The following is a 72089-nucleotide window of genomic DNA, read 5'->3' as shown; positions in this document are numbered from 1 at the left end:
AAGATCAAAACTGTTTGAACAGTCCTGTCCAAAAGTACCTGTTCCAAGAAAATTGGAAGATCCCTTCTTCATCACATGGCTCCATCAATCTGTTACTTGATAAAGACTCGGGTTATGCCTTACAAGTGATATGTCAAGGCTTTAGTCTTGAGAATTTATAGTCAGATGACTTGGAGAAGGACTATTCTTGAAGATTGAAAAAGTCTTTTCCTACTGGAATATGCAACCTTGCTTCTTCTTTAACTGTTCATGTTTTGCTTTTTCCACTTCATGATTATCACAAAACCTCCATCAATGTGTACATAACTCTCTTGATATCTCCAAAGTTTATCAGTCTTTAATACAAGCTCTTTAAAAGGGTGTCCGTATGAAATATTATCTATGAATTCCTTCTGAACATTCTGGAGTTTGCACCGGCAGGGTAGTGGACTGCAAGCCACTAGCGTGCTGCTCTTGTGTGAGTCTGAGTGCCGCTCTGAAACTCTCTGCTTTCATTCTAGTTTTTACAATCATGTAGCATCTGAAAAAAGACAGTCATGCCACAAGTTAATGGCTCATTATATGTTACTATTAACTATGCACTCAATCAGAGATTCTAGTCTTGTGGCTCATTCCGTGGAGACAGAAACTTTGTAAATGTTGCGATTCTCATAGCATAGAAACCTGGGTCCCGTTTCATAAAGGACTTGCAACTGTTGTAACTTTGCCATAATGGCAACTACCATGGTAACAGGGCTCAGCAGCCAATCAGAATCAAGGTTACCATGGCAGTTGCCATAATGACAAAGTTACAACAGTTGCAAGTCCTTTATGAAACGGGACCCTGGATTGTGATTGGCAGTTGCCATAATGGCGATAGTTTTAACTCTTTATGAAACAGAAACAGGCCACAAACTATTTAAGTTGGAAACCAAATTATCTCCAGGAAATAAAATGCTCAGGATCTTATTTCTGTGACTAGCTTTACACAGTAGTAAATTGTTTCCTGGTGCCAAGTCTCACTCATTGCCTGGGAGACTCCCTTCAAATTCACTGATTTTAGAGTGAAAGCTGCAGATTTTCATTATATCCCTGATCCATACATTGATTTTGTCCATTTGATTATATGTTATTGAGAAATATCTCCCTAGTTCCTCAATAGATTCTCCCTGAAAAGCGAATATTAAAGTTGATGGTTGTGTATATATGGTGTGAGTGTTTAGACTCAAACTGATGTTTAACTTGCTTTAATTTTATTTCTTATTATTGTCTTGCCTGAACAAAGTTTGGCAGAGACCTAGTGATCACTTTTCCTGTTGGTCTTTTAGCCCTGTTACAAAAAGTTTCTGTTCAACTTGCTCTCATTTCTTTATTTCTGCATCAATTATATTCACACTTACATGATCCTTGGGTAATACCACGGAAATAGAAGAAAGGAGAAAGCTTGAACCAGTGTTGCCTGTGACATTACGTAGTCATGTGATTGCCACTATGTTCCTGTTCCTCTTTAAACATTCATCTGCGATGCGGGCAAGTGCAATTTCAGTGTCATTTGCTACAGAGAATAACTGCAGGGGATGGAAATATGTCTATTATTTCAGCATTTAAAGGTCAAGTCCACCCCAGAAAAAAAGTTGATTTGGGCTATTCCACGGTTACTCACGTTACATTTGGAGACACCTTGACTCACACTTAGAGCTGTAACTCCATTATTATTGATAGGAACTAAACATCTCCTTATCACAACAAAGTACACAGTCTGACTATCCTTTGTATAAAAACAAAACTTGGGAAATTCTATTATGCTCCTGGCAAATCTTTGGAATGTGTCGGTTACTCACGTTACATGATTTGGACATGCATAAAATGAAAAGTCGACATAAGTGAAAAGTCTCCTCATTCAAGGCCTTTATGAAAGTTGATTATATCCATTTCAAAGAAGTATATTAGGAAGACAAACTTTGTATATAATTAAAAAAATAAAGAACACATGGTTTTTACTTGGGGTGCATATAATATGATTACTCACGTTACGGTTACTCACGTTACATTTTGTCCATGTATGGTTAACAACACACATGTCATTAAAAATTCCATAATGTGTGTAAAATTCATTGCTAGGAACATCAAAAAGAGATTTTATACCAAAAATTGGAACAATTGGAGCTTTATTAGGGAGTAGGAGGGAAACGTATGATTTTGCTTACTAATTATGCATAAATTAGCATAATCGCTTAATACCAATTTGCATGAAATAAATTACTGTATAGTATTGTAGATATGTCCAAGACAACCTGCACACAAATTTTTGGCGTGATCGTGTGGCCAATGGCCGAGATCTCAAGGGGGCCTGGGAGCCCCCCCCCCTCCCTCCCCCCCCCTGGGCCATATCAACTCCCAAAATACCCCGGCCTAGATAGGGTTACAGGTAAGGGCATTCAATGTGTTCTTCGAACACTCTTTAAAGTTTGGTTAATCAAAACCAAGTCTTACTAATGCACTCTCGCATTGTGAATACTTCTACTAATATTCAATTTTTTGTGTGATTGTATGACCACTGATATTTCGATGAACAAAGAGTCGCATCAAAGAGATGTACCCTCATTTTGCTTTTAATTAATCAAAAATAATGTCACAGCTCACCATGAGACTTAAAACTAGACATCCCACAGAAAATGTTACCGAACTGAATAATTTTTACTGGTTACTCACATTATATGATGGTTACTCACGTTACAAAGTTACTCACGTTACAGTTTTTCTTCATCATTTTTATAAGAAAAATTGTACTTTTAATGATTTTGATAGTCATCACTGTGTCAAAGATTGTTTGAAGGAAGAGAATTTAAAATCCCACCATTTAACTGTGAAGAATTTTTCTCTCAGAAAACAAAGTCAGTTTTTTTGGTTACTCACGTTACATCACCTGAGCAGGTTGCAATATTCATTTTTGAATGAGTACTACAAATTTACTTGAAAAGCGGTTGTGTATTTTAAGTAATTTGACTCTTCTAAACTTCAGAAATATATAAAGTGGTATGTTGTTGCAATAACAAAATGGTAATAAGGCATATTTCATATTTCACTATTTTTCTTGTATTTTGGTACACAATGGAAGACACAACTTTTGACCATTTTTTTCCAAAGTATACATATGAAAATAAACTTTTTATTTCTTGTTCCTGAAACTATCATGTATGAAGGACTTAAAGTATCAAAAAATTCAAGAAAATATTGAATTTGAATTTTTAAGCTCATGTCCACCAACCTGTGGAATTGCCCATTTGAATAAATAGAGAAAAATCAAACAAGCATTGTGCTGAAAATTTCATTGAAATCGGATATAAAATAAAAAAGTTATAACATTTTAAAGTTTTTGCTTATTTTTCACAAAACAGTGATATGCACAACTCAATGACATGCAAATGAGACAGTGGATGATGTCCCTCACTCACTATTTCTTTGTTTTTTTATTGTTTGAATACAATATTTCATTTTTACATATTTGACAATAAGGACCAACTTGATTGAACCATATAGTATTAAACATTGCTAATTGCTCATGTTCAGGGAGGAATTAATCATTGTTTCACTTGAAAATGGAAAAAATGGAGTATTTCATATTTCACATAATAAAATACCAAAAAATATTGAGTAATGTTATCAGTCTCCTCATTTGCATACTGACGAAGATGTGAATATAACTGTTTTGTGAAATTAAGCGAAACTTTAAAATGTCATAACTTTCTTATTTTACTTTCGATTTGATGAAATTTTCAGTATTAGGCTTGTTGGATTTTTCACTTTTTATTTGAATCTATTTTTTGTTGGGGTGGACTTGTCCTTTAAGTGGACCAATATACCACAGAAAGGATGAGGAAAGACTTTTTACATGTATTTGTATTCACCTTTTCTGTAAATAGAATAGAATAATGAAATTCAGAGAAAACTAAAAAAAAACAGTGTACTGAAGGAAGTGTTGCAATGTTGAGTGTTTGTGTTTCAGTTTCAGTTTGTTTTTCACTCTCAAAATAAATAGGCCTATATTAATTTTGATAAGCAAGAAAATAGTAAGAAAACATGAATGATACAATAGTGCAATATAATAATGCAATAGACAATGTTCCTAATATCATTTGAAGTTGCAGAATGGAGACTACAAAAAAAATAATATCAAGGGAAAATTAAATAAAAGCATTGATTTTAGAAAACAGGTATATACTTTAAAAACAGAGAGAGAGAAGAAAAGTTATGAAGGTGGAATGATGATGTTTGACACACATTTTATTTAGGGAGCCATATGGGATTTGATTTGTATTATATACATGTGCTTAGGATATAACTTCTCAATTGGCATTTAAATAATTAAGTGGAACTGTTATTTTTAAGGTCATGTTACATGTAAGAGATGATCATTCAGAAAATATAGACCTATCAATCCTAACCAAGTCAAGAGCAAGCAAACTAACAGAGATTCTCAATTATTATTAGCTAGAAATATATGTTAATTAATGACTTGGTAGTGAATAGTTATTTGATATTCAAGAAATATTTGTTCTGCAATAAGCTATTGAACAGTAAGTGTGATCTACAGCCTGACGTAGAATATTGATTAGTTGAATGTGGCAGATCTTGGGGTAGGTTGCTGAAAATCTTTATGTTTAAAAGATGTTATTATTATCGTTATTTTTGTCTCGTTTGCGTAGCGGAGCGAGAGACAGGTATCACTATTTCCGGCGTCGTCGTCGTCAACAATTGTGTTGTACTATCAATAACTTTCTATAGCTTCAAGGTGGGATCACCAAATTCATACAAGAGGTCCATCTCTTGAAGGTGCAGGTCAAGTTCAAATGTGAGTTGAATTTGATTAAGGTCAAAGGTCAGTGAACTTTCCATGACTGGCACTGTGCTGTACTGTACACACAATAACTTTCTATATCTTCGAGGTGGGATCACCAAATTCATACCAGAGGTCCATCTCCTGAAGGCACAGGTCAAGTTCGAAAATGAGTAGAATTTGAATAAGATCAAAGGTCGATGAACTTTCCATGACTGGCACTGTGCTGTGTTGTACACACAATAACTTTCTACAGCTTCGAGGTGGGATCGCCAAATTCATTACAGAGATCCATCTCTTGAAGGTGCAGGTAAAGTTCAAATGTGAGCTGAATTTGAATAAGGTCAAAGGTCAATCAACTTTCCATGACTGGCACTGTGCTGTGCTGTACACACAATAACTTTCTATATCTTCTAGGTAGGATTGCCAAATTCATACAAGAGGTCCATCTTTTGAAGGTGCAGGTCAAGTTTGAATGTGAGTTGAATTTGATTAAGGTCAAAGGTCATTGAACTTTCTATGACTGGCACTGTGCTGTGTTGTACACATAATAACTTTTTATATCTTCGAGGTAGGATTGCCAAATTCATACCAGAGGTCCATCTCCTGAAGGCACAGGTCAAGTTCGAATATGAGTCAAATGTGAATAAGGTCAAAGGTCAATGAACTTTCACACTACTTTGTTCCTCTAATGACATGAACTTTATAATTTTATACTTTTTAACACTAACATTTTACTTCAGAACTCAGTACTCTCTATACCTGAACCAGATTTTATATTTTACTTGTTTATTCTTTAAAAACTGTTGTTATTTATTTGATGAGCTATAGTTCTTGGCATCATGTATAATATTCACACAAATTTGCCAATGGTACAATAGAAAAGCTGTCAAAGTTTCTTAAATGTTACCCTTCAGATTTGACATGCAGTCTCTTCATGACTGCAATATGCAGGCGAGACAACGCTTGGCGTTTGCCTTGTTATCATTATTTTATTACTAATACGAATGGCTAGCCATCTCGCACACAGTGTGAGGGGCTTGTACTGTATATTAGTTTGCTCATTGTGAGTAGAGTACATTTTATCGACACACTATATATTACAGGTTTGTCACTAATGATATGGCTGTGCGTGTTTGTGTTAGATTTAAGATCAGGTATTATTGAGGTTTGGAATGTGTTGTTTGCTGGTCACTTACATTTACATAGAATATTAAAGGGATGCTCTGCACTGAAAATGTTATGATTTGAACAGATAGAGAAAAAGATTAGACAAACGCTGAAAGTTTGATCAAAATTGGACAAGGAATAACAAAATTATGACATTTTTAATATTTGCATTATTCCGGTGAAACAGTTCTAGGCATGCCATCATGAATATTCAATGAGCAATTTGATGATGTCATATCCCCACTTGTTCTTTTGTATTTTATTATATCAAATAAGGTTTATTCAATGTTTTTCTACCAAGAACTTTAAAAATTGGATTGACAACTAATTTAGTGCATTAGATATTCATTGCTGCAACTTATTTCATTATAAAAGAGACACACCACTTACACATGTCTGAAAAAAATTATGATTTCATTACATAACATAAGAAAAAGGAAAGTGGGGATGTTCCACGATTATCTTCATTATCATCACTATTATCACCATCATTATCATCAACATCATCAACATTACCATCATCACCACCATCATCATCATTGCATTAGTCTTTGTAAATGAATTTTATTTCTTTCCTCCCTGTGCAGTGGGTGGAGACTGGCTTCTCGACTCAATGGTGCTTTGAGAACTTCATCCAGCATCGATCGATGAGAAGGGCACGGGATGTTCGCGATCAACTCCAGGGGCTCATGGAGAGAGTCGAGATGGAGATTGTCAGTTGCGGAATGGACAGTGTTGTCATCAGAAAGGTAGAAATTTCACTACTTTTCCCATGCATTGATTTAGCTCTGAGTTGACATCTTGTTTCCTTTCATTAGATATTCATGCTAGGGGGGTGTTTCACAAAGATTTCATTGTGACTTAGTATCGTGCTTAATTTCCAACACGCACATTATGTTTGCCACATAATCTGGTTGATGGTTACACGATAGAGTTCATCCCGTGTGCATGATCTGACCAATGCGGAGATAGGTTTTATAGCCTACCGCACGCGCTGAAATTTAAGAGCAACATAAAGTCACACTTAAATCTCTGAAACACCCAAAGGTTTCTTATATTATATTGTATTCTTCACTTAGGGATTTAACTACAAGATGGGTCCAGCACCAGGAGACTACCATGGTTCATCTTATTTAGGAATAGTTTTCTATTAACCTATCAAGCACCAGCAGATATTTATGACTCATCCCAATAGCAGTTTGATAGGAAATATTAGTATTCTGATTGAGTGCAATGATATTTACTATCACCCTATCATTGAATATTTCAGGCTAAAACTGCCTGTTTCTTCTATCATACTGCACGCTTCAGTAAGGGAGGTAATTACAAGACAGTCAAGCACCAACAAACAGTCATATTCCATCTAATAACAGTTTGATAGGAAATATTAGTATTCTGATTGAGTGCACAATGATATGTACTATTACCCTATCATTGAATATTTCAGGCTATCACTGCTGGTTTCTTCTATCATACTGCACGCTTCAGTAAGGGAGGTAATTACAAGACAGTCAAGCACCAACAGACAGTCATGGTTCATCCTAATAGTAGTTTGTTTGAAGAGCAACCAAGATGGCTGATTTATCACGAGCTCGTCTTTACAACCAAGGAGTTCATGAGACAGGTATATCTTATGAAAATTACTCTTCTCACCTTTCATTTTTCTTAAAATAAAAAGTATGTGTAATATTTAACTCAGTTCCAAATTAGATGGTCTGAAATCACAAAGGTGGTTTTGAAAACCCACTGTTGAGTCCATGGTTTATGCAGATTTCCTATATAAATAATGCTTATTTTACTGCGTATAATAAAAAATGTCAAATGCTAATGCACGCTTTTGTCACAGTGCCCCAAACTGACGCCTGTTGCTGTGGTTATCCATGCTATTTTATTCATGAGTCCACTGTTATGAATTAATGAGTCCAATCTTCAAACAGTGGACTCAAGAATAAAATAGCGTATCTAACCATGGTAACAGGCGTCAATTTGCACTGTGACAAAAGCGCGCATCAGCATTGGAATTTTTTATACACGCACCTGATACGTGGCAAATTAAGCATACTTTATACAGGAAATCTGCATAAACCATGTACTCAACCATGAGTTTTCAAAACCATTTGTGAATTTGAGCCGATAGGTGTAAAAAAGCAATTTCTAAGCGCTTCTTATTCTCAGATCGCCATTACCGGTACTCTTAAAGACAAAAACATACTGCTGTTAAGTTCTGTCCGTAGTGTTTTCAACAATGTGAGATCTGTATGTTAGAGAGCGTTCCCAAATATGACGTTAGGTATCTACATGTACAAGGGTGCCAAGATTGTAAAAGTTTCACTCATATTTTAACAAAAGTACCAAGAGTGAATATACCCACAATAGATATTTGCTTTGTACAATTTTACAAGGTATGACTTTTAATGCAATTGTACTAGCATCTTAATAATGACTAGAAATGCATAAGGGTGCCAAGATTGTAAAAGTTTCCCTTGTATTTTAACAAAAGTACCAAGACTAAATATGCGCACAATAGATATTTGCTTTGTACAAGTTTACAAGGTATGACTTTTAATACGATTGCACTAGCATCTTTATAATGACTAGAAATGTATTAATCTATATTTACCTGGATATGCAATGAAAGTGAAAGTTGAGAGTCAACATGTGATACAGTTAAACCTACTAGAGCAACTGCCTGTATGTAAAGACCAATGGCCGGTAACACAAAATTTAGCAATGATTGTAGAACATATTTCTACGATTAATTCCATTGACTACAATGTACAATCATTCTTAAAAATCAAGCGTACGATTAATCGCTAACCTTTTGTGTTACGGGACCCTGAATTTTGGTTTCCCATCATTAGTTTTTTTCATTGAATCATGTATAAAAGGAATCTGTGTATAGAAACCATCTCTTTATAAAACCGCTTTAATTTTCTCCCGTCAGCAGTCTACAAACATTGTACTGTATACAGTTTCAGTTTCATAGTATTTTAACAGAAATAAATGTAATTGCAGTAAACACTGGTTTCATGAGAAAGTCAGCAAAACCAAAGTAAATGTTTCCTTATCTTTGTAGATCTACATGTAGATTTGGTATACTTGCATCAACTGAACTTTGGGAAATCTAAGTTTAAAAATTATCACACTAATGACAGCCAACACATATAAGCACATGTGGGACAATGTATTATTATTATTGATTGGAAAAAGAAATCAAACATCTAGCAAGAATAGTACCATTTCGCTTATTTCTCAGCAATTTGTACAATGTCTTTAGGAATCCTTTGGCGCATATATTTTACTCATACATACAAACACTTGGGGGATATTTGATCTGGGGAGTGTTTCATCAACATTTTTGTCTGACATGTTGTCAGATCTGACATCTTTCCTTGAATTTGATTGGCTGATAAGCAATGTTGCTATAGTAACTGTCGGATGAAATAGGACTTGTCGGATAAAACGTCTGACAAGTCCTTTCATGAAACGCTCCCCATATTCTGCTTGAATTCATTTTTTCAAATCGTGAAATCACAACTGGCCTTTATCTTTCAAATCTTCTTTGTGTATTCTATGATGTAGGTGATTGAGATTGAGAATGGTTGGCTTCTTGAAGCAGCTCCCCACTACTACAAGGCCAAGGAGTTGGAGGATGGATCAAGCAAGAAGATGCCGAAGGGTGTTGGCAAGTCGGCCGGAAGCTGATCAGCGTGACAGGAGATTGTGCGATATGATGAGCACGGTGCTGTAGTCTGCCCAGCTTTGTTATGTACAGGGGCTTTAAAAAAAAGAAATGCTTAAATGCTCCTCAGGGAGTGGAGTATGTACGTACTTTGTGTTTAAACTGCAATCAACGGTGATCAGCAATGAGCAGTGATGTAGCAACCATAAGTGGGCCAGCTAGATTATTTTTCATGGAGTGGCCAGCTGAGATATTTCTCAGGGAGTGGAGTATGAGCATGCTTTGTGTAGAAGGCTGCAAACAATGGTGGTCATCAATGAGCAGTGATGTAGCAACCATAAGTAGGCCAACTTCATTGATCCTCATGGAGTGGCCAGCTGGATTTTTCCTCAGGGAGTGGAGAAAGGTGTTCTTCAAAAACAAGAATCCAAGCCAGACGTTGTTGAAATACATAATTTGCCCAGCAAGGTGAATTTGATAATGGTGTCAGGTCGAGTGATGCATAGGGAATGAAGAATGTGCATAAGTGGTGCATAAGACTACAAACTTAAACTTACATCCAAAGTTAGTCAGCAGTATGAGCAATAGGATTACGCCTGATCTGAATACCCCCCTTGAGTGGAGAGCATGCACACACAACTGATCATGCAATTCTAAACAGTTCTAAGGCACTGTTGAGGTGAACAGTCTGTGGTGGTGATCTTTTTTTTTTCTTTTTTTTTAAACAAGTGCACACCTAGTTACCAATAATGCATAAAGCATTTCCATTTATTTGAATGCAGGATAAAAGAGCAGTGTCGAAGAGAAGAAAAAAAGAGTACATGCCTGGCTCACAGGCATAAGTACTGTGGCCAGACCACTCAACCACAGCAGGTGTCAAACTTTTCGTTTATTGAGAGTTGTTGTCATTAAGAAAATGTTTCAATATTCAAATTAATCAGTGACTTATTCAGACAACTGTACTGAATTCCTTGTATTTGATAAGTTTCAGGGGTGTGAGAGTTCAGATTTTTAGCTGATTTCAGATTTTTTTGTTTTGATTTTCAGTTTAATTCAAGCTTATTTGTAGCTTTTCTTTGTACAAACAGTATGGGAGCTCTTTCTATTTCAGACTTTTTCAACACTCTTCAGCTTTTTTCAGATTTTCTTATTTGTGACCACTCACACCCCTGAGGTTTACACTCGATTTAAATTAAGATTTTTCTAAAAATATGTTTTATGAAATGCTACCCTTTGGGCAATTCCATAGCATATGTACATCCGACCCCCTATATGTAGGACCTTTATTAGATTTTCTGTCTCTGATTTCTTGTTCTTACAACAGGGAAGGCGGGATAAGGTGAGCATAGGGGTAAGATGAGCCACCCCCCCCGGCCGATAATAAATGAGTAAGACATTGCGATGGTGCCGTATACATTGATGACCCATTGCAGAAGCCTCAACTCCACCACATCGTTTTCAATGTTAAAACAAAAAACAATTTTTGAGAGGGAAAAATACAAATTTCAGTGAAAAAAAAGTAAAAAGAGGTGTGAAATAGATAAGCGCTTTTTACCCACATGCATTTTTAAATATAACACAGACATAAGAGCGAGTGGAGCGTTGTGGCCCAGTGGATTAGTCTGCGGACTTTGAAACAGAGGGTCGTGGGTTCGAATCCCAGCCATGGCGTAATTTCCTTCAGCAAGAAACTGATCCACGATGTGCTGCACTCAACCCTTGTGAGGTAAATGGGTACCGGTAGGAAGTAATTCCTTAAAAAGATGTGTGCGCTATGAACGCCTAGCTTAGCCGGGTAATATAGGAGCGCCTTGAGCACCTAACAATGTGTATAAGTGCACAATATAAATACCCTATATTATTATTATTATAAGAAAAATATTATTAGTTCCAGGTATGAATCCTCATTCTTGTCATAGTCTTTTACATGATGGATGTATAAGAAATGTGTGGAAGTGAAAATATCACATTAAGTTCGTACTGGGGTAAGTTGAGCCAGCCATCATGGGGCAAAAAAATGTTGAAAGCCATTGATATGCAGGCAGAAAGGACCAAATTCACAAGAAAGTTGTTTTACTTTTTAAGGATGTTAGTATTCATAGAAAATTAGCAAGTGAAAAGACTTTGAATTAAAAATTGTCATGATGGTTCTTGTCCCATATCTTTTGTTCATAATTTTTGTGGCTCAACCTACCCTGTAGATGGGGCAATTTGAGCCAATTGACTTTCTTTTTGTCAAAGGTGATTTTCAGTGTGGGGGTAAAATGTTATATATAGGCAACAATTTTTCCCAAGATTTAGATTTCAAGGCAAGGTACTTCTACAAGATTATGAATTATATAAAAGTTCTAACATGAAAAAAAAGGCTCAACTTACCCCACCTTCCCCTAAACTCGTAAAGTTCTCAAATGACCATGACGTGGTCAGTTTATGAGGTGAATTAAAACTTGAGAAAAATGGGGGTTGGACGTACAAAAAGGTTTGATAATTGTATGAAATGACCCCTTTGTATGATGAGATGAGACTGATTTAAACAAAGAATGGGTAGACTTATACCAGAAACAAGATACTTCAGGGGCCCATCTTACAAAGAGTTGTGATTGATCCAATCAATCTCAACTATGGAAAGCCAGAAGAGTTAACATATAAAATGCATGTTTGTTCCAAAAATTTCTAGTTATGAATGCATATCCATAAATTCATTGATTTCTTTACAATCTTGGGTGTTCTCCTTTGATTACAAATGACATTTTGCAAATTTCCTGTAGAAAAAATTATGACACTGATGGATGTCCATAGAGTTATGATTGATTGGAGCAATCGTAACTCTTTGTAAGACGGGGGACCCTGTTGTCCATTCTCAATTTTTCTGTTCAACTGGTTTATCCTGTGATTTCAAGATGGGTCTAGTTTCACAAAGACTTGTTATAATAATAACAAATGCACAATTTCTATAGCAAATATATTGTCAGCCAATCAAATTGATTGATTTCAGTAGCTTAAAACTGTTGCAGCAAATTTCTTATTTTAACAAATTTATGAAACAGCCGTCCTTTTCGTATGGGTAGCATTAAATGTAATGTGACTATTATGTCTGACCTTTCATGTTCATTGTTTTCTGGACTTCTTGGTAGCGTTTCAACAATATTTTTGTCCGACAAAAAGTCATCAGATCTGACAACTTTCCTTTCTTTTGATTGGCTCAGAAGCACTGTTACTATGGTAACTGTCGGATAAAACAGGATGTGTCGGATAAAAGACTGACATGTCCTTTCATGAAATGCCACAATTTATATTTCATCAATATCATCAACAGGTGGAATACATGTATTTCATTTGTGTAATTGATCCACAATGTGCTCAACCCAGGTGAGGTAAATGGGTACCAGCAGGAATTTATTCCTTGAAATGACTTCTGACAAAATAAGTATTAAGCGCTATATAAGCAAGTATAATTATTAATGATAGGGTCTTGCATCTTATTTTCAAATTCCACATTCTATGGCTAATTCTCAATTGATAGGTCAACTCAATTGCAAATTTGTTATTAATTGCAAGGTGAGTTTTCAATCTTTAGACCTTTATTCTACTTGCGATTGTGAGTTTCTTATAACAACACCTTATTGGCTGAGTTTTTGTAGGATTAGGAATTGAAGTTGAGCATATTCTTCTACTCATTAATTTTATTGAGTACAGTGTTTCTACAGCTAAAAAAAAAAAGATTTCCAAAAATGAATCCCAAATTTTCCATATTTAGTGGCATTTCCTATAATTATGAACTGTCTGTTATACAAATTTTGGACAGTGATAAAGCATGCTTAAAGTAGGTGTTGTGACCAGAAGTTAACCCTTAAAGGACGGGGCTATTTGAGATGTATTGAGGAGGGGGGGGGGGGCGGCATGATGGCCGCCTTCTGATCTCGGTCGCTGTTTGCATGGTCGCACCGAAATTTGGCACGCACATTCTTTACCACATAACCTACAAGCCAGTATAAAAAAATTCTGAAAATTATTATTTTTTATTTATTATGAATGAAATATGCAAATTTATTGTGAAAAAAAACATTATTTGCCTATTTAACACCGAATTTCACTTCAAATTTTCTCCTTTTTTCCAGATGTTATCTTTGTAATCTAATTTAAAGGTTACCACAAAGAAAAAGTGCAAAAGCCTATTTTTTCCTTGTGTATTTCTTTGTTTTTAGAATTTATGTATTTCTTTGTTTTTTCATCTTTTGTTTTTCATTGTTTTATTTTTCGATGGAAATTATTGCAGACCATTTAACAACTAAATTGAACCCTAAATTAATGAAGCAGACCAATTAGAAAGAAAAATAATAACCCTTTCATGAATTTTATCTCCCATAGACTTCTTTGATCAATGTTTGGCATCACAATCCAAAAGATGTGACTAGGCTCACTGTTGGCACCCTGTTTAATAGTGCTAACAATGTTTCTGTGCGGCTGGTACAGGCCTTTTAAATGGCCACTATCAAAAGGGGTGTCATATTGAACCTCTTTAGAGAGAAAAAGCTGACAGATTCATCAAAATTGTGAAATTAAATAATCTGGCCAAATCATGGTTAAGAGAACCGCTCATCAGTTTGTAAGTGCAGACTTGTGTACAAGTGAATGGAGGGGGAACTAGGGAGCTGATGTGACTGAATAAAGCGCTGCTGTTCTAAGTGAACAGTGGTTCCCTATTTCTTGATAATGCCGGTAATTCTTTTCTTTTCTTTATGTAGGATGTTACAAATTATTTTTAACGTACCTTGTTATGCCATTTTACTTGTAAATTGACAAGTATGTAAAGATGTATAAAAGAAATAAAATTATTTTTTTTAATTTAGATCTTTTTACAATGTCATATTCATATTCAGATATTTTTTTGTGTTATTTCTACAATCGTTTCAATAAGTTTTGATATGTTTAAATACAGTCAAACCTGTCTAAATGCCCCCATCTGTCTACTGTGCAATACTGTCTTTGATGGTCACCAAGAATGATTGAACTATATCTCTCCCCATCCATCTCTACTGCCATTAGAGTTTAATTATAACACATCAAAATTTCCAGGCAAATTTCATAGTTAGAAGGCATTATTTCAGTTCAAAAGAATGGTGGAAGAATGAAAAGAAATCAATGTGTATAAAATTACAACCACATTATCCCCCCTTAACACAATGAAAAGTAAAATTAGAAGTTTGTATCTAGTTGGTCTACTAGCAGATGGTATAATTCTCAGATCATCTGACACTGTCATGATGAATTCCACTAGGTCTACAATCAATATGGTCTTAATGACCATTTTGTCGAGCCATCAAACTTGGTCTAATGCCCCGTCGGTATGTCTGAAATTTAGTCTTATACCTAGTTGGTCTAATTACCAATTTGTCTCTTATGATTTCGTTCATATAGGCCCAAATTCACAAAGGTGGTTTTTAAAAACATTGTTTGAACCCATGGTTTATGCAGATTTCTTGCATAAATTACGCTTTATTTACTACCGCTGTTAAAGATTTCCAATGCTGATCCACACTTTTGTCACAGTGCACAAAATTGACGCCTGTTGTCGTGGTTGAGTACGCTACTTTAATAAGGAGTCCACTGTTTGAAGAGTGGACTCATGAATATCCACAGCAACAGGCGTCAGTTTGGCGCACTGTGACAAAAGCGTGCATCAGCATTGAACATTTTTTGATAGACACGGTAAGTATAAGTGTAATTTATACAAGAAATCTGCATAAACCATGGGTTCAAACGATGGTTTTAAGTCTAAGTGGTGTTAGACCAAGTGGATATGAGACACAAATTTGGAAGGCCTATAGCCTAACTGGAAATAAGTCAAAATTGGTAAATGGGCCACATGCATGGTAATTAGACCAAGTGGCTAGTAGATGATTGTAGGCGAACTGGGATTAGACCAACTGAGATGAGACCAAATGGGAAGTGTACTCATTGGGAGTAGACCAAGTGGCAATTTACCAAAACAAATCGTATCTCCATTTGAGATACAATCTTTCTGTAACATAAAGATATAGTGTATGTTGCAATATATATTTGGCCAATATCATTACAGAGTTGTACTTAATTATATAAATATAGGCTTGATTATAGTACTTAGCTTAATTTCATGGAGATCAAATTGATTTACTCTGTCTTCATTACACAGCTCAGAACCCCTTATACCTCCCATGGATCTGCATCTCCTCCAACTCCCATAGTAGCAGCACCAAAGGGCTGAAATCTCTCCCAAAGGTAGGAGGGACCAGGGACTGGAAAATTTGACTAACACAAAGAAAAGGGTTCTCACCCAAAAAGTAAGGTCATATCGTCCAAAATACATTTCGATTTTGAATGATGTATCTCTTTGACTTTCCATCATAAAAAAAATAGTAGGGGGACATTCGACATTGTGTCCCCTCCTATTTTTTTGGGTACGGGGACGCTTCCTTCCTGGGATTTCCGATCATGGTAGCAGCACAAAATCTTTAAGTTTCATTCCTAGACAATACGTCTCTATAATCATGTCATTTCTTATAGGGAAAAGGAAATGAGAAATGTCATGTCCTTCTAATAAAACAACCCGAATTCAATCATCATAACCAACATCAGTCGCTACATCCCCACAAGCACAATATGAATATTTTTAGAAGTTTGCGTTGGTTGTTAGATTAGCGCATCGCTTCCTGTGTCTCTGTTTCCTCTCTATTTTTGGAAATAAAAAAAAATAAGATAACTGAATAATCTAGGTATCCCTGGCCTGCTAGGTGCATCATAATAAAATGGGCAAATAAAAGCATTTCAAACTTGATTTAATCATTCCTTATGTATTTATTTACCATTTGTATGACAGAATATCCTATTAGCAAAATGCTGAACATTTTGCTTAGTTCCTTTTGTTATTTTTTTTTTTTTTTTTTTTTGGGGGGGGGGCATTATTACCACTTAATAAAAGCACCCCCCCAAAAAAAAGGGATTGACATGATAACAAGCACATAACATAATCTTGACAGAGGCTTAGTAGTACAGTAGTAAAACTATACAAAATACATTTAATATGAAAGCAAAACATAAACCAAATCAATCTCCCAAATAAATGAATGAATGAATGAATGAATGAATAAATAAATAAATAAATAAATGAATAAGTAAATAAGTAAATGAATAAAAACTAAGGAAATATATTTAAAAAAATCAGTTGTTATATTTCTAATAAAGGTGGAACAGAGGACCGCAGAAGGGATGATGCAGGTGTCGGTTAACAGTCTTTATCAGGATTAAAGGGACAAACAAGCTTTTTTAAAAAAGATGGCCTTTAACATTAACTCAAACAGTCACATGTAAAAGGTACAAATATTATTTCATGGCAATATAAGAAGACGGAAATATAAATTATTGAATTAAAGGGTCAGGAGAAAGTGGAAGATGAAAAATGTGGAGGGGGAGAACGATGAAAATAGAATAGTGAGCTACAGTAGCGTACGCGGGATTTTGAAGGGTGGGGGTTCAAGCTGAATGAAATGTTGACATCCCCAAATTTTAGGTCATTTCCCACCAAAAAAAAATTGACAAGCAAAAAAACAAAAGGTCTTTACCATGAATTTTAGGCCGTTTTGTAGCTAAAAACAGAAGATCTTCGATTTTTTTTAGGGGGGTTGAACCCCTGCAACCACACCCTGCGTACGCCACTGGTGAGATCGAGAGAGGGGGAGATGGAGGAAGAGAGAGAGAAAGAAGATAGAGAAAGTCGAATGACAATAAGGATAGATCTATAAAAGGAGAGGAGAGCATGATTAAGAAGGGAGGGGGGTACACAGAGAGAGGGATAAGGGGCGGTTTTATTAGTTTTTTCTTTTAAGCAAAATTACTCTCTTTGATGACCATTGGCTGGCATGATTATCCCGGATGATTATCGTCCACAAAATTAAACATACAAATTATATAGGCCTATATTCATAAACTTATAGTTTCCTGTTCGAGACACCCGTCTTTATACCATCCGCTCAAAGTTTATGAATACATTTCAGGGTAATCGACCAAACAAATTCATACTCATCAAAATGAGGATTTGAATTCAGGGAAATTCAGTTTTAAAATTCCAGCTGAAAAACACCCCCCCCCCAAAAAAAACCCATAATATCAATTAAAAATGTTACCTTTGCCGCAGTACATTTGTCGTTTGTCTTTGTCGTTCTTTGCATTGAGTAAAACACACGCATAAGGACTCGAACCCGGTACTTTTGCGGTCAGAAACTTTGCACTAACGTCAGTTGCTATCTGGGCCCTCCTGTACGCAGCAGGCCCAGATAGCTCATTAACCTAATTTGGCTGGGTGCCTTAAAATAAAAATATTTTACATGTTGGACTCGTGTGGCTCAGCGGTAAGGTATTTGGCTGTCATACACGAGGTCCGGGTTCAATCCTCGCTCCCTTTCCTTTCCTCTTTTTTTTTTGGGGGGGGAGGCGGGGATGGGTTAGGGTTGTGATGTTATACAAAGATTTTGAACTGATTAGGGCCTACTCGAAATCATATTTATCTGAAAATGAATACCGGGGTGAGGGGGGTGGGGGTAATTATACAGGGCCCGCGTAACGGTTTTAAAAGTGGGGGGCTGACCATGCTAGAAATCACAATCGTATGGTAATTTTTGCGTTTTGGTACACGGTTTTGGAAAAAAATGGGGGAGGGGGCTGAAGCCCCCCGGTTCCGCGGCCCCTGTTATATACGTGACTTTAAAAGTGAAAGAAAAGAAAAACAAGATAAAATGGCATAACAGTGTAAGCTATCTGATTACGAGACCTTAACTCCGGACGGTAAAAAATCGGTCTAGCTGGCCGTCATACTTCAATCTGCTGCAAGTGTCAGCCGCCCTAAAAAGAAAAAGGGGAAAAATCCCGGGGAAAAATAAATCAGCAAAGTCCTTCATTTTTCCATCTTTGACCATTTGATTTGCAGAGCTGAACGAGAGCAATTCGATCTTCATGAACAAGTCCAGACTTAATACAGTAGTTTATTGGAAGAAAGAAAAAGAGGGGAAAAGGAATTAAACTTCTTTTTAGATGAAAGAAACAGAGATGAATTGATTGTTGGACTTTTGCTTCATGCATTTTTTTTTTGCATCGCCGATGATCATTTCAAATATCACTCTATCTCGCATATGTACCGCTTGTCGTTTTCTAAGCTGCTTGCTATGAGAAAAGAAAAAAACACACATGAGGATTCGAACCCGGTACTTTTGTGGTCAGAAACTTTGCACTAACGTCAGTTGCTATCTGGGCCCTCCTGTACGCAGCAGGCCCAGATAGCTCTTAAACCTAACTTGGCTGGGTGCCTTAAAATAAAGATATTTTGTGTGTTGGGCTCGTGTGGCTCAGCGGTAAGGTATTTGGCTGTCATGTACACTGGGTCCGGAGTTCAATCCCCAGCTTCCCACGCTTCTAGTCCTCCTTTTTTTTTTTGGGGGGGGGGGTGTTTTGGGGATGGGTTGGGGTTGTGATGCTATTCAAAGATTCGGAACTGATTGAGGCATCCTCGAAATCAGATATCTGTGCTACAGGGGCGGGGCGTGACCTTAAAGAAAAAAAAATGGATAAATAGTGGCATAAAACTGTCAGATATCCGACTACGTGGCGAGGATTCAATTCAGTCGGTCTAGTTGACCGTCGTACTTCAATCTTCCGCAAGTGTTTAAAAAAAGCCGCCCTAAAAAAATTCAACAAAGTCCCTAATAATTGCTTGTATGAAAGAAAAAAAGGGGGAGGGGTGGCGAAATGACTAAATTCATTTTTAGGGAATAAACCTAGACGAATCCTTTGCGTCACCAGTGATCATTTCAAATGTCACTTTCCTGCATGCACCGCTTGTCGTTTTCTAAGCTCTTTGCTATGAGAAAAGAAAAAAAACACATGAGGATTCGAACCCGGTACTTTTGTGGTCAGAAACTTTGCACTAACGTCAGTTGCTATCTGGGCCCTCCTGTACGCAGCAGGCCCAGATAGCTCTTAAACCTAACTTGGCTGGGTGCCTTAAAATAAAGATATTTTACGTGTTGGACTCGTGTGGATCAGCGGTAAGGTATTTGGCTATCATTCACTGGGTCCGGAGTTCAATCCCAGCTTCCCACGCTTCTGGTCCTCCTTTTTTTTTTGGGGGGGGGGGTGTTTTGGGGAAGAGTTGGGGTTGTGATGCAATACAAAGATTCGGAACTGATTGAGGCCTCCTCGAAATCAGATATCTGTGCTGCAGGGGCGGGGCTAGGGGTGGGGCGTGACTTTAAAGGGAAAAATAGATAAATAGTGGCATAAAAGTGTCAGATATCCGACTACGTGGCGAGGCTTCAATTCTGGCTAAAAAGTCGGTCTAGTTGACCGTCGTACTTCAATCTACTGCAAGTGTTTAAAAAAAGCCGCTCTAAAAAAAATCATCAACAAAGTCCCTAATAACTGCTTGTATGAAAGAAAAAAGGGGGAGGGGTGGAGAAATGACTAAATTCATTTTTAGGGAATAAACCTAGACGAATCCGTTGCGTCACCAATGCCCATTTCAAATGTCACTTTCCTGCATGCACCGCTTGTCGTTTTCTAGGCTCTTTGCTTTTGGGGAAAAAAAACACACATGAGGGATCGAACCCGGTACTTTTGTGGTCAGAAACTTTGCACTAACGTCAGTAGCTATCTGGGCCCTCCTGTACGCAGCAGGCCCAGATAGCTCTTAAACCTAACTTGGCTGGGTGCCTTAAAATAAAGATATTTTACGTGTTGGACTCGTGTGGCTCAGCGGTAAGGTATTTGGCTGTCATACACGAGGTCCGGGTTCAATCCCCGCTTCCTTTCATTTCCTACTTTTTTTATTGTTTGTTGGGGGAGAGGCGGGGATGGGTTGGGGTTTTGATGTTATACAAAGATTTTGAACTGATTTGGGCCTACACGAAATCAGATATATCTAAAAATGAATACCAGGGTGGATGGGGGAGCGTAGTTCTATATGGGTGATTTTAAAAGTGAAAGAAAAGAAAAACAAGATAAAAAGTGGCATAACAGTGTAAGCTATCGCATTACGAGACTTTAACTCCTGATGGTAAAAAATTGGTCTGTATAGCTGGCCGTCATACTTCAATCTGCTGCAAGTGTCAGCCGCCCTAATAAAGAAAGGAAAAAAAAATGCATCAGCAAAGTCCTTCATATTTTCATCTTTGACCATTTGAATTGCAGAGCTGAACTAGAGCAATTCGAGCCTCATGAACAAGTCCAGACTTCATACAGTAGTTTGTTTGAAATGAAGAAAGAGAGGGGACAAGGAATTAAACTTCTTTTTAGATGAAAGGAACAGAGATGAATTGATTGATGGACTCTTGCTTCTAGCATTTTTTTTTGCATCGCCGATGATCATTTTTAAATACATGTATCACTCTATCCTTCACATGTATCGCTTGTCGTTTTCTAAGCTGTTTGCTATGAGAAAAGAAAAAAACACACATGAGGAATCGAACCCGGTACTTTTGTGGTCAGAAACTTTGCACTAACGTCAGTTGCTATCTGGGCCCTCCTGTACGCAGCAGGCCCAGATAGCTCTTAAACCTAACTTGGCTGGGTGCCTTAAAATGAATATATTTTATGTGTTGTGCTCGTGTGGCTCAGCGGTAAGGTATTTGGCTGTCATACACGGGGTCCGAAGTTGGAAGATGGTATCTATCTTTTTTGTATTTTGTTTATTTATTTATTTATTTATTTATTATTTATCACTATTTTTTCATTTCTTTATTGTCATCATTATTGTATTGTTATTATCATCATTATTTTTAATATTATTGTTTTTTTTTTGGGGGGGGGAAATTGCTTTATTAATATTCAGAATTAAATAATCACCATCAGATACTCCTGAAAGGGGAGGTGTTGGTAACTTACCGACTTTATAACACCGGCTACAGGAAGGCATGAGCATGTGTGTGTGTTTAATCTCTCCTAATTTGCAGTTTAGTTTGCAGAACCCCTCCCCCAAAAAAAGGGTGTGAAATTTTGCTCCCAGACATTATCAGAATGTTAGCTATTCTCCTATCATTTACTCTCTGTCCAACTCCCCACCCCTATCTAGCCCCCACTCCCTCTCTATCAACCAACCACCCCCCCCCAGTGGCGTAACTACGGGGGGGGGGCACGTGCCCCCCCCCCATCGGCTGGCCAAAAAAAAAAAAAAAAACGAGGAAAAGGAGGAAAAGGAGAAAAAGGAAGAGAAACGTAGTGGGGGAAAGAAGAAATTGTTTATCATAGTGTTATATTATGTTATACAACATAAGAAGCATTTTCACAACTTTATGAAACATTATTTGCTTAATTGTGTCTTCATTGTTCCTGGTGCTCGCATAGACTTTTAACGAGACATATAAAACTGCTGTACTAAAGCCTCTTGTTTTCAAATCAATATACAACAAAATAATATATTTCCTCGCAATTAGAGTTATTATTGTTTTAAGTAGTGATATATTCTTCTTTTTCATGACTACTGAAAGTTATTGCCCTATTTTAAGGTCTTAATATGAAACATTTCCTGTCCGTGCTGACGTTCGCAATAGTGGATTGGTGAGATTTCTGCTCTTCATGAACTCCTAAAATCAGTCCTTTAAATGTCAATTTTTCTGATCTGAATATCAAAAAATTTTAGCTCGCGCTTCGCGCTCGCATCATTTGGTTAGTGAAATACGTGGGGTCTTAGTGAATTCCTACAAACAAGCCTTGGAATGCCCCTCTTCATGTCTGAATTTCCTAGATTTTCAGCTCGCGCTTCGCGCTCGCAGTATTTCATTAGTCAGATGCGTATGATAATCATGATTACAATAACTTAAAAATTGCTCTATGTGCTTAGATGTAATTCTAACAAAATCAGCAAGCGCTTGGCACTCGCATTAGATGACTATGGTGAGATATGTATACTCTGACTTAATGGATTCGTAACTATAGTCCTTAAAATATCCATGTTTTGGGGTCAATATATACAAAAATTTCAGCTCGCGCTTCGCGCTCGCATCGTTTGGATAGTAAAAAACGTAGGGTCTTACAGAATTCATACAAACAACCCTTAGAATGCCCCTCTTCAGGTCTATATTTCCTAAATGTTCAGCTCGCGCTTTTGCGCTTGCAGTATTTGATTAGTAAGATACGTATGAAAATCATGATTACATGACTACAAAAGGTGCTTCATGACTGTGTTTAGATGTAATTCTAACAAAATCAGCAAAGGATGGCACTAGCATTAGATGACTTTGGTGAGATATTTATACTCTTAATGGATTCTAAAATATAAACTTAAAATTTCCTTGTTTAGGGTCAGTATATACAAAAATTTTATGTTTGTTTAACGAGACAGTTAAGTATCATGATTACAAAACAATTTGCTTATAATGTCAATTTTTAGCCCTCAATATCAAAAATTTTCAGCTCGCGCTTCGCTCTCGCATTATTTAATCAGTGAGATAAATATTCGTTTGATGGCACTGCATGTCCTTAAAATATCTCTATTAGGTCAGTATACCTGACAACTGAGCGCGCTTTTCGCGCTCCCTAAGTGACCCGAAATTTTTGCTGGTGCCCCCCCAATGCCGTGACCCACGGTACGCCACTGACCCCCCCCCCCCTTTCTCACATCTTTCTTTATTCTCCCCATCAATCTCACCGTCTCTAAAATCTACCCAGTTTTATTTTATTTCTTCCCCTTTCTCTTAATCTCTCTCTCCATTAACATCTATTCTTCTCTCTCACGCCCACACACTGCTTACCCCCCATCCCTCCAACACACTGCTTACCCCCTCCCAAACAATGCTTACTCCCCCTCGCACACACTGCTTACCCCCCTCCCTCCCACACACTGCTTACCCCCTCCCTCCCACACACTGCTTACCCCCTCCCTCCCAAACCCTTCTTACCCCCTCCCTCCCACACTCTGCTTACTCCCCCCTCCAACACACTGCTTACCCCCCTCCCCCCACACACTGCTTACCCCCCTCCCCCCACACACTGCTTACCCCCCCTCCCTCCCACACTTTTTTATTTTAAATAATATTTTATTTTCTTCCTCTTTCAATACAATAAGTTGACAGTCACAATTCATATAAATAAAGATTCTTTGCATGTATACAATCAATTAACAATCAAACTGCTTACCCCCCCCCCCACACACACCATCCTTCTTTATTCCTACCATCTACACGTATATCTTACGGTATCTCAAATCTACGTAATTCAATTTCTCTGTCTCTGTCCACTTCTATCTCCCCTCCCCCTCTCTCTCACACACACACTTCCATACACCCTCACCCACACACACCTTTCTTTCTTCTTGCCATCCACCTCACTGTCTATCAAACTTCATACCTAATTTAATTGATCTTCCTCACTCTCCATTAATCTCTCTTCCTCCTAACATCTCCCTCTCTCAATCCTTCTCTACAGCTTCTCTCCTCGATTGAATCCACATTAATTTTTATCTTCTGATATTTCAATCACCAAAATATACAATCAAAAGAAACAATATCATTAAAGTAGAATGGCAAATGTTTATTCAATATCTAGATACTTATTTTCAAAATACAGCACAGCTGGCATGCTCACACATACAGATGACAAATTCATTCAAAATGCAGTGTGATTTCATAGTCAAACGGGGGACATATTACAGAGAGCTACGAATAGTTTTTTGGCAGAACATTATCACCACGGTGAATTAATAAGCAACATATAATCGAAACATCACTGATTATCACCATTAAAGGATTGCCACATGATGGATACCATACAAACATCTAAAACATTATTAAGAATACATTTTAATGTAAAATGAGAACATATAATTCTATAGCATAATGTTAAGTTTGTATGCAAATCAGGGGAATGAATAATAAATAGTTCAGAAATAATAATCCCGAGGGGTATAAATTGAAAGATAACAACTTGCCCCCATCTTAATGTTGTAGTAGTGGTACTTTTTCTTGTTGCATTACGATTTAACAGAGACCCTCTATTTTCCCCTTTGTTTCATATAATGAAGTGATGGTGGGGCAACTGGGCAAAGAAGCAAGTTTAGTAATTACATACTTTCTTCTTAAGCATCAAAGATATATACTTCTACTAAAAAAATGAGATAGTTGCCTGATATAGCATTCCTGATTCATTTAGAGTCTGTAGGTCAACTCTCATAGCAAGTGAACTGAAAAAAATTGGAGAGAACAATGACTGAGTGTAGATTAATTAGGTCAAAGATTGTATAAAAAAAAATTGTTCGCCAAAATTGAGAAAAATAAAGATGTACAAATAGGACCTCTGGGTAAAGGAACATAATTCCAATGACATAAATACATGCACACATGGTATTAGCTGGTTATCCAAAGCACACTTGAATCTTGGGAGTGTTAATACTAGGGTATATGTATCAATCTGCTTTACCGAAGCCTGACTATAATGGGCTGAACTGGCTTATAACAATAATAATATGCAACATTCATTTAGCGCTTGATACAAATGTTTCTAAGAGCTGCATACTATTACCCCGGCTTTAGCACGGCTACCCTGATCGGGCGCATCGAGCATTCAAGGAATTCCTTCCTACAGGGTACCCATTTACTACACCTGGGTCGAGAGTGGCAAATGTAGATAAAGATTGCGTGTTCTTCGCATCCCAAGTGGGTGTTTCATATAGCTGTACGTGAAGTCATGAGCAACTTTATGGGCTGGTGATCCTTTCTTGTGGTAAATGATACCCATCATATTTTTTAATTGGTGTTGAAGTAGTCACTGAGAAAGGGTCACCAGTTGTTCGTAAAGTCCCTCATAACTTGATGAACAGCTTGATGAAACACCCACCTGTTTCCAATAGTATTACGCATGAAAAGGAACCCGACTATAAATTCCACCAGCTTTATAAATTTCTTGCCAGGTTTGTCAATATTTACCACTATTGCTGTCATATCATTGTCTGTTGACTTTCTTTTACTGTTTGCCCAATTGTCAACACCATTCAATATTCTCCTTGTATCACGATTAGTGTCGACTTGTTCATTGTTTCTTCTTTTTTTTGGGGGGGGTGGGGGGAGGGGCACTTAGTCTAAAGCTTCTGTGACAACATGAAATAAATATGATTACTGTATAATAAATACATAAATTATAATGTAATCTTACTGTTGTTTAAAATCATGTATCAAATTTACCCAATGGAATCCTTATAGATCACAGATTGTCAAATAAATTTTGGATGAATTTGGCAGTGCATGATAAAAAAGGAGAATATTTTCACTTAAGATAATATAAATATAACAAATATCATTAAAAAAGTGTATTTCTTTTTAAACTACCAGTATAGTATGCACCAAAAGACTGTCTGTTTCACTAAAAGTTGACAGTAACCATAATGTAATAAGATTTAAATTTTGTCTTGGTTACAAATGACTTGATGAATAAATAAAAATTGATAAAATTGAAAAACTTGTTTTACATTAATGAATTGAACTAGCCTCTTAGATTCTTTGACTTTGAATACAATCATACTCTTATGAAACACAATCTTTTTTCTGAGGTGAAATTTGAATATTCATGACTAAATTCCCATTTCCTTGTTCTGCGAATGTCAATTTGAATGGCAGTGTAATCTATCTCCAAGCTAGAGTCTGATAACACCCTGGAGTGGTATTCAATTGAATATTTAGACAAGTAAAAGGTTACTACACATTTAACTCTATGGATATCCATCAGTGTCATAATTTTTTTCTACAGGAAATTTGCAAAATGTCCTTTTTAATCAAAGGAGAACACCCTAAATTGTCAAGAAATCAATGAATTTATGGATATGGATTCATATCCAGAATTTTTTAACAAACATGCATTTCATATGTTGACTTTGCTGGCTTTCCATAGTTGCAACTGATTGGATCAATCGTAACTCTTTGTACAATGGGGCACTGTTGTTTGATTAATTCAGGGGAAATTATTGTTATACATGTGATATCTTTATTTGTGATATATCTTCATGCTATAAACACTCAATGATATTTTCCTTAAAATTCAATATATGGTTAGCTTTGCACTATGCAATTATCAGATTTATGATTTGGCAAATTCTTGCTTCATTTCAAACAAACTTATTGTAAACTTTAAAGGACAAGTCCACCCCAACAAAAACTTGATTTGAATAAAAAGAGAAAAATTCAACAAGCACAACGCTGAAAATTCATCAAAATCGGATGTAAAATAAGAAAGTTATGGCATTTTAAAGTTTCGCTTATTTTCAACAAAATAGTTATATGAACGAGCCAGTTACATCCAAATGAGAGAGTTGATGACATCACTCACTCACTATTCCTTTTGTATTTTATTATATGAAATATGAAATAGTTTCATTCCTCCCTAAACATGTGGAATTGCATTATTTTAACATTTTGTGCTTCAGGCAAGGAGGTCCTAATTGTCAAATTCGTAAAAATTGAAATATTGTATAATTCAAACAATAAAAAACAAGAGAAATAGTGAGTGAGTGACATCATCGACTCTCTCATTTGGATGTAACTGGCTCGTTCATATAACTATTTTGTTGAAAATAAGCGAAACTTTGAAATGTCATAACTTTCTTATTTTACATCCGATTTTGATGAAATTTTCAGCATTGTGCTTGTCTGATTTTTCTCTATTGATTCAAATCAACATTTTTCTGAGGTGGACTTGACCTTTAAATAAATCTTATGCGCATATATGGTAGGAGGTACAATGCAGATAAAATTGATCTGTGTTTGAAATCATCAATATTCCCCCAAGGAATGTAAAAAGAAATTGAAACATATCAAGCACAGGATACACTTTATACACGATGCAAAAATCACTCATAAAAATCATTGCTTCATATTCTAGCCCATGCATCAGAAACACTAAGGTGATGAATACCACAGGGTTTATCAAAATAAATGAAACTAAAATTTGATATGTTCTGATTAGAAAAATATTCAGTTTCAATAAATAAAAAGAAACTGCTTGAAAATATATTTCCAATTACCATTTGAATGAGACCTGGATGGGTTTCTACAATATGCATCACTTATTGATTTGAAATAATCATGAGAAATTGTAATTGGTTCATTTGCATACTATGAAATAGGGCAAAATGATACAAGATTTAGAAAAAAGGCCATTAAAAATCTATGCAGTTGTCTTGGGTTGTAATTTATTTCTCTGTTGTTACCAAAAATTTGTTTGCTTTAAATAAAATGGGAAATTTCATTTCAAACACATAAGAGTACAACGTCCTTGAGAAATGATGTTGATGAAGTTTTTCAACATTATTTCTTCGCAATGTTTTATTGTCACGTGTTATAATAAAATTTCTCTGTGTTTATTATCTAAAGTAAACAATTCTGCCTATTTGATTGTCATGTGGGAATAAACCACCCATTAGTTTGAACCCCTTTCTTACAACAACGATGTACAGTATGGTCACAGAAACCTAATCAAGTCATCATTCAAATGGTATGAAGTTGTATGAGAGATGTAATTCTTATTCCTATCAATTTTCCTCGCAAAAGTACATATAAATTGTTTTTTTTTACACGCCCTGTACAGGATAAGGAATGACTCAACTAACTTCCCCTGTATGTCCTCATTTCTTATGCAGAAACAAAAGTGGAATGATACACACGAATATGAATACAATCCAAAGAAATTATATATATCTCGAAAATGCTCCTTAATATCTTCTAATATAATAATAATATGCCTGCAAAAATAAATTTGAATACAATGTACATACATATACGCCTGTTATAATTAATTAGAATGCTCTTTCATCACAAATATATATATAGATCTAGCATATTACTGGCATTGGCAGACGCAGGATAAAAAGCTGACATTTTTAGGCTGAAAACAAAGTGCTAATGTATAAATCTGCCATGTTCATAATATTCACATAATTTTTCTATGAATTTCATACTGGAAGCAGTGCACACATAGAGATTTTCTTCTGTACAACCTTACTAGGTATCACATCAAATTTACACAATGAATTTCATTTGTGACATACGGTTTATTAAAACAATGTTAGGATGCGTGTCCATATGTACAATATAATACAAGTGCAATATAGCTCTCTATATGAACATATTACCCATGCAATCCTGATTGTAAAAAAAAAGAAAGAAAAAAAAGGAAAGGAAAAAATATCATTGAGGTTACCATAGAAAATACAGAAATAACATAGCAACTCTAACCAATGAAACATGATCAAGCATTGCTGGAGGTTTGATCGTTAGAAAGGTCAAGTATGAAATATGCATCTAAATTCATTAGAATTGCCAATTTAATGACAATCATTGACAGATGACCTTTAGTGTAAATTACAAGTTTCCTCTTCCGCCTCTAGCCAGTGTCAAAATCATGTTACACACAACAAAATAATGACAACCTCTCAATTAGCACATATGCAAAAAGAAGAGAAAAATCTGTGACTACTTTAATGACTAAGTAAAGTATTTCAGCCTATATTTATTGTCTGGTATGATGAACACAAGTTATTACTATATAAAAAAAGAACAATGCATGGTCTACGTAAATGCATGCTGATCTATCATTGAAAATAAATAAAATATTTGACAAAAATTCATCTCAATTACCCTTATCCGCTTTACGTGCAATGTCATACACAATGTTAGAATCTTTGTATATGATGACATGTTGGCTTTTGAGTCAAAAAAATTTGTAACTGAGTTGGAGTACAAACGGATCTAATAAGTTAATTTGTCACGCAATGCACCCCAAATAAATACACAAAATAAATCTAAGCACCTGAAAAGTTAATGTACTAAACTTAATGACGAAATATCATTCATCATGTTCAAACTTCATATATTTCATGACTATTTTTTTCCTATTGCCTTTAAAAAATCACAACATTCATGATGAAGACGAAAAGATTACCCATGTGACAATTTGGAACTAGCTAACTATTTCCGGAAATCCTGAAAACGGAGTTCTTAAACTAACTGTAACATAAAAATGTGAAAGAGAACATAGCATTCACCACAACAGCATCAAGTCTCAATTTATACATAATACCTCTTATGACAAGTTATGTATAAATCATTTCATCTTTCACACAAAATACATGTATACAGACATTTGGTCGTTAGATACAGGATTTACAATTTAATAGCCTTTATACACAAGCTACTACATGGGTCTGTAAAAAAGGGTTGAAGTTGGCAAGTGCCAATCATCAAACTTGATTAGAAATGTCTATAGGGATTCGATTTCTTCAAAGGTCATTGATTCTAAAGCCCTAGGAGGTCTAGGAACCCCGGAGTCTTCAGAGTTCTCTGTATTTTCATCATCACTGAAGCTAATGTGTAGCTTGGTGTCCGGGATGGCTAGGTCTGACTGAGGGGATTGGGGAGTCTGGGGCGATTGGAGACTGGAATCAGGAGTGGTGGACATGTCCTCTTCTTCGATGCTACCCGATCGCTTAGCCTCCTTCATCGCCTCAACGCTGTGGACGCTGCCTCGCGCTTGGTAGCTCTCTCTCGAGTCCCGTGATGATGTCGACTTCCGCTTGAACGGCTTGTCGATGGGTTCGACGACGTTGGAGAGGCTATCGTCCAGCTGGGGTTGAGGGGTTGGTGGGGCAGAATTGGACGTGAGCTCCACCGCCATTTCGTAGGATGGGGGCGTGGCACTCATCTCGACGGGCAGCGAGCCCCGATGCGATGGTGCGGACCTTTTCCTGGCTGAATTATGCTGGTTATTGGTGGCTTTTACTTCTGCCTGGTTGTGCCCAAGGGCAAGAGGATTGGCCGTCGCATCCTGCATAGGAGCAGGGACGATGATGCGTATATCGCCATTACCGTTTGTTTCACACTGTCTTGAATCCACGTACCCTGCATAGGGGATACTTGAACTTGATGTATCAAGGTTTGCACCCTGCGACATTCTACTGCCGGCATTATCTTCCGAAATGTTCAACTTCTTGAGGTTCATTACTGTACCCTCTTCATCGATGGACGCAGTGAAGTCTTCCTGGTGGTTCTCCTGTCCGTCGTTGTTGAGCTCATTGTTGCTATCGCTCATGCTGCTGACGCTCTGCGCCCCTTGCATGGTTGGCATCGCCTCTGTGGAGATATTCATGGGTGCCATGCCGACCCCCATGCCACGCCCAAAGTTTGCGTTCTCATAGACGGCCTGGCTGTGGTCCATGCCCCCGTTTAAGAGCGTATCTTCCATGGCTGGGAACTCTGGTAGGACAAGACCGTGCGGTGAGAGACCATAGTCAGCCCCCAATGGCAGGGGTGGAGGGATGGTGAAAGGGTTTCCAGGACTGTGGGACATCGAGCCATGGAACTTGGACTCTATATCCTGTATGTGTGCCACCAACTCCTGTTGATGGTTCAGAAGATCTCGGTTGTACAGGAGAAGCTGATGAACTCTCGTCTGCAAAATGACAGAGAAGGAACAAAAGAGAGGTGTTTAAACAGAGCCTTTTTAAAGTCTATACAGAGATTATTTTTAAAAATATTTCACACAAGAAGTAGAGAACAAGCATGAAATATTTGCCAATTTTTAGCATCATAAGGTATCATCCGCATACGGAAATCACCTAACTTGCGGGCATGTACCTTACTACAGATATTTCAACCCTTTCATAATGCCAGTGAGATATGAGCAGTTCAAATGCCATCGGGCATGCTGGAACTGGCCAAAGGTACCTTGTGCGTATAATTCTTACGAATGCTCTCACTGATATATTCTATTTTTATACTATTTCTCTTTCAATTAATTGGTACAACCTTTCGAATCAAGACAATAATATTTCCTTCATATTACTCATGAATAAAAAAGGAAAGTCTACAAGAGATAACACACACTTTACAGATTTTGACAATTCAAGATAGGTACTTCCCAGATGAATACAGGTTTTATTCCACAGCGAGTCGAGACTAGATGACTATCATAACTACTTTAAAATATATAAATCACTGCTAACAGGGGGGGGAGGGAGATCATCTTGGCTTCCTTAGATATGCTGATGATATCTGACAGTTGAGTGATAAAATCTATACATAAATTTTGCAGTGTTTCCCTTAATATTTTGCGATAATTGGATCTTAACAAGGTATCTGTGTGTTATGAGGAGTACCATCTTCATCCGACAGCAGGACATGATGACTTCTATTTTGACTTGTCTGATTCACCACATCCTTCCCCCTTCCTCGGTGACTCAAGGCACTTCTTAACCCCTTCGATCCCTACCCCGTCAGTCATCATTCCCCCCAGACACAATCCAATGGGGGTGTCATGTCATCACTTCTTGTAGTCTCGGATGGGTTCAGTGCAAGAAGATGGGTTAAGGGTCATTTCAGGTACAGATGCACATGATGAAGGGATGTCACTTAGAATTGAAAATAAATTTGAATGAGCCATCTTGTACACACAAGATCTGTTTTCTATGGCTAAAAATCTGTTTAAAATGTCTGAATTTAGTCTTTAGTCTAAAGAGTGGCATCTCTGATGATGTCTATACTTAGCATTAAATCCAATGCATGATTATAGTGATTTTTTATAGATTTATATGCTATTACGGTTTTCATTTGATATAGTTGGTCGGCAGAAATACACAACAACGAAAGTCGATTTCTTCTGAAAGGAAATTACTTAATCACATCTTGATTATCACCTTTAATTATCATGAGTGGTTGGAGCCTTGTTATAAGCTACTGTCACTGACAGGCCTTGTAATAAAGCCCCTGAATCTAGGCACATTGTTACAAGCTACTGTGTCAGGGGTATTGTTTGGTTTAGGTAACCCCCAGGATAATCCAGGCAGGCAAGACAGCAGGTGCCCCTGTAAATCTCCTTAGAAGACAGGAAGCTCATCCCCTTGATGCGATGGCATTAATAGACAAGGTCACAATGGAAAGACAATTCTTGGAGGAACACCAAGCATTAAGAATCCATACATTTTGATGATTTATTGGATTTCTCCGGGGTGCAATGCTTATTACTGCAATTTAATGATTATCACAATAAATGGTTCAACTTTTTGAATATCATCTGCTAAAAGGGTTTCACGAATATATATTTGTAAAATAATATATTTTCTGTGATTTTATTACAAGCATCATTTCCTTTCTTCTGTATCTGCTTATTCATCTCTTGTCTCTAAGTAACCATAAAATTTACTCTCACTATATGTTATCAGGTTATTCAATATCTCATAAATGTACATACATACTATCATGAACTGTATGAATTACTTCATTTTGTGCCTTCATCAATGCTGGATTACAGTAGGGCAATAAGATCCAATACAGTGTATGTACTATAATTTTCTACAATATTTTTTTTTCTTATTTACTTATCAATATGATTTATGTCACTCCAACTTGTCTACGGCTCCCCCAATAGCCACTCAGTTAGGACTGTATGAGGTTATTAACCAGTATACTGGACTCCACTATTCGTATATTCTTCATACAGGGATTAATTAGCTCCAGAGCTAATTTTTTTTAATGGTTTGCTAGATATATGTCACACAAATAATTTATATTGTTCACACTATAGACAGGCTTTAAATGACAAAATTATATGTGACAAGATAACTTTATCTATGCCAAAAGGAAACAAATAACTTACAAAATCCATATTTTCCACACTAATTTTGGGGTTGATCAGAAGATCTGATGACAAACTAAAGCAAATCCTGAACATGAAGATCTTCAGGGGCAAGAACAATAGAGGAGATCAACACGCACCTTTTTAAGCCCTCTTGATGACAAGTTCAACTAGAAGACCTTCACATAAAGCCCAAGGAGCCACAGTCATTGCTAATGCTTTGATTGATATCATGAATGTCATTCTGCAATTTCACAACAGTTGCGCCCTTCTAAATATTTCATTCCTTATATCAAATTCATTTATAAACAATTGATTTTCAACGGAACGAAATGAAAATGAATTGAATTCTTTTAAAGGCCATTTTGAAATCTCTCTCCCAATTGGAATATAATAAAAAATATCTGTTTGTCAATTTTCTATTGGTTTCTGGCATTTTTTTTAAAAGGTGAATATGAAGATATCTAAGTGTGTCATCTGAATGTGGATTTTATAGAAAAAATGCTCTCAGTGTTTCATTATATTTTTAATAATTTTAATACTTGGTTCAAGTCTAATCCCTTAAGCCCATTTTACAAAAACCTATGATTATTACCATGGAAATCTTGTCTAGTTAAACTTCTTATTACAAGATTAAATCATAACTTCTCCTAAAACTGGCATTTGGATCTATTTTTAAATATCACCAGAATAATTATATTTTTTGTTACAGTAATATTTAGATAGGGAGAAAACAAAACTATTTGATTTGGTCTCAAATTGTTTGCCTTGAATCTACTTGTGCTGCTATTTTTTAGTTGGTGGAGAATTGTATTTTCTGAAAAATTCAATAAAGTAATCAGTACATACATGTATAAGGGCATTATGTAACATATTTTTTTACCCATATGTATACCAAGGACCCTGGCCCTACTCCTACGCTCTCAAGAAAGCAAGACTATAAAAACAATTGTACAAATGCTGACTGAGTGATGTTATATCAAGAATCTACGTCTCCTGTTAATTGAATGAACAAAAATTGGCACTCAATCATTTAAACTAAAGAAGGTAAAACAAGAAACTTGAATGAAAATTGCTTGAAAGCCCACTAATACTAGAACTGGGATAACATTTTGTCATTCTGAAATTTCCATTTCTTAATTTGTCTCTGATTATGTCACATAATATCAAATATAGGCTCATATTCCTAGACCCTAAGTATTTTGATGAGATATCAAAAATTTCTGTATGCTATATCCGATGTTAAAAAAAATTGTACATGAGTATGCATTTTCACAATCTCTTGCAAATGTCAAAAGAGGTTATGATAATCTCCAGGCACTTGAAATGCACTAAATCAATCATTATATGCACTTCATTAAAAACCCAAATCCTACTTAAGTTCTGACGGAATCAAGGAAATCTCTTCAACGAGCCGTCCTTATTACCTGCCCAGGATCCTGCCCCCTCACCGAAACTTGGAACATTGAAATGTTAGGGAGCGGAAACAAGATATTGATACCCTCGTTCTGAGAAATTCAAGATTCCCCGCCTCCGTCGCGAGTGTGTCTCACGGCCATCATATCATCGTAGGAGTGCGAGGCTTACTGGGAGTCTCGGCCCAGGCCTTGAGATGGTCTACCCCTTCCCAGCCCCTTAACAATTCTGACTAACTTCCTCCTACCCCCTTCCTGACTTTCTTATATGATACAAACTCAGCCATGTCTTGTAGGCGTCTTAAAGGCAGAGGTATTGTTCTCTGTAGAAATATATGTTAGGCACATCTAAATCTCCAGGTTAACAATTCATTACCAAGAATGAAGCTGAAAATATGACATTGAAAGCTTGAATCCTTCCCTTTCCTGGAGTTAGAGAGTAAGAATACTAGAGCATGTGATGTGGCCCAGTGGATAAGTGTCTGGACTTTGAATCACAAGGTCCTGGGTTCAAATCCCACCACAGCACTCATGTCTTATGGCAAGGCATTTGTCTACATTTGCCACTCTCCACCCAGGTGTACTAAATGGGTGTCCTGTAGGAAGAAATTCCTTGAATGCTTGAGCATCCAATTAAGGTTGCCATGCTCAAGCCAGGGTAATGGTAAGCAGTGCTTAGGAATAGCTTATATCGCTGTATATGTATAAATGTTATTATTATCATCAGAGCATTAACATCAGATATAGAAAGTGTTTTATATTTCTAATTTTCTTATCTTTATATCAATTGGATCAATCTCTTTTCTAAAAGGCATAATGTCAAGACTAGAATGCATTATTCCTGTGACCAAATACTTCATGACATTGGTCACCACTGAGCCGATAGCTGTGAAAAACTGTTTCTATTTTCTACACTGGAAATCCTAATTAATCGTGGTGACTTAATGGTTGTTTCCTTTCAAGTAGAACTCTACATCAGCCAGTGGTAAAGAATTTTATTATGCAATAACTCCTACTAGACTAACAGACTGAGAAATAAAATACATTGGAGTGAACCGCTTCGGGTTCCATTCTTACAAAGCTCTGTGTTGATCCAATCAACGGCAACTATGGAAAGCCAACAGCAGCTTTATGTACAATGATGAATTCATTTAGAGTGCTCACTTTATATGATTAACACTCATGTTATTACTTTGGTCACGCTCCTTTTGCTACAGCCAGTCACACTAATAAATCCATCTCAAAACCGACCGATTGTATATCATTGGATATAATGTAATAAAATTTGTCGATCTATGACTATGGCATATGTGTTAAGGTCTAAGAAGGACCACTTCTTCATACATCTCCTAATTGAAAGAAAATGAATAGGATATATAAGGCTTTCCAAAGGAGATAATGATTACATTATTGCAATTTTGAGTAGAACTAGGCCCAAGGAAAGCATTCAGTTTTCTGTGGATTGTCTCAAGAACATTTGAATAACTACAATACATGCAAGATATACAGATTAAAAGGGAGAATTATTCAATTATTCAATATTCAAAGAAGATTTGTAATACTGAGATTGGAAACAAGTTAAAAGTGGAAAATCATAGCTTTTTTCAAACTGAAATTGATATTTTCAACATTTCAACAATGTATACTATCTCTATAAAAGACATTAAAGTTTTCAAAAAGTCAGCAATAAAAAAAAATTGTGGTAGTTTTGCTAATTACAAAAAAAAATCTGTTCCAATTAGCAACTGTAAGAAGAAAATTTGCTTGACTGGAGTTTGTTGATTGTTGTTAAAACACATTCAATCACTGGAGAAATTTCGTTTTCAGTGGGTTAACTAAAATGAGCAAGCACTAAACAACGAAGTGGTCAGGGACTAACTTTTATAGCAGGATATACGTCAACTTGGACCATAAGTTGGACTAGGTCCAACAGCAGCTGGTTCTAATTCTCAACGTAAATGCTTAAAGGGAATCTACATCTACTGCAGACATCCTCCAGTACAGGGTATCTCAATAAAAAGAAAGGAGGCACTTTGCATAAACCTTGCATTTGAATAAAATTCCCTTATGAAGATCCTGAGTGTACACAACTGATTAGCTGGTAATATTGTTGTTTGGTTTCCTGCATTCATATCAAGGCTTCATATGTTTTCATTTTTGTTTTGTTAAAGTTTTGAGGTAGTTGAATTAATCAATCTACTCTATCAAAATCAAGGTATAAAGACATAGCCATGTTATTTCTTCATAATCATTTTAAAGATGCAATGTTATCATTAGAATGGATACCGGCCAGAAATCGTTCATGCACGTAACCTGATTGGCTGAATATTTATGAGAGGATATGGTTGCATCAAAGTTCTTTTGGGGAAGAATGCGACTGTAACTAACAGGATAGGTTTATGAAAGGGGTATTATATCTCCCCGAAGTTAAAGTGATTGGTTAACATTGGTTTGACTTTTAAAAAATCTGAGCAAGAAGGTCACACTTGTCACCTGTGTCTGTGATATGTTACAAAAATGAAGCCCAGAAAAAATTGCGTTCAAAATGATTTAGTGCTTCAAAAATTGAAATATTATGTGACCGGAAACACCATCTTAATTTCATCCCATACACTTATGTGTACTATTTAGGTGTCTATAAGACACATATTTACAAAATCAGGGTGTGCCTTGTAGTGTTAGCTTTTCATTCTCAATAATGGTTGTTTTCAGGGTTTATTAGTTCTAATACATGCACTTGTACACATGTTTCATCTTGGTTTGAGAATTTTTTAAATCGGCTGCTCACAAAGTTAAACAATACCTTTAATACTAGTAGTTCAATTCTGAACAGTTACATGTTATATTTGAGGATGTATGTAGTTTATGTACCACCCTGTACATGCATTATGGAATATCTCAACTGAAATTCAGGTAAAACTCTATAAAGGAATAATTAGTAATTTAGCAGAGCTTTGAATCAAAGGCATACTGACAAAGTTGTACAATGTCAAACCCTAGAATTAACTCAAATGCCCGTTGGAACTGCATGGTCCCTGGACAAAGATTATGAAAATTACAGAATTGAGTAGTCAACAGGTAAATCTTCATGCCTCTTAAGTTGTTCTACACCCATGAATTCAACATATGCATGACAATGAATTTAGAATTTGGTCCAATATTTCAGATATTTCATGAAGAGAAAAAACATTTTAACAGACTTGCAGAACAAGTGTAGTAGCTATAAATTTCTATTTTCATAAACTCTGGTTTATTGATTTGGTTTCAGTTTCATCATCATATTCACTTCAAGAACAAGAACAATTGAAATGATCTTCAAGAAAGCAGTCCCCTGGGGTGGAGGTTGATACTTGAGGACTTATCTCAAGACCTCCAAGAGGGCATAAAACAATACCAGCTCGGGTGGGTCTTTCCTGACGCTCTTTTTAAGTTATGAGTGACTTTATGAAAGACTGGTGACCCTCTCTTAGGAACTAAAATCAACACAAATGGAAATCTGGGGCTCGTCTTACAAAGGGTTACCATTGATTGGATCAAATCGCAACTATGGAAAGCCAGCAACGTCAACATCTAAAATACATGTTTGTTCAAAATATTTTCTAGAACTGATGCATATTCATGCATTCATTGTTTCCTTGAAAATTCACTGTGCTTCTCTTTGCATACAAATGACATTGTGCAATTTTTCATAGAAAAAGTTATGACATTGATGGATTTCCATAGAGATCCAATTGATCGGATCAATCGTAAGTCTTTGTAAGACAGAGCCCTGCTGGTGTGTACCATTAACCATACAAAAGGATTATCTTGTGAACAGCTTTCTGAAACACCCAACTGCTTTCTTCGCCAATACTTTACAGCTATTGCAAACAGGCTAAATCTAGGGGGGGGGTTCACATAGCAATCTGTTGATGACTTTCACTGACAATTGCTATGAGTTTCTGATTGGCCAAGAAAGTGAACATCGCCCTCACTAGTTGATTTGTGAAGTGGTTCCCAGGGTCTTTTGATATTGTTCCTATTTAAGTTTCATATGTCGAGGAGGCATAATGGTGTGTGTGTGAGACAGAGAGCATGTAGACAGTCAACTAAAGGAACTACGTAATCAAAGAACCCATGATTTGCTCATTGGCAGAATTGCAACAAAATGGTTTTGAACCAAGAATTACCACAGCTTGGTTTCTTCAATCTCGGTAAAAGAAAAAAATACAGCTCAGATTGATCCTTTCAGCACAAACTTCATCCACATTGCACTGAATTCACTTAAAATGAAATAATTGGGTATCTGGTAGGAGTGAATGAAGCTTCTTGAGCTCGAGCTGAATGATATCTAATGTTGTTTGGATGCATACAAAAACTCATGAAATGATGCTCCTTATTCATATTATTGTAATATTATGATATTCATATATGAACAGTATACTATCAAAACATGAATAATTTCGTTTATTCTACACATGGATGACTTACCTAACAATACTATGATTGAAGCCTCTAGAAGGAACCACTAGGGCTTTAACTAATCCATGGCCTTGGCCTTTGATGCTCAACTCATTGGCCTAAATGCCCCCATTGACTGGCATTAGATATTATGAGGCCATTTTCGTTCTTTGTCCTGTAATGTATGTAATTTTACACATAATTTCCATAATGTCCTTAGTGGAGCGTTGTGGCCCAGTGGATTAGTCTTCGGACTTTGAAACAGAAGGTCGTGGGTTCGAATCCCAGCCATGGCGTAATTTCCTTCAGCAAGAAACTGATCCACAGTGTGCTGCACTCAACCCAGCTGTGTGCACTATGAACGCTTAGCTTAGCTTGGTAATATAGGAGCGCCTTGAGCACCTAACAAGGTGGATATGTGCGCAATATAAATACCCTATATTATTATTATTTATCATTATTATTATAATTTCGTCTTTTCATAATATATTTTTTATATTTATGTAATATACATATAATTTAAAAAATGGGCCCATTTGAAAAATGACTTTTCCCTAAAAATATTGAAATATAAAGCCTGAATCCCAATTAGCTCTTTACTCCTAATTTTTGTTCCTCTTACACAAAACAACAGAAATCGGGAAAGCCCAAGTGAAGCCCCACCTTCAGTAAATGCCAACAGACACAACTTCTGCAAAGGTATCTATGGATTGCTTACCTAACAAAGACAAATTAAGGGCACAAGAGGTCATCGACGGAGAAGGTGGTTTCTTTTCTACAAATCCTCAAGTTTAATTGGGAATCTCCAGATTAAGCTTGCAAAGCCTTTATGCGGACTCTGCTGGCTAATCCCCAAGGATCATCCGCAGTCCTTGATGTCCTTAGTCAGAGCCTCTCATGAAGCATTTCCTGTCAAGCTTACCTGTAGGTCTTCTTTGGCTGTTGTGGCCTCTGCAGCAAGCTGACTCAGTCAAGACCACCGATACTGACCCTTCATACTTTGTAACCTACCAAATTTCAGCCAACCGTAAATATGTTACTAATGTGTTTTGATGGTTATGCTCACCTGTGCTTCCAGCCTGGCTGTAGTTTCTGCAGCAAGCTGATCCTTGAGGAGCTGCACCTGAGCCAGAGCCACTTGGGTCTGTGCTTCCTGCTGCTGCAATTGCTGTTGAAGAAGCTGCCTTTGATGGTATAGACTGAGTGAGGGCATACCAGGCTCATCAGGAGTCAGGATAGATGTGTTTTGTTGGACACTCTGAAAGAGAAATACATAAAAAGTAGTTTTATGATATCTTACCCTCAAATTTATTGAAATGAAAATTGATCTGCAGTTTTTTTTTTGACATCCCCACTGTTTTCACATCTGGGCCCTATAAATTTACAGAAAGATTTTTTAATACAAGGCTTGAATTATTCCTAGATGCCCTGATGACTATCTTGATCCTGCTCATATTAATTGTCCTTGGAAAACTTTTTCACTCTTTGCTAATTTTTCCATTTCAATGCATCCTTCATGGAAAAGTGGCCTAGATTTATAATATAAAAATTTCAGGCTTGTAATATTTTATAGTTGAACACATTGAACATATCAAAAAAACATTCAACCCATCACTTGTGCAGTCAACCAATCAAAAAATCTAATGTTGAGTTGTGTTACAAGGACTTTGAAGCTGTTTACAAAAATTAAGTGTGACTTCAAGAGTTGAGTGGCAACAGTCAAAGAAGGTTTAAGCAACCCAAAGGCAGAATACGAATGAGGAACATTCGATGATAAATTGTACATGTACAATGAATGAATGAATGGATCAATCAATCAATCAATCAATCAATCAATCAATCAATCAATACTATAAAGCTATGTGTAGACAGAGTCTGGATCATTCGCAGAAAGAGTTGCTATCAAACACAGATTGATTTTCAACCAATCAGAAGCGGACATTTACAACTTGTCTTTAAACGCAACTCTCATTGCACCTGGTACCTGATCTAAATAAAAAGAATCCTGAAGATTTGACAATTTTGATATTTGGAATGTAAACAGACTTTCACCAGAATTATACTGGATAGATCTGGACTCTACCAGATGCATCTGTAATTCAATAACAATACTTTAACTATATGTAAATGCATAGCCTCTGGAGTTTCTTAAATGTTACCTTCTGCATTCCTTTCACTTGGAGCTGATTCATGTAGATCACATCCATGCTCTCTAGGAGTGGCCCACTCACATCAAACCTCCTTCTAGCTTCAGCTAAGTTCCACTTGGATTTCACCCAAGAGTACCTTGCCATCCCAATCAAGTTGGAATCCACTTTGGACTGGTCTGGTTTAGTGAAATCTGCCATGGGGTGGCATTTGAGAAATCTAGTAACAAGTCCTTGAACAATGGTTCCAGAATGTTGACAAGTTCTGATCCTTCAACTGATGTTGTAAGACTTTGCAAAGACTGGTCAATAAGGTGTGGTCTTCACAAAATTGCATCAATATGTGCCAAATCACAATGTCAAGAACAGTATCACATTGAAACACTGACCAATCTTATCGTATTTTGTCAAGCTTAGTTGATACATTGAGACCAAACTTAGATGTGGTCTCAAAGAAAAGACTATCAACAGGTCCACAACACTGTCATATCATGTACACGGAGGCTCTCATAACAAGAGGTACACTGGATGACCCCTAGGACGTTCCGGAAGCTGCAAAACATAATCTTCAGACAACTAGAATGGTGACTAAAACAATTTCACCCCTGGGATGGAACGAGGCTCTCTTACAGGACAAATGCCCTTCTCTATGGCAAATACCTTTGTGCCAAATCCTGAGAGAACCCTAGTGGGTGTTTGCATCACCGGAGGCAGGGGTTTGTGGCTCAAACAGAGTCCCAACTGTCCAGGTGCCACTGTTTCTGACATTGATTCCTTCTGAATCCCGAGGGAAACGGTTCTCAGAATCCAAGGAACCTTGAGGACCACGTCCCCTCTTAAGAAAATAGATCATGTTCCCAGCAGATCACAAGTAATCAAGGCACATACTTGTGACACATGGTCTCATGACTCATAAGATTCTGACAGTCCAATGTTTAAGATGTCTCAAGGGGTTATTCATGAAACTGGAATCCTCATCACCGTCAACCTCTTTCCTCTTTATAACAGGAAACTGAGCCTTTACCAACAGACATAACTTAATTATACTCCATGGACATTAGAATACAAGAAGATAAAAGTTTAGCATGGCCCATTGCATATTATGGTTACTTTGTGTTCTAATGATTATTACCATGGTAGACATGCTCAACAGCCAATTAAGTTACCACAAATTGTAAAGTTACTAATAGTAAGATCTATGCAAAGGGCCCAATGAAATAAACGAAAAGAAATCAAACATTATCAAAGAAATGTATTACTTCCAAGTTACTGCCTGCTTACAAAAGTGAGAGATGCAGAAATCTTAGGTGTGAGAGCTAAATACTTTTTTTAGTAAAACTAGAATCTAAATGTATTAAACAGGATCCATAGATTCAAACAACAAATATTTCATCAACAAAATAATTGACGCTTCGCTTTTCTTGTCATCATCATACTGTCTATCCCTTGCGTTATAGTTGAAACACAAAGATATTTTCCCAAACACGAGTTCAATACTTCATGTGTCTTGTGCCTTAATGTATTAACTTCTGCAAGTAACAACAGTATGTTAGAGTTTGGTCTGTTGTCCTTAGACTATGTGTACAACTCCAGCTCCATTTTGCCATCATAAGTAAGGCCGCTGTTTCCAACAGATCCACAACTCTTCAGCAAAGCAAGAAGCATGTTAGTGACACATGGCGTTGACTCATGGAATTCAATTTAGGTTCCATGTTCAGGCCTCTCTGGGATAACTCTTCATGATCTAATAATGTTGTCTGGAACAGTTCAAAAAGGCAAGTAATGCACTTGTGATTGGTTTTAGAAACCACTCAGGAAGCCCAGTAATCAAATCCTTTGTGATTGTGTGTGGGAGGGGATGGGGGATGCAAATAACATAAAAAACCCTCTTGGTACACATTTTGTATACCAGGGTCAGGCCCCCCCCCTTTTTTTTATTAACCGGGGATATTTTTCAAAACCTAGTGCATGAATCTGCAACGTTTGAGAAGTTTAACCTTACAGTGAATGAGGATTTTATTTTCCAGGATTCTATTTTTTATTTTCAAGGGCTCTTTTGAGCGATTCCATAAGAGAAATAGCCTCTAGCCCTTGTGCAATTTGTTTTCCCTGCTGGGGGTAATACAAACTGTCAAGATTAAACACACAAAGTCCTTACACAATGGACCATCAGTGTCTAGAACTTCAAGAATATGCAAGTGGCTTTTATTTACTTATTCATTTTTTAAGTTCAGAGTTTAGATTTTTCCAAGTCCACAAACACCATGGCCTTGGATACCTTACTGGCCTTCGATATTAATTTCGGAGTCCTCTTTACGTTATCATTTGTACTAAAAAGAGAAATGTGGCTTCAGAAAAGTGGCCTTGCCCCTGAATACATTGAAGTTCAAGGCCGGTAAGCACACCTCCGAGTATGGCAAGTTCTGTAACAACTTTCCCTAGGACCCCAAACAATTTGACATTTGTTATCAATCACCAAATGCTTAGAAACCAAAGACAAAATTGCATTGGGGCTCTGGTGGGTGTTTCGTAAAGCCATTCGTAAGCAACGAATGATTACGCATGACTGATGATCCTTTCTTGCGCTCAATGATATATCCCTACGTAGCTGACTTACCACCCAAGAATATATGCCAGTCATGCCTAAAGCCCTGCTTAGCTTTACGAACAGCTTTGTGAAACACCCACCTGGTTGCTGAACTGAAGAACTTTCGCTTTTCCCCACTTGTCAGGTAAAACAATAAACAATCACAAAAATGAGACAAGAAAATATCTTACTTCATGTGAACGGATGGACGAGTTTGTCTTGACTTTATGCGAGTGGATGGATGAGTTCAGGTGAGACCTTTTCTTGCTTGACGATCTCCCTTCTAACGTTGTTGGTTCTACCGAGACACCGTCGGTCTCGTCTCGTTCCCGCATCCTCTGTGACCCTGTCGAGTGCATCTCGTTGCCACCGTCTATGCCTCTTACTGCACATTGGAAAGAAATTGAAGAGGGATAGGGTGAAATTTGGAAATTGTGGATAACTGAATAGCAATCTCCATGAGCGATATTTCAAATTACATGTATTGAATATTCAAATACATGATTTAAATTTACTGTTTCCTTAATATCTGATTTAGTGTCAAATCAGCAGAATCTATGAAGACTGAAGGCAGTTTTGGTATTTAAGGATTCCCCCCTCTTTTTTGTGGAAGGGGGGACTTCTAAATGGAAATGCTGAATTTTGGTGAAAGAAGAATACTAATGAGCTTACATACATCTTAAAAATCTTGGCACCTCACTCTTTTTTAAATTCACTGTTTACAAATCAATTAAGGCCCATTTCCCCTACATGTCAAAATGATCGAACATTATTGAGAATGTTTAATGGGTTATATAAGTACATACTAATTGGATAAAAACCATCAAAATGAATCGTAGTAATGAAATCAAATTCAAATAATGATTTCCACCATAACAATAATTCAATGCATGAATTAAATAATTCATTGTCACTTATTGATTTTCATGGATATTTAATTCATTTCACCCATTAAAATAAGAGACCCTGCAACATTCAAATAACATTTACAATACAGAGGTATCCTGATTCCCACAGCCAAATGGTTAGAACAGCAAACAACTCATCAGGTCACACCAAATGTTTTTAGCATTCCTGTGCACATCACACTTCAATTTTTTTTTTAATTGCTTGCAGTGAGAATACCCCCTTCATGACTCACTCTTATGAGAAGAGAGAGAGAGAGAGAGAGAGAGAAGGAACTCTTTGCCTGTTGGTTTAATATAGAAAGAGTCCCGTAGCCAAAAGAAAAACAAGCCATTCCAAAGACAAACTCCCACGTGCAATACACAAATAGAAATTCATCGGAGCGCGAAAATGAAAAATATATTTCTCTTGTCCCCCACAAAGCTACCATTAGCATTTAAGTCAATTTTGGAAGAAGACAAGAAAAAAGGTTTGTACTGTATGTGATAATTAGTGGACCTTGAAATCAATCGTTCTGTTTATGAGGGTGCAAAAAGTCATGGAAAAGATAGAGAACAAAATGAATTCCTCAAACCTGGAGGGGAAAAAAATTGTATAAATTACTGTCTTGTATATGGATAACCACAGTCTCTTATGAAAACCTTCACCCATTATTTGGCAGTAAAGATAAAACAAATTTGTAAAAACAATTCAGTGTATGCAAAATGATAGAAATCCTCCAGAAAAGAAGAGAAAAAATAGTCTATTACTCCCTTGTTTCTTTAGGTAATAACAGATTGTTTAGACCATAGAATGTTAAAACAGCACAAACTTCACCCATTAATGGCAATAATTATTACTTTGTTTTTGCTAACAAAAATTACTTGACACATACCTGGATTGAAAACAAAATACCTATAATCAGAGTAACCTGGAAAAGTGAAGCATGTAGTACAGGCAAGCAAATTATGAAATTAGTTAGTAATGTTCATTTATTCACAGCAAATAATATGATCAGAATTATAAATAAAATTCTTAGTCTTATAAAAAACAAGGACTGTTGCTATTGGAATTGGCCAATTTTGTTGACATAGATATATCTTACTGACCTAATAAAAAAGTGAGGGTTTTTATGTAATATTAGCATGTTCACCTATGTATGACTTGACAAAGTCAATATATTTTTACACAAATTTGGGTAAATGAGTACAGGAACATTCCAGCCAAATTATTCTGCTAAAACATGTTTCGTTATATTTTGAAATAAGGGGGTATTTGGGGTCATGTTTTTATATCTATGTAATGGTTATCATCAGATGTACGTTTATAGGGGGAGGGGAGATCTTTTTCAATATACCAATTTAAAAAGTTACTTGATCATAATTTTGCCTTGCATATTGCCTCATGATCCCAAAATAATACCTCCCTGAAATAGAGCTCACATTCTATGATATGAATGGCATGAGATTAATCCAAATGATCTCATAATAATGGCTGATTTGTTTCCTAAACTACGTAACAAACACATAGAACCAACTGGCAGTATTGATACTCTGCATTAACTGGCTAGAAATAGATATTTACATGTAGCATTAAAATGCCAAAAAAGTCTAACTCGTCAATTTATCCAAATATAAAAAAAAACATAATTTGAACATATTTTTTTATAATATTCAGCTATTTTCATGAATGAATCTCTATGATTCCAAACTGCTATATTTCATATATTTTCATATTCATATAAATATTTATTCATCTATTAACCTATTTGCTATTCTATTCATGAACTGACTTATAGCATCTTTCACATAAAAAACAATGTAATGTGTTTATTCTTGTTCTCCCTTTCGTCTCCCTATTATATAGCTGTGCTTGCCAAATTGTGTCTATTTAACAATTTGCATGCTCGCAAAATCTGGGTTTGCATAAATATGTCTGTAAAGTTTATTGTTCGGCAAGTTAAAGGGAAACGGGGCTGATATTTTAAAAAAAAAATTCTGCTGACATATTTTTTCAACAGTTGATAATGTCATGCTGCTCATTTACATACAGATGGACAATTTGTGCATACGGACAGCTAATATATACAGTGTCAAACGTACATGTACAGTATGTGAGTCACAACTATAGCTACAAAAGCTAAAAATATTACTTTCACAACCACTACCATTACCAATAACACTTCTACAACTAATTCATTCATTAAGTCCATCAATATGATAATGACTAAGAACTACCCCTACTACTACAGCTATATTCAAATTTACAGGGATTTAAAACAAATCAAGATTGACTGTGGATAGTGACAAATCGAACTCTGGATTTAAGATGTAAATCATAAACATTCATCTTTTGAAATCTATTGTGATATAAATTCAAATTTCTAAGGTTAAAATCTGAATCCATAGCTCGACTGGTCACTATCAACAGCTGATTTGGATTTATTTCAAATCCTTGAAATTTAGATTGTTAAAATATTAGTTTATCAAGTAGTATAATTAAGTTATAAACATTTCAATATCATAACAAATATCCAATAATAACCAAAATTGCTTCTCTTGTATTCTGTGCTTTCTAATAATTGCATTATTATCATCATCATACCTTCTCTTGTATCTAAGATTTCATCTCCAACTTTATCGCTCTCTCCGTCAGCTTGACCATCTGCTGCTGCATGGGCATGCTGGAGACTCAGCTTATGGCACACCTCAAAGGCCTGACCGATACTCCGGACAATCCGCATTGCGTGGCTCTGCATGGATGATTAGAAAAGTGCAAGAGAATGCCTAATGAGTTATTATTGAGATGACACTTAAAGATAAATTCCAGTTTTGGTAACGATCTCAAAATGACTTTTTACAGAATCTAATATAACGACCACCCAAGTGTCTGTTTGTATAAATAAAAAATATGTGCCAAAGGATTCTGGGAGAAATTGTGTAATTGCTGAGAAATAAGAAAAATAAGCGCGGATTCATACACTTCCGTCGGGTCTTTATTCCAGCAATAATAATACACTGTCCCACGTGTGCCTATCTGTGTCATTGATCTTCATTGTGAGTGTTTTATAGCGTAGATTTCAAGATTTCACAAAGTTCAGTTTATGTAACTGTACCAGATCTAGATTCTCGATGATATTCTGACAATTAAGCCTGGTTTTAAAGACTTTCTTATGAAATCAGTGTTTACTGCAACTACTGGCATTTCTATGCTCTGTTTTATGACAGTGGTGATGATGGTGGATAGGACAGTGGTGGTGGTGGTTATGATGGTTGTGATGATGATGATGATGATGATAATAATAATGTTATATTTTACCCAGGGTAACCACTTCAGTTCCAAAAACTGTTCTCCCAGCAGGTCCCGCTTAACATGATAGTGTTATTATTACTCCGGCTTTCGCACGGCTTCCTTGATCGGGAGCTCATGCAAGCATTCAAGGAATTTCTTCCTACCGAGTGCCCATTAAGCTGACCTGGGTCGAGTGCAGTACAGTGTGGGTAAATCTCTTGCTGAAGGAAAACATGCCATGGCTTGGAATCGAACCCACGTCCCTCAGACTGAAGACGGGAATCATAACCACGAGACCATGATGCTCCCACATGGTGATAGTGATGAAGATGATGTGGTGGTGGTTATGTGGTGATAATGGAGAGGTGATGGAGATGATGATGATAGTGGTGGCGATGATGATGATGGCGATGATGATGATGGCAATGATGATGATGATGGTGGAGTTGATGGTGATGATGGTAAAGAGAACAAGAATACGGTGCTTCTCTGCTCTTTTTTTTTCTTTTATTACATAACAATATTTAGGAACAATAAGTAAATTTCAGATCAAGCAAAGTTTCTCCATGAGCTGATTATCTGCGGTAGAACAGCAGTAAGAAATATCACTCGTGATGGTCATTCATACATTGTAAGCTTATTCAGCTAAAGTCGCCCAAAAGGAGCATTTCATCAACATGTTTTCATCCAATAAGTTGTCAGGCCTGGCAAGTTTCCTTGATTCTAATTGACTGAGAAGCACAGCTCCTGCAGTAACTGTTAGAAAAAACATACTTTGTCATATAGAATATTAGTCGAGACCTTTCATAACAGTCTCACAAGGAGTCACCTTAGAATAACCCAAGTGTATAAGATTAGTCACCAGTACCAGTTGCACATTACATGTAGTTAGTCATAACAATGCACTAAACAGAGGCCCTGGTAATGTTGCAGCAATTGCCTTATGTCACAACAACGCATTACTTTCATCTTGGATCAATGTTTGACATCACAATACAACAAATTGTGACTGGGCCTACTGTCAGTGCTCTGACAGCACTAATGATGTTTCAGTGCAGCCGGTACTAGGTGATCACACTTATGCCACAGTCACATTGGCAAAATCGACTCCAGACCAACCAATTCTAGAATGCTAGTTCCAATGACACACCATCAGTCAGTTTTACATCATTTTGTTAATATGACTGTATCGTAAAGTCGGTCTGAGAGGACGCACTGGCCAATGATCCTACATCATCAAATGTCTTCAAAAATAATCTCAAAAGTATGAATCATTACCTTGACCCCTGTCCGATGGATCAATGACTGGATCTCTAATCCAGGCTCAAGGATTAAAGTGGATAATCTAAGCTTAATAAAGGTTCTTGCCCTGAGACAAGGTGTACACTTGTAAGTGTAGATATTTTCCAGTATTGTTCAAGGTTTAGCTTATCACTTAGAGTTGCAACATCTTGTACAGTTTGAACACCAATATATTCATTGGTTGGTGATCAAAGCTTGCTAAATCAATAAATGAGTGTTTGATCAATAGGCCTACCTGTCAACAAAGTTGTCAGATCAGACAACTTCCATTGACTTTGATAGCCTGAAAAGAACAGTTGTCTGACTGTTACCATGGTAACTACCAAATAAAATAGAATTTGTCTGATTAAACGTCTGAAAAGTCCTTTCATGAAATACTCCCCATCATGAGTAGATTGGCGAGAATTCAGGCCCAGTCCTTTACTTGTGTAAAACCTACAATGGAAAATTCAATGAGAACTTGAATTTTAATAGGCTATGAGCAATGTTACCATGGTAATTACATGTGTATCATCAATTATTCAGGTGTTTAGTTGGACCCTTGAAATGGTTAACTAATTTTTGATACAGGAATTACCTGCATTCCCGTGAAGCAAACAAAAGTAAGTAAAATCCAAAGTAAAGAGCAATCAAATTAACGAGAGTAGTAACTAGATATAGACACTACTTGATATGAGTAGCATGAATGCAGTTTGGCCTAATCTCTCACACCTATCTACGCTATAACCCTTCTTCCTATCATATACATTTGAATCACCAGGATTAAAGTGGATACTACTCTTAATCTATTAATCCCTATAAACACATTATAACATTAAAAGAAACTGAACACTTGCTATCTATCAATCCACATATGTAAATTTTTCTGTATTATGAAAGGGAATGTAATAAAATGTAGGACTTCAATGGTAGGTACTTTATTTGTGCTGAACTAGTGTGGAGGGGGGCTCGAAATTCAGAAGTATTAAAAAAAATGGGGGGAGGTAACAATATCCCTCAAAAGATCCCTCTTTTTGCAATTTAATCCTCAAAATAGGAATCCTAAAATTATTGCCACAATAGTTTCAAAGGGTGGGGGCAGCAGACGGCAGTACCCCCCCCCCCCGTCTCCAAAAAAAATATTCAGTAGCAGAAATTGATATAATCACAACACTACGTCAGATACTTGTTGGACCTCCGCAACAACAACGACCCTCTTATATCTCCCCGAAGTTAAGGACCCCTTTATCGCATGCCCCTCTTTAAAGGTTCTCAACACAACAAATCGGTCAGATTAGCCATTATCTTGATCGCCGGGAGGCATTAGTACAGGCCCACTGAAAGGAAGAATGTAGGACAGGAAATATTCATTAGGTTTTTTTCTGGGTGACTATTATGATTCGCTTGATGATAATTTTCTTCTGTAGTTATAACTTAGGGGCACCAAGATCGGGGAGGCATTTACTGTGAATGAAGCTTCCCCTCAAAGTTTTGAAATATGAATGAGTAAGATTACTGCAGAAGTTCAAAGTATCCATGAAAAGGTATCCTTTTCAACAATTCATATATTGTAGGCTACATAATAATAAAAAAATACACCTCTGTGAGTAACTTCACACTTACAGCCATTAGTGTACACAAAAGCAACATCATGATCATGAAACAAATGGCTTATATATTGTACTGAATGAAATCATAAACAAATCTGAACACCAAAATATAAAAAAATATATATATAGGCCTATGCTGCCTCAATCTTCCTGTGAAAGCATTCACTGCTGATGCATATTTTCATTGTTTGTCGGCTACAGTTTGAGTATCCAACTCTGTGAACATTTTTTTTACAGTAAATCAGTAGTAAGTATACCAAGTGAAAATAAGTTACAAGAAATGTTGGAAGAGTAGTAATGTTTTGATTACTTCTTGGAGGGCAGAAAGAATAAAAAAAAGACTTAACTAGACATTCCATTCACCCCTGTACAATCAGAGCAGCCATGTTTGTTGCATTTATCACATCAATTTTTCACACCTTCATGGAAGTTAAACCTAATAGATTAACTAGATCAATAAACGATTACTTAAAATAACTTGAACAACCCTTTACGCCCCCATACTGTCCTTCTCCTTATCGTGAAATTTAGCTTCATGACACTTATTGCCAAAATTTGCAGTTGCCAAAAATATGCCCAAAATACCTTACATTGGCTGAACACTAAAACTGAGAGTAAACTCACAAGCTGCAATTTTATGCTTCATGACTAATAATCACAAGCTTCAATATGCCAATTTAAAGATGTTTCAGTTGTTCGAAAGTCGTATTTAAAACAGCCCAAACTGAACATGAATTCTTTTTCATCATATAAGCATTGACTATACTTGAATGAATTGGGAATGAGGTACTTTTGCCCTTTCTGCATGCCATCTCTTTAATTTTTTAAAAACAATTTTTTTTAATGGCTGATTCCGACATTGGCACTTAATCACGATAAGAGAACAACCTGGTAGAGACTTGACTGACTAAGCAATCCTCAAAGTGAGCCAAGCCTAAATCAACAAGGAGATCCAGATGTGATCTAGCACTACTTTAAGAGAAATGCCAGTAGTTGCAGTAAACGCTGATTTCATAAGAAAGTGTGTAAAACCAGGCTTAATTATCAGAATATCATCGAGGATCTAGATCTGCTACAGTTACATAAACTGAACTTTGTGAAATCTTGAAATCACGCTGAAAAACGTTCACACTAAAGTTCACCGACACAGATAGGCACACGTGGGACAGTGTATTATTATTGCTGGAATAAAGACCCGACGGAAGTGACCGAATCTGCGCTTATTTTGCTTATTTCTCAGCAATTACACAATTTCTCAAAGAATCCTTTGGCACATATTTTTTATTCATAAAAACAGACACTTGGGTGGTCATTATACTAGATTCTGTAAAAAGTCATTTTGAGATCGTTACCAAAACTGGAATTTATCTTTAAATGTGCGTTAATACTCAATGCTAAAATGCAGATAAAACGTTAAGTTTATGGATGAAGGCCCAGTAATGTTTATCGCTAAAATGCTTGAGAAAAGGGAGTAAGACTGGTCTAATTAATTTCTTGAAATGTAGAGTGTACACAAAATAATCAAATGAGCCTGAACACACCCTTACATAACACGGCCTCCTTCCCAATTCTCTCCTGTATCACATCTCAACCACATACATGTAGTAGTATACACACTCACATGACTATAATTACAAAACTAGGATAGGCTTGGAAGGTGAAACATGTCCCTCTGATGCCACGCCCCCTTCCTTGTTACCGACTTACCATTCGCAAGTTTGACAGTTCAGGAGGCAGTGTTGCCATAACAACAAATTTATGTGATAAAGCAGTGGTCTGTTCCCACAACAACATTTTAATGAATCCCCTTCACTGCTAATACAACAAAACAATCAACATTCGTGTTTACTGTCATGGCTGACACTTTGTTTTGGGCATGTTTTTTTATCAAAAACAGTTTTCATTATGAAATATTGGGGAGAGAAAAAAAAATTGTCTCTAATCTCTAAACATAATATCTCCTTGGGTTTGGTTTTTATAGATCATGCAGAAATCTCACTTTAAACATTGAAAAGAATTTTTTTTTTTTTGGGGGGGGGGGGGGTTCCTCCACCCCAAATCACATATCCTGAAATCACAGCTAGAATCACAGATTTAAAAATCTGAAGTAAACAGATCCTTTAAAAGGTGGGCATGACTAAATTTTAAATCTCATAACAATTTAAGTTACGATTGAAGTGACGGTGACTGCCCTATATCTATAGACCTGCATGGGTGGAATTTTGCGATAGCACAAGAACCTGGTCAAAGTTTAATGCGGTATATCAAGAAGAGGTCAATTTCCCTCGTAGGAAAATTGTAGGAAATAAGGTCAATTGGGTCTATCCATTGGCTATCCATTAAATTAGCAGACCTATATGTGCCTGAATTGGAAATCTGTAAAAAATCTTCACTTAATTTGAATTTCTAGACCCATCTTCTATCAAAATTCATTCAAAATCTGTATCAAGCCATTGTACAATGGTCAACAGACTCTCAACCTAGGTAAATCCCAGAAGGTGATCCAGAGTTAAAGCTTGTGTATAGTTTTGGTAAATCCACCAAAATGCACCTATCACTATTCCAATTCATTGCTAGCTAATATGAATGGATATGCCCTATAACAGTTATGATGTGGAGGATATGAAATGAAAATGTGTTTTACATGATAAATTTTGCGATTTTACATGGAAATGTAACTTGATCGGGTCACCCGATCAAATTAAAGTATCTGTGTGTTTTTGTCTTTCAATTAAATCCTATTCCAAATCATGGAATGGGCTGAAACTTTCAAGATATGTTCTTTGTCTGTAACTTTTGGATATCTAATCACTAAATTTATAAGATAAGTGCTTGAATGCCCATTTTTTTAATTTAAAACAAGTATCGCTGAGAGAGGGCGCTATATATCCAAGATTTGAATATTTGAAATTTTCTCAGAGAAGTGCAGTTGGAAAAATATCTAACGGTCTCTACGCTTCAGTAAGACTGTCATATTAGATGATATTCGATTATCAATCACATTATTGACCCTTTACCAAAGCTATACACAGGCTTTAACACTTCATCAAAGAGTTAATGGTCTGCATACTATCTTTTAATTTGCACATTCTGGTATAACACTAATTTAATTATTAAATTGGTCACTCTATACTTGAGTATGGGTTCAAGAGGGGGGGGGGGGGGGGGGGGGATAGAGCCAATAGACCAGTTCGTAATTACTTCATGGGCAATTTTGGTCGAATGACCTTTCATTTCTTTCATCATGATAGGCAAATTTCAAAGCAAGATATTATGTAAGCTTGCCTTACATAGCAGGATGAAGAAATTGAATAGACCAGGTGACTAGAATAGCACACTAATGAACACTTAATGAAGGTATTTGTTGCATTCCTACTTTGAATGCATATCTTAGCATGTTGCACAATGTACTTGACAAACTGAAATACCAGTCGTTCGTGGAAGCATTGTTGTTTTTTGTGGATGTAAATGAAAACGACAATTCAAAAGAATATATGAATAACCAAGACATCAAAGTTGGTGCTTATCTCATTAGATTTTAAAGCACCATGTCACTTTAGTACAAATGACCTTCTTCTGATCATGCGTAGAATCTTTTGATCATGCGCAGAAAGGAACTACGAACTGGCTTATTCGATAGTTACTATAGTGAAAGTCAGACACCCGTGCTTCGCAGCAAATGAAAAAATAAAAACTTGTCAGATCTCACAAGTTGTCAGATGGAATTCAAAGCAACGATGAAAAACTCAACATGCAACAGACAGGCAACAAACAGCAATAAAATATGAAGTGGATTGGACTTCTTATCATGAGAAACATCATCGTCGTCACCGTCGTCGTCATCATCATCATCACCACCACCACCACCACCACCATCATCATCATCACCATCACCATCATCATCATCACCACCACCATCACCACCATCATCATCATCACTAGCTTTGTCACCACCATTCATATCATCCTCATCATCAACATAATGATAATCAACCACTTTATGCCCATCCTCCTTATCTGCCCAATCTTCATCTTCCTCCTCCTCCTCCTCATCATCCGCAGCATCAACAGCTCCATCATCATCATCATTATTATCATGTTCTTTTCCTATCAGTAACATTCTATCACTATCAGCCAGCCCTGACTATAAATGCAAAAACAGGTCAGATATGACAAAGGTCCTATCGGGTTACTCAAATAAGATGAGGGGAAATCCTAATTTTAGGATGTTACTCTTATGCATCTAATTGGAATACCTGTCACGTTTAAGGTCACATCGATACTTAATGTGTGTCTGAATGGAATTTATCATGATCCATATACACGTATACTGATGTTTATAAAGATACACACTAGTAAATAGCATAATTTTACTTGAAACTTTTAATTTGGGTAAATTTATATATGATTCCCCCCCAATCTCCCCTATTCTCCATTTCTCCTCCCTACTACTCTCTTCTATCTCCCACCCCCTGCTCTTTCAATTTTATACAGACCACCTCCTTACCCCCTCTGAGTCATTTGGTGAACATCCCACATTCATGTCACATGAGCGCTGATTGTTCCCTATTTTTGCAGGCACAGTGACTCAGAGGTAGACAAACAGTAGAGTGACAAAAAGGTTCCTGGTTCAAAGCTCGGTTACACTGTTTCATTAAAATGGTATTAGACCCCATTCTCATTACAGCCCTAAAACTAGTTTGCTGGAAACCAGTTTAGTGTAAACTAGTGTAACATGTAATGGGAATGCTCAAAGCGGTCTTGGTAGTGATCTTCCAAACTAGTTTGGAAAACCACCTAGCGATGTGGTTGTCAAGACTGCTGTGCCCCGTTCTACTGGAAGCGCTCTTCAATTTTAGGAGCGCTACTCCTCACAATGTGTATAGAATGCCTAAGCTGCAGTTTCCAATTTCTCGCAAAATAGTTTCCCTACTGAGAGCATTCCCATAGCAACAAGACTGCTTTACATGAAGTGGTTCTGAAAACCATTCCAGGAGATGGTGATGAGAACGCTAGCAAAGCAATCTCCAAACTGATGTTCTAAACTAGTGTAAGAGAAACCAGTTCAAAAAAGGGATACTGAAAAATGGTCCTATTGACTCAAATCCTGATTGCTATTGTATTGCTATTGATGTGTCATCAGTCCCTCAAAGAAACCAAAAATTTCTGAGCAACAATGCCCAACTTTGGCAAAAAGAAGCAAGTGACACATCAGTCAAATATGAGTTATTGCTGTTTCTGAAACACCCTTTGTATCTTGCATGTTCAGGCAAAATTTGGGGAAGAAATGATCGTTCTATGGAAAGATATTGAAGAAGATATGCTGTTAAATGACATGTAAATGATGAACACACATTGCTCATTTACAGTAAATTATAATTTTGTAACTTGCTTCCTTTTGCCAAAGTACTGAACAGTGTGAACATGCCCCCTAGCTGCACCTCCAGAGTCATTAGGTTAAGAACACATGTTCATGTCAAGCGCACATACATTGTTCTTCATGTTCGCACTGGGAGCTGACACGTGTTGACTCACATCCTGAACACCTAAATGCCAATGTCAGGTCCCCTGTGATGTTGATTGTTCTGTACATCCTGCCTGCCTGCCCCCAAATGAGACCGTTTTTCTCAGATTATTCCCAGCCATTTTACACCCCTATTTGCAGATTTAGCCCCCTATTGCTATCTAAATCAATATACATGTAGCAAACAGGCAAAGTTTAGGTAAAACATACATCCAATTTTTTTTAGCTAATTGTGTAGATTGATAAAATTGTAAATTTATTTGTGATGGCTGCACTTATCCAATTCAGCTTTCATTCATTTAAATACAAGCAACTAACTCAGAGCTACTAAGTATAATTCCCAGCTCATCTAATAAGGAAAGAAGAAAATGTTGTTAGACAAAGTGGGTGAATGAAGGAACAAGAAAAGGTTCTAACTCAAATGGGATCTGACCAATTGGACATTAAAGGTATTGTTTTGTGAGCAGCCGATTTAAAAAATTCTCAAACCAAGATGAAACATGTGTACTAGTGCATGTATTAGAACTAATAAACCCTGAAAACAACCATTATTGAGAATGAAAAGCTTAAACTACAAGGCAAACCCCGATTTTGTAAATAGGCGTCTTATAGACGCCTAAATAGTACACATAAGTGTATGGGATGAAATTCAGATGGTGTTTCCGGTCACTTTATATTTCAATTTTTGAAGCACTAAATAATTATTTTCGAACGCAATTTTTTCTGGGCTTCATTTTTGTAACATATCACAGACACAGGTGACAAGTGTGACCTTCTAGCTCAGATTTTTTAAAAGTCAAACCAATGTTAACCAATCACTTTAAACCATGTGGAATTAGACCAAATGGCCATTAGACCAACCGGGGCTAGACCAAAGGTCATTAAATCAAGTGGAATCTGACCATGTAGACATTGGACTAAATGGGAATAGACCAAGTAGCAACTCAGTGCGAACAAGGCAGCTAGCAGCAGCTCTAGAGTCATTAGATTAAGAACCCTTGATGGATATTAGACCAAGTGGGTTTAATGGACATTATTAGCTGCAGTAGGATCTGGGGCCCGTTGCAGAAAGAGTTGCAATCAAACGCAACTCTAAAAATAATGCGCAACTTGATTTTCAGCCAATCAACAGCGCGCATTTTGGACTTGCGATTGATTTTTTGACTTGCGTTTAAACGCAACTCTTTCTGCAACGGACCCCTGGCCATGTAGACATTAGACCAAGTGGAATGAGACCAAGTGGCAATTCAAAAAACAAGGAGACCTGAACAACGTGATGATAATATGGAAGGAATGGAGCTAATAATCAGATGCATAATATTTCCTCATCTGAATACTGGATGACATCTCCCAAAGTAAAGATTGATGGCGGCTCCAATGAGGGGTAAGAAAATCTGATGATAGATGGTAGATGGGGTGAGGGAGGAGGAAGAGAGAGGGGATGCATGGCATGTGGGTTTATTCCCTATCTCTGATTGCTATCAGAGGTGTCATAAATATTCCATCAAGCAGACGCTATCTGAAAATCAGAATGCATAATTTCAAAGATAAACATGGTTTGTGTATTTAAATACATCTGTTTATTATATACACCTACGTATTTGGTGATTTTTTCTCATTTTTTTAACTTTTCATCAAGTAATTATTTTTTCATTCACTTAACTATTCATTTTATCATTTCATTTGCTTATCAATATATAATTCATTTATCTATTATTTTAATCCATTCAATTGATTAAAGTGTATGAAATAAATCTAAAATTAAGGACCGATTTTATTAAAAAAGGAACGTTCCTGATACAAAAATTATCTAAAAATGCAGAACTCTAAATCTACAGAATGTGTAGGCAAAGAACAGCAGGACTATTCCTGGGTTTGAACCCAAGACCTTCACATCCAAATCATGTACTCAAACCACTAGACTATAATATACTTGAACTTGAAGTAAAGGAACAGTGAAATAGCAACAGAGTGCATGACTGACCTATAACCAGGACAAGATCACAGGAAAGTTGCTCAATTTCATCCATAATCGACAGTAAAAATCTTGACGGACTGGAAACGGTGTAAAAATGCACTCTCTGTTGGAGATGCTAAGTGGGAAGAGGAGGAAACAGGATATTTGAAATTCATGACAATCTCACTTTTTAAACTAGCTTTTTAAGGATGGGCAAACGCGGCCATCACAAACGACAGAATGCTGAAGGATAGCCGTGACGAAGGGACACACTAGAAGAGAAAAACGTGACAAAATGACAGATAACAGGAGAAAGGGACGAGTTCATTGGCGTTCAGTTTAGGAAAAGACGTGCCATTTCATCTGAAGGTCCTGTTGTAAGGTATATAAATTTACTCCTGGAAATTCATAGCCATTTTAGCACCAAAGTTGTTGAAAACAAACACAAGAAAATTTAGTAACAGCACTAGAAGTTTGTAAAATTGTTGGTACAAAGTCCTGAACAAACATATTTTTCTCTTGAATTGATAAATTAAAAAAAAAGGATTACTGTTGAATTGCAATTAGCAAATGAACTGATTACCATTAATAAAAAGATAATTAATACAAGAAATATGAATCGGACAATACTTCATAATACTTTTAATGAATTGGACAAAAAATGCCAATCCTTATAATCCTTGAATTGACTGTCAATCCTTGAATTTGTATCTGCTATACATTACTTTGTGTTGCGTTTGAATGGGAAAGAAACAAAGAATTTAGTTGAAATAAATTGAACTGACAATACTTTAAAAGGTGTTGTGCTTGCTAGATGTATTTTCTCTGCCTGTTTGTTCATCCATTTCTCTCCTTTTTTCTATATGTCTAATGTACGTCTCCAACTATCACTCTTTCCAGTCAGCCTATACATCTGTCTTATTTGTCTACCTAATGCCCCCTCTCCGTCTCAAATATATAATTTTATCTATTTGCCCCTCTATTTGGTCCATATATCTCCCGACTCTAACTTATTGTTTCTCCATTTCTATTTGCTTCATTTCAATTTGTAAATCTCTTCTCCCAAATATACCTCAATCTCGGAGACTGCAGTTTGCGAGAGGTAATACTCTCCCCAATATGCATCAAGGGAGCATTTCATCAAACAATAGGTCAGGGATTTCCACTGACAACAGTTACAAGCTACTGAAATCCTTGGATCTGATTGGCTGAGAGCTAACTTGCCAGCTGAAAATCACTAACAGGATACTTCATGAAACTCTCCCCCTGATCTGTCTTTGTTGACAAGGATCAAGTATTGAAGAATGACGTCAAACTGTCCGAGGCATTTCACTTTTCATTAGAATGTGATGCTTTATTTACTTCCGACCAGGTCATTCGTTTCTGTAGCACCTGGATAAGGATCTTGTTTCATGAAAATGTTTAATAATAGCGAGCTTGTGATAACTGTTAAAAGCTACTGAAATTGTAGGATATTAATGGCTGGTAGCAATTTTTCAAAGAAATTTTGTATCTATTACTGAAAAATGCATTTTTGAAACAGGACTCGGGATGCTGGCACCAATATATGTTAAATGTGAATGCAGTCACTTTGCAGTCTATTCTTTCCTTGTCTCTCTCTTTCTGTCTGTCTCTGTCAATCTGTATCTCTTTCACTCCCACCTTCTATCTACCTCTCTTCTTCTCTGTCTACCTCTTTCTTGCTCTCTGTCTCTCTATCTCCTGCTCCCTCTTACGTCTCTTTTAGCTTCTTCACCTAGCTTTAGTCTGCAAGCACAGACCCTGATTGAAACTTTGATCAACAAGTGTGTCTCTACGCAAAGACTAGCTTTATACAAAACTTGCTGTGCACGAGAGGGCCTTCAGTACACAAGGCATGAGTAGGCTGCAATTCAGACCCTTTATTCGAGTGAAGGGTTTGCACAACAGACTAACCTAGCTTCTGTACCTGCAAATTTCCTCTAATTTTCCGCCAAGTTGATAGCACAAACCACCGTGGTGCATATTTTGCTTTGCCGTGAAAGTTGTCACGTTCAGCATTTCCTCATAAAAAAATCCACAGCTAGGTTCATTAAGGAGTGAAGGAAGGGGAGTAGGACAGTGACTTCAGGAAGATGTCAATAATACAGATCTAAAAAAAAATACTTCAGAAGAAAATTAATACTATAATTGAGTTTTCCACTCTAACAAATTAAATGACTGAATGCCAGAAGGCTACAGACAAATATGATATTCTGAGAGTTTCAACCATTGATTTCCATGGTTTGGAATAGGTATTATATCAACCTGAAAACAAAACAAAACATGCATGCTTTTTACAGGAGATTTCTGATACCTCACATTGTACAATTCACCACTGGTACACCGCCCGCATATGTGGCATTTAAGCTACCGTAACTGAAACTTTGAAATGTCATAACTTTCTTGTTTCAAGTGCGATTTTGATGAACTTTTCAGCGTTATACTTACTTGATTTTTCTCTGAATATTTTAAAATCAATATGACTTGACCTTCAAGTAGGTTGGAATAATGCAACGAATGGATCACACAGTGAACACATTACTTTCGGTATATTATAATCAATACTGAGTCTTTCTTACTCAAGAGTGGATGCTACGTTTGTGAATGTATTTTCATCGTGAACTTGTTGTTACATGAATGATGTATGACTGTGCAAATTCCTTCAAATGTTACAACCGCTGTGATCTTTTTTCATCAGACACTTGTATAGATGCATTTTCATGAAAATTCATGAGAGACATCACCAACGTTTCATCTCTTCATCTCCAGCAAAACGTGGAATATTCACTTGGTTTTTAAACCGCAATGAATCAATTGACAATCCCTCAAACTTGTCCTCGGTAAACAAACCTTATTCAGACTAAAAGTTATTTCTTTAGCAGCGTAACGGTGGACAAAGAGACTTTCAATAGTATGCTGCATATATTAATAATAGCAATAAACATTATACATGTGAGAATCATTCAAATGCAAAGTTAAGAAAGTAATTCACAAAATAAAGCCAACCATTGTCATTTCACATCTGGGCCCCGTCTTACAAAGAGTAACAATTGATCCAATCAATCCTAACTCTATGGAAATCCATCAGTGTCATAATTTTTCTACAGGAAATGTGAAAAATGTCATTTGTAAACAGAAAAGAACACACAAACGTCTTGTCATGAAATCAATGAATTTATGGATATACATTCATATCCAGAAATTTTTGTGAATAAACATGCATTTTGTATGTTGACTTTGCTGGCTTTCCATAGTTGCGATTGATCAGATCAATCACAATTCTTTGTAAGACAGGCCCCTGGTTTGCTTTAATGTGCAGCAATAATTCTAAAAAAAATAACTTTTGTGAATGCCTACTAAAACACAAAGTTCTTTCTCCACTACACCTATATAACAGGGTATAGGGCTTTCAATGGCCAGCTAAATATCCAGCTTCTACTCTATACACCATTTTTAATGCTTTTTGATCATTTTTTATGCCTCCCCTTTGCACATGTTGTGTTTTGCTCCTCTGAATGAGCTGCCAGTGACCAGATTTATCCTCATCTCCTGCTAATGGGGGTTGATAAAGATGTTCACACATACTTAAAATATCAACTGATTTCAATTGATCATCCCCTCCAAATTGTCACTGATTATTGATTGAGACCTGTTTACACTGCCAGGGATTGATAAAGAGGGTTTGGTTGATGAAGCAGTAGCAAATTTGATCTTTTGTTTTAAGTTTGAACCTATGACAAAAAATTGAAACAATTAAGACTGAATTTCAATACACATGCAAGTTTCTCTACAGGTACTAGAGAAAGTGTGATAAAAAAAGGGGTTGTGCACATCATACAGGCTCAGTCATCAAGTCTGTAACAGTGCCTTCTGATACTGGCAGTGGTAAAAATGTCTTCATCTACAGCTGAAAGTGAATCGGTGATGCTGGATCCCTGTCCAAAATGCCATGTTTACAGAGCCACTAGAACAGGAGGAAAGCTAGGAGATGAACAAATATTGACCTTTTAAGGCACCAAACCAGATAGTACATTTCCAATTATGGAGAGCAAGAAGGCGGTATATAATGTACTTTAACAGGGATGTTACATCCTTTTAGCACCATTGAGATGGTTTGTTTGCAGAAGTTCAACATGGAAAGTCCCCATCATTGAATCTTTGCTCTAGGTTGTGTTGTTGATTCAAGTGAACCTGACCGACCTTGAAAAGTGCAGGAATTTTCATTTGGAATCAGATGTTTATATGGATGCGGCGTCGATGTCGCACAAAATGATACTCAAATTCAAAATGGATGAATGTTTAAGACTGTCAACATACAGGGTTGAATTCAATCATCCCCTATCATGCATCTTTTAATGGACCATTTTATTTCAAATTCAGACTCCAAATGAGAGGAAAAAAAACTTGAAACCAACCAGATCATTTACTTTTATAAAGATGAATTCCTAATACATGTACTGTAATTCAAAATGATCGGTAGGATGCGAAAGATATTGTATGTTTGATTTTGCCAGCGCCATAATGAGGCTGCGATGAATGCAAGGAATGCTCCCCAGGGAGTGGAAATTGTTCTCTTTTCGTGCAGGATTGAAATGAATATGCTGTAACGCGCTTTGAGCCATTCTGGGAAAAGTGCTTTATAAAAATTGGCTATTATCACACGAAAATAACAATTTTCTTTTTAAACAAATATGCCTACTTTTCAGAATATTCAAATTTTCTTAGATATATATATATGTAATATTGAGTTTCCAGTTATTACTTCTTTTATACCACATAACAACATAAAGGAATAAGTGTAAGATATTCTTGACTTCATATTATAGATATTGAGTCTGCTAAACAAGACTATTAAGAGGTTAGCATTCTATCCAATTTTGAATCGATTTGAGCAGACCAAACTTAATATTTGCCCGGGAATTCCAAGGGGTGCGTGGCTACTCGACCTGCTCCCTGTTGAACGCCCAATATCACTGCATGATATCAATTCAGAGCACGACCAAATCTAATGAATTGATTGGGTTGTCAAGGCAATAGACTTGTAAGTGCAACTTTCATACTCCATTCGCCCTGAGACTATTTCTGATCCGGACATGTCGGACTCACATGGTTTATCTACCCTTTTTTGATGAATTGTCCCACCTGATATAATCTATGCTGGGTTCAACCCAACATCCAATGTGTTGAGATTGCATCCCTGATAGCGCCTTGGCATAGGCGGGACATGAATAATTACACAAAGGCATGAAAACTTAACCCGAGGGGCATAGGGTATGGAGTTATCATTTCTACAACTCATGGATAATTCTTTTGTCTGGAGCCACCACCAACAATAGGTGGTTTCAGACCGCCTCAAAGTTCGTCAGTTCCAGGTATTCTCTGATTGGGAAATTTACCCCGATCAGAAAATACCAGGTATTTTGGTAATGTGAAAGCAAATTACGCGTAATTTCCCCGAAAGAAAATACCCGCTAAATAGTAGGTACTTGGCGAAATTACGAGAACTTTCGTGGGGATTTTTCCAAGGTCGCAGGTATTTTGGCGATGTGAAAGCAAATTACGGGAACTTTTAGCCCAGCGTGTCGTTGGGCGCGGCGGAGTGGGTGGCTGCTGGGATAGTGAATTTGAATCTCGCGCCTTGCCTGCTTATCAGACCATACTGCGCATGCTCGTAACTTCGGGAACTTATCCCGAAGGGTATGTTTTGGGGCGGTGTGAATGCAGGAATAATTAATGGGTAGTTTTTAGCCAAAAAAGTTCTTGTAATTTAACGGGGATTCTTGTGATCGAGGCAGTTTGAAACCACCTATTGAGTGTAACGCAAGATGACAAGGGAGAGTTTAGAAGTGTACCGTACAAGTAATAATCCAATTTGATTAATGTGATATCTCCCCCAAGAATACTTCACTTCATTCACATTTCTTGTAATCGAATGACAATATTTGACTGAACAATAGATCAATTTCTTCTTCATCAAACTTACATTCATTTATTCATTTATCCATTCACTGATTCATGAATACATTCATGTAACCATAAATATAAACATGTTGTTATCATTCACATTATTATTCTATTGTGTTGTATCAAATTACAATATTTGTGTACCATGTAATTGAATTTCTCTAATTCATATAAAGGTCTATTCTTTTTTTAATCGATTTCCAACAATCCATCCATCCATCCATCCACCCACTCCTCCTTTAACCCATCCATCTTTCCATCTCTCCACCATTAAGCCACTTACTGGTCATTTGTATGATTGACAATTGGTTGATTCATCCATTTATATAAATCCATCCCAAATGGTCTCATTATTGATGCACTGCAGATGACTACTTAGAAAACTAAAGGCTAACCCCTAGGTTTAGCCTATTTGCTGCTTTACATTATTTTTTTATTCTATGAATGTTGTTAAGTATATCATCAGAACTATCAATGAACATTTTCTTGCTCCATCCATACCGAGACTGTATTTAAAAAAAACAACTTATATCAGTCCTCTCACTCAATCATCCATCCGTCTGTCCATCAGCCCGGCTGCCCGTCCGCCCGCACACCCACCCTCCACCCACCCCCCACCCACCCACCCCATCCATCCATCCATCCATCCACCCCATCCATCCATTATTCCATTCATCTATCCATCTAATCACTCACTCAATCAATCACTCATTCATCATTGACCCATTTCTTATCCAATTATACCTTTGTCTGAATGTTGGACACTTATTTATTATGATTTTGTTCTCACCTTCATTTTTAGAAAGAAGGTATTAACCTTAAACTGACATTTTAAAGACAGAATTCATTCATTCATTGCAGTTGTATACATCTCAGACATATCTTTTAATCTTATATATTTTCATTCACTGGCCCATTTCTTATTTCCATTCTCTCCTTGCCTATACATGCAACAAACTATGTTAACAAAATTATCACAAAACGTTTCCAACTCCATCCATTTTAAAATGAGGTTTCTGATACCTGTGAATAATCAAATCACTCATTCTCTATTTTTGTAGGTTGGTCGATTGCATTGTGTAGAGATATATTTATTTCTCTATCCACCCACCCATCTAACATTATCATTATCCACTGACCCATTTTTTTTTACCAATATCTTACCCTAATCTCTCTTTGTAGGCATGTTGGGAAATACTTTCTAAGAATTTCCAGCAGGCAATTCACACTTCTAAACATGGAAGAGGTAGGTTTAATGCCTGAAACTGATTCAATGAATGTCTCTGCATGGGTTACTGATGCGAACTCAAATCTAATCAATACCTCGGAATGGAAATGAGATGGCCCCATTCACATGTGAATCTTAAGTCATTCATTCTCTTAATGTTGTGAGACTGATTCAATAAGTGTCTCTGCATGTGGTACTGAAGCAAACTCGAATAAATTCAATCTACATGTAAGAATAGAAATGAGATGCCCCCATTCACATGTGAATGTTAAGCCATAGAAACACAATGGAGAAGCAATGCCTAAGAACTCAAATGGATTATCTATCTTGTTTAAATTATAAGAAAGCATACAAATACAATGGTAGATATGGGAATATGATATCATATTCACATGGTAATACAAGGGTTATAAAATTCTTTAAAAAGAAATCGCTGCATGAAAATCAAAATCACCATAAGAAAGTTGGATATTACAGTCACTGATTGAAAGCTCATTACAACAGATGAGTATTATCTCATTATTAAAAAAAAACCAAAAAACGGCAGATCTTACCACTTTTCTAGATTTTGATTGGCTAAGAAGAACAGCTGTCTGACTGTTACTACATTATTACCGGTAACTAATCCTTGGTGCATGTTTCATAAAGCCGTTCATAAGTTAGGAATTACTTTAAAGTGGCCAACCATTCATTCATTCTTGTGCTAAATTCATACATCCCTCTGTAGCTGTTCTGGTTGTGCCTAAAGGTGTGCGTCACTTCGCCAACAACTCTATGAAACACCAACCCCCGGAAGCCTTTTTATGAATTTGCATTTAACATAGACAGGTTACAAAGCCTTTTTACTCTGCAGATTAACTCAATCAAAATGCATCCACGAGCCACTTCTTGTTATCCCAATGCAGGGAATTTTTTTTCTGGGGCTACTTTTGAGCTCACCCGACCAAATTTGCCACATTTTATAAAACTTTAGATTGGACCATATGTGAATTTCAGGGGCTCTTTTTTTAGTTTTCCTTTGGCTCTGTAAGGCATTTCGGGGGCTCGCCCCGAGCCCCCATGTAATTTTTTCCCTGTCCCAATGTGAACATGGCCACCACAAGGTGGAATGCTCATCCATCTGTACTAACAAGTCTGCTTCTCCTTGTGTTTGAGGAGATCTTTCAGCTCAGCCATCAAATTCAATAAGAGCTGCCATGTATAAACATTCCAATGAACTAAACCTTCATAATGTACTAGAGAGAGTTGAAGCTTTTGATGGGCATCTAATAAATAGCTGAATTATAGCTGTCTGATCTCGAACGTCTCTGATGGATGGTCAGATATAGAATGGAAACCAAGGTCTTAATGTCATACTCAGTCTATGTCTAGAGAAAAGGGTCTGCTTTGAGATCTCACACTTTAGGCTTAAATTTGAAAAAAATCATAACTATGTGAGCATTCTTTTGAAGTAAATCTTTCTGTTGTAAGTCAAGATTTGCAGGTTTTACAACACATATCACTGATGGGTGAAACATAGTCATCTGAGCTTGAACAACACTGAAGGATGGTCAGATAATGGGAGTATAAACTATACACCCAGCTCTAAACATTATACTTGGATTTCATCCAGTAAAGTAGATCTGCTTTAGGGAAATCTCAGCTAAAACTTCAAATAAAAAAAGGACTTTCATGTGTAAACGTTCATTTCCAACAAATCCCTCTGTGTCCTATATCAAGAAATTAAAACTCATTCAAAAAAGGGAGTTTTACAGGATATGGGCTCAAATGGAGAAAAAAAAATTCACAGAATAAAGAGTATAAGAATTTTGAAAAGAGGATGAACGAGTGCCTTAGTTATAGGAGAGAGTAGAGCAAACTTGAAGAAAAAGTTCCCAAGAATAATTTTGATATGTGAGTAAAATCATTTGAAACATCAGGCATTGACAATAAATGGGAAATCTCTCTTTCTTACCTTCCTGTGTGATTTGAATACATTGCACTTGAATACGTTGGTTTGGCCATCCCTGGCGATGTAACTGAAGATCTTGAGATCTTGGGAATCGTGTGATACATAAAATACTCTGAAATATGAATGAAAACAGAATACTTTCGCTTTAAGTTTTGAAAATAAAATTTACATAACATGAATAATGAAATTGATTTTAGAGCAAGATACAATAACAAAAATCTAATATGACTTTTATAGGAAAATGAGTAAGTCTAAACATGAATTTCTAATGTTTGACTACCTGGAGACCTTGTTAGGGAAAATAAGTGTAAATTTAATTATAATTTTTTCCTCGTACACATGGATAACTGGAACTGCATATCCAGTATGAAATATTGATTTTGATTACAAACTTTTAAACCAAATCTTGTTCTTCAAATAATCTCCCTACTAAAATCCCCTATTCCCTATAGATACTGTCTTTTCAAATTTTCCATGATTTTCCTCCCATTCTCTTGTTCTCATCACCACACCTTTTCTGGGGGCCCTCGTTTCACAAAGGACTTGCAACTGTTGTATCTTTGCCATTATGGCAACTACCATGGTAACCATTATGGCAAAGTTACAACAGTTGCAAGTCCTTTATGAAACAGGGGCCCCTGGTCTATTTCTACTCTCTGTCTCTTTCCTCTGTTTCTTGCTTTCATTTCGATTTTGGTTCTCTCTGTGTCTCTTTTACAATTTTTTTCTTTCTCAGTCTCTCTTTTCCTTCCTCCTTGTCTGTCTTCTCCTGACTGTCTTCCTCTCTCTTACTTGTGTTGTTTTTCTCTCTGCATGTGTCTCTCTTATTCTCTCTGTATTCTTTCCTCTTTTTCTTTGGCTTACTTTAATCTCTTTCTCTCTCTCTCATTACCACCACCTCTTCTCAACCGTGCTTTATTACAGGAAACATAAAGGCAAGGCTAATCTGAGGTCTGACATTCCATTAATATTTCAACAGGCAGGAAAATTGAAGGTCCTGATCAGCAAGTGAGTACAGATGTGGACCACAGCACCATTCACACGTCCCTTGGTGCCGGTAATCTCCTCACGCAAGACATACCTGGGAGATGCGTTCATACAAGAATCATGAGTACAGATGAGGACTACAGCAATGTTCACACGACCCATGGTCCCACTAATGTTCTCTGAAGGAACCCCCCCCTTCCATTTGCAATTAGGGGGCATGGGATATCTGAAGCTAGCATTTTATTACAATTTTGTGGATGTTGGTAAGTTATTTGTGAGGTGTGATGTACACAACCCACTGAGAGAACAAAAATAGACAAAGTTATGTCAACATGCATATACGCCTATGTATATTTTGGGCGAAACTTTTTGGCAAAGACACACCTCTCTAAACTCTATCAAAAACATCTAGTAATAACTATAAGCAATCTATTGGATAAAGGTATGCATGCTGATAGAGCGTGGAACTCATTAGGAATAAACATGGGTGGCACATGCAGGTAATTACTTTCCTCGTTTTAAACGATTACATCCTAAATGTACTGCATGATATTAGTTACAGGTGGGTGGATACAACATACTAGGAAGGCATGTTCACACAAGGTATCATTAAGGCTTACAGTTACATGTGTACATATGAGGATCTGTTATTAAGTGCAATGGGAATAATAGCTTGGGTAATGGATGACAATGAAGGAATTTTCAAACAAAATATCAGGTGGATATAACTACATCCACATCTACTCAAGATGGCGATAGAATCGTACTTGATGCATTCACACTATAATCCAGAGATGCACTGGCCTACATTGATTTGATGATTTTTTTTGCTTTGAATACTGTTTTTATTCTGATTTATTCTGATTTGATGATGGATGATAACTCATTGCGTTCACACAACAGTATTAGGACCTATCATATTATTGCTATGGCTGTGTCCACATCTACTCAAGATGTTGAAATAATATACGGACCTGAAATGGGCACATTTGCATAATGAGCCTTCAACAGATCAACCTGCATTAATACGATAATGAATGATAACTCTGTGTGTTAACATTATGTATTATGTACTCTGTGTGTTCACACAACAGTATATCTACTTTGCTGTGGCTGTGTTCACATCTACTCAAGATGTTGAGATGTATGGACATGCTACGTTCACACAATGTGCCTTCATTAACCTATAACGATCTGATGATAGATGATAACTCTGTGTGTTAACATTATGTATTTATTGCCATGGCTAGGACTACATCTACTGATCTACCCAAGATGTTGAAATAATGTAAGAAGATGTCATAGGTAAATTCACACAATGAGCCTTCAATACATCAACCTACATTGATCCGATGATGGATGAGAACTATGTAGGTTCACACTGTATATATGCATAATTGCTATGTCCACATCTACATGTACTCAAGATGTTGAGACACTGTATGGACCTGTAAAAGCTACGTTCGCACAATGGGCCTAAATTGATCTGATGAAGGATGATAACTGTGTGTTCACACTACATGTGTATATATTATTGCTATGGCTATGTCCACATGCAAAAGATATTTCACCCTGGGTGCACTTGTATAAATATTCTCACTACAGGCTCTATTACACTATACTGTTAATTAAGACTATTCTGATGTCCTTTGATGATATAGTCTAATACCTACATCTAATAAGTTTAGTTACAGATGTGTTCACACAAAAAGTTATCAATAAATACCACGACTGAACTGCAATATTATGGCGCATTTATCCTATAATATGACTTTGTTACTGCTATGTCCACATCTACTCAAGATGCTGATAGAGCTAATAGATTCTAATTCACCTTTCAAGAAATATTTACCAATCTATTGACCTAGATTGAATAATGATGGAACAGAGCTTTGTAAACACCAAGGGGCCAGGGCATGTTCACACTATATACATATGTATAATTGCTAATACTATGCTCACTTCTACTAGAGAAGTTGATGTATGAAGTGCTTTCAGGTGGAATAAGTACCTCCCTGCACCATTAAAACATGAATGCTGCATGTAGTCAATGGCACCCTCCACTGACTTTACCCTTTTCCCGGGAAGAGGAGGGAAACAGGAGAGGAGATTGCTTGATTGGTGACAGGTGAAAGGAGGGGGAGGAGGATGAACAAGAAGGATAACAAAATGAAAGAAAGATAAGGGAATGACAGAACAGGACAGAGGGAAAGACAAAAAAGTGGAAGGAAGGAATGGGTAAATGCATGGCAAGATGACAGAGAATGGTAGAGCAGAAAAGGATAATAAAGTTGGAAAGGCAGAAAAGCAAAAGGGAATGAGGAAAAGAAGGGAAGGAAGGGCAAGATGGGAGAATGGTGATGGGGGGGGGGGTGCTTTGATTCTATATTTTAAATTACATAACCTTTATATGCAATAATGCAAACTTGTAAATGATACTATGCAATAGGGTGTCAAATTCTTGTAAATGCCTTTTTTTATTAGAAAATAAAATTATAATTTTATCCATCTCAAATGAGGTTGCTCATTAATGGTAAAATATGTGTTTTCATTGGGAAAATTCTTTCATTTATTGTCGAGTTGCAAATCTTTTTATAAGCATAACAATCAACTTATTATTGGGCAATACATTTACACACAGTAACAGTATTTACAATACAATGATAATTTTATTGAGATCAGTGCTGATCAAAAGTGACTTGACATCCTTATCTGCCTAACTTCCAATGCAAACTCTGCAACCCAGTACCAAACAGCCTCTGGCGGATTGAATTACATCAATATTTATGATTTGCGGTATTCTTTGTGGTCATGAGACCTTTAGAGAAACGTGCCTTGATCTCAGTTTCCCAATATGTGTAGGAGAAACGTGGGACTGGTAGATAATTTTCATATTCTTGAGCAACATGCAACAGGGGAAAGTAAAACTACAGGCAAAACAGGTAAATTTGCCTAAAGACAAATCTATTGGGATACACAAATATGTTCACTTAGAAGAATAACAAATATTTTGTACCGTAAGTAAAGGTGTATTAACCGCACCTTTTTCTCGGTGGGATAGAAGCAAAAGTCAGGGGTGTGGTTTATACATGGTGACGGGTCTGAGCCAGCCCACCGTAACCCCTCCCGTACATGTACGATGTCTGCCAGTTCACAACACGTCGAGTGGCCGGGCGTAGCCGACCAGGCAATGTTGTTTAGAGGGGTATGAGCCGCGGGTAATGGGAAGCGATTATTACGATCTTGATTAAATGTTGTCCATAACAAACGCACCCACCTTCATGACAGTAAGTTTGACTTTATTCTCGATTCAAAGTAGTGAAGTTCCCTGGCTAATTTAAAAGAGACGCCAAGCATACTCGGTAATATTTTTTCACCGCTGAGCGAGAGTTGAGTGAGCTTAGAGATTGCGTTGTAATGTGGTTATAGTGCGACTTAAGCTGGCGCTATTCAAAGTCCTGTTTCGCGCCAGCTTGTTTTTTTTTTCCTTCCTGTTTGCTTT

At 36.7% G+C, this 72089-nt stretch overlaps 2 protein-coding genes across 2 annotated transcripts; one reads left to right on the top strand and one right to left on the bottom strand.

The window, feature by feature from the left end:
* Window positions 1-6559: 6559 nt before the first annotated feature.
* LOC121428516 (pre-mRNA-splicing factor ATP-dependent RNA helicase DHX16-like) lies at window positions 6560-11333 on the top strand. The gene is made up of 3 exons (XM_041625195.1): window positions 6560-6735; window positions 7434-7610; window positions 9569-11333. Exons 1-3 carry the CDS (start codon window positions 6634-6636, stop codon window positions 9689-9691), a joined length of 402 nt encoding a protein of 133 aa, XP_041481129.1. The 5' UTR covers window positions 6560-6633; the 3' UTR covers window positions 9692-11333.
* A 16921-nt stretch (window positions 11334-28254) lies between these two features.
* LOC121428447 lies at window positions 28255-67720 on the bottom strand. Its single transcript, XM_041625059.1, has 5 exons — window positions 67604-67720; window positions 47378-47525; window positions 44080-44273; window positions 40221-40412; window positions 28255-31118 (listed from the first exon to the last, which is right to left on the bottom strand). The coding sequence occupies exons 2-5, from the start codon at window positions 47514-47516 to the stop codon at window positions 29931-29933; spliced, it is 1713 nt and encodes a 570-aa protein (XP_041480993.1). The 5' UTR covers window positions 47517-47525; window positions 67604-67720; the 3' UTR covers window positions 28255-29930.
* Between the last annotated feature and the right edge of the window lie 4369 nt (window positions 67721-72089).

Source organism: Lytechinus variegatus, chromosome 15, assembly GCF_018143015.1.
Source record: "Lytechinus variegatus isolate NC3 chromosome 15, Lvar_3.0, whole genome shotgun sequence".
NCBI lineage: Eukaryota > Metazoa > Echinodermata > Echinoidea > Temnopleuroida > Toxopneustidae > Lytechinus > Lytechinus variegatus.
Note: the sequence above shows the minus strand (reverse complement) of the source record. Positions and strands in the feature narration are given on the sequence as shown.

Excerpts from the sequence above, each read along its gene's own strand:
- LOC121428516 (XM_041625195.1), top strand. The coding sequence starts at position 6,634 with ATGAGAAGGGCACGGGATGTTCGCGATCAACTCCAGGGGCTCATGGAG. Across the intron at positions 6,736-7,433 it reads ACAGTGTTGTCATCAGAAAG|GCTATCACTGCTGGTTTCTT; the intron begins GTAGAAATTTCA and ends TGAATATTTCAG. Across the intron at positions 7,611-9,568 it reads CCAAGGAGTTCATGAGACAG|GTGATTGAGATTGAGAATGG; the intron begins GTATATCTTATG and ends TCTATGATGTAG.
- LOC121428447 (XM_041625059.1), bottom strand. The coding sequence starts at position 47,516 with ATGCGGATTGTCCGGAGTATCGGTCAGGCCTTTGAGGTGTGCCATAAG. Across the intron at positions 44,274-47,377 it reads AATCTTAGATACAAGAGAAG|TAAGAGGCATAGACGGTGGC; the intron begins GTATGATGATGA and ends TCCAATGTGCAG. Across the intron at positions 31,119-40,220 it reads CAGCCAGGCTGGAAGCACAG|ACGAGAGTTCATCAGCTTCT; the intron begins GTGAGCATAACC and ends GTCATTTTGCAG.